This window comes from Euphorbia lathyris, chromosome 1 (assembly GCF_963576675.1).
Source record: "Euphorbia lathyris chromosome 1, ddEupLath1.1, whole genome shotgun sequence".
In the NCBI taxonomy this organism is placed as follows: domain Eukaryota; kingdom Viridiplantae; phylum Streptophyta; class Magnoliopsida; order Malpighiales; family Euphorbiaceae; genus Euphorbia; species Euphorbia lathyris.
Genome location: NC_088910.1, coordinates 89,277,826 through 89,349,914, shown reverse-complemented (window position 1 = coordinate 89,349,914; position 72,089 = coordinate 89,277,826). Strand labels below are relative to the sequence as shown.

General features: G+C 38.0%; 2 protein-coding genes across 5 annotated transcripts; one reads left to right on the top strand and one right to left on the bottom strand.

The window, feature by feature from the left end:
- The first annotated feature begins 46,598 nt into the window (after window positions 1–46,598).
- Window positions 46,599–47,302, top strand: LOC136211233 (uncharacterized). The gene is made up of 2 exons (XM_066002707.1): window positions 46,599–47,020; window positions 47,137–47,302. The coding sequence occupies exons 1-2, from the start codon at window positions 46,606–46,608 to the stop codon at window positions 47,148–47,150; spliced, it is 429 nt and encodes a 142-aa protein (XP_065858779.1). The 5' UTR covers window positions 46,599–46,605; the 3' UTR covers window positions 47,151–47,302.
- Window positions 47,303–64,403: 17,101 nt separating this feature from the next.
- On the bottom strand, window positions 64,404–69,421 carry LOC136205872 (uncharacterized). 4 transcript variants are annotated; one of them, XM_065996721.1, is made up of 7 exons: window positions 69,104–69,419; window positions 67,230–68,858; window positions 67,068–67,122; window positions 66,472–66,620; window positions 65,706–65,792; window positions 65,055–65,171; window positions 64,404–64,933 (listed from the first exon to the last, which is right to left on the bottom strand). In XM_065996721.1, the coding sequence occupies exons 1-7, from the start codon at window positions 69,179–69,181 to the stop codon at window positions 64,811–64,813; spliced, it is 2,238 nt and encodes a 745-aa protein (XP_065852793.1). In that variant the 5' UTR covers window positions 69,182–69,419; the 3' UTR covers window positions 64,404–64,810. The 4 variants fall into 4 exon arrangements, with proteins under 4 accessions (XP_065852793.1, XP_065852785.1, XP_065852800.1 ...); XM_065996713.1 differs by having other exon boundaries at window positions 65,055–65,183; window positions 69,104–69,417; XM_065996728.1 differs by lacking the exon at window positions 64,404–64,933 and having other exon boundaries at window positions 65,102–65,228; window positions 69,104–69,420.
- Window positions 69,422–72,089: the final 2,668 nt, after the last annotated feature.

Sequence of the window (72,089 nt, the reverse complement as noted above, 5' to 3'; positions counted from 1 at the left end):
CTGAGTTCTATCAGCTTGTTCTTTCTCCCCCATTTTGCCACCATCTGGCGGAGGAGGAACAAAAGTGTCATTGAGAGCAGTGTTGGGGTTTGGTGTCCTATAGTCAATTGTTGCAGGATACAAACTTAATGTAAATGAATTGTTCTTTATATCATTTGTTTTAATGAGATATATGTTTTATAACTATATAAAGGCAATCCCTTTTAAGCACTATATAAAGTCTAATAAAAGGAAATCCGTAAGTTTGTTTAAAGTGATTATAAAGTGTTCATACAAGCATGAAGTGAGACAAAACTTTATAATAAACTTAAAACCACCCCAAGTCAAGTGATATGTTTAGGATTGATATATCACTGTTGAGACTTGTATGTAACAATGTCTTCTATCCGACAGAAAGCTGATCTCACAAGCTTCATATATATAGATATCTGGACAGTTACATAGATCCGATGAAACGTCGTTCATTAGGATTGGGGATCCGATTTGAGATAACAGGATGGGTAGATTCATCCTTGTCACCTGTTCATCTCATTGGTATTAATAGGTATAAGTAATCCTCAGACTCAAAGGAATGTTAATTGGTCATCCTGAATTACTGAATGTGAGACTTTGAGCCTGTGGTCCCACGATCCTTAACAGAGATGACTCTGGGGTGTGAACTGCAAAGGTTGGGTGTCATAGGAAGTAATGTCAGGGTAGTTATACATTGGATTGAGCATTTATCACTCCCGATTAATGGGAGATATCCAAGGATCGCTTGTGGAAGACTCGACTCTAAATCCTTGCAAGATGATAGCTTAAGAGTAGAAATACAGATTTCACTTAACCTATCTATTTGAGTTGACTCGGCCTGTACAAGTAAAACGAACGTCTCGCTATATGTGACTTGACATCACCCATAGTCATAAGATTCAGTTCAAGGATATAGTTGATAAAGGATCGAATTATACTGTAACTAATACGGAAGGGTTAACGACAGAATCAACCTGTCTTCTTAACGGACTCTGGGGGAATGATTACATACTTGCCTATAACATACTCAGTACATCATTCCGTTATGCAAGGATTAAATATAATTCTTGTAGAAATTAATTTAATAGTTGCATACGGCCAGAAGTAGTAAGAACCTAATGGATCACACATAAGACTTGGAACCAAAAGAGAGATGGATATGATTAATAGATGGAAGCCCAATTGAGCCCAGTAAGGCCCATTTATATAGAGGGGGCCGAAATTTATATATAGTAAATAAGGAATTATTTTAATTCCATTAATCCTAATTTGATTAGGTTTGTGAATTAAATTAATTAAGAGATAATTAACTTAGGAGTTTTAATTAGATTAATATACTCCTATTATTATCCAATTAGGTTATTTTATTATTATCCTAAATGTATTTGATATATTATAAGATAATAATTAGGAATCCTATTCCGAATGGAATTCCTATTAAGTAACCTATTCCTATCTAACTAGGGTTTAGATACAAGCGACTATATATACCCCCTCCCTATGAGAATTTCGACCAAGCTAATCCCCTCCCCTTATTGTGATTTTCGAAACCTACATTAAGTAAGAGAGAGTGAATTCGCATCCCCTAGTTCGTGGACAAGAATTCATACGGCTTCCGTCAATTGATTAATCTCATCCATCTCTTTTTCTCTTTGATCTTGTGTTGGTTAATTAGAGGCAATCTAATTTGGTTGCATCTCATAAGGGTTGATTCCATCTTAACCTCACCGTATTATACTTTGTGGTTGGAATCTCGGAGAAGATTTGTGGGCGCTTCTTTAACAACGGTAGATTGTTCATCGAAAGGTATTCCTTCTTATCCCTCTTTATATGAAATAACGATTAACGGATCCTATGGTTAAAAGGAAGTAGGCTAAAATTTTTATATTTCCGCTGCTATACCTTAGCCTTAATTTCCATCAGTGGTATCCGAGCCATTAAATCCGTTATTTCATATATGAAAATTTAGAAGTTTTCAATAGGATTGAATAAATATTTATGGTTAGGATTAATTAACAAATTGTTTGATTAATTAATTCTAAAGATAAATAAATTTTAGTTAATTGTTAATTAAAATTGATTATGCGTATGTTCCTAATTATTTCGGTTGATAATCATTGTAACAAAATCTATTAGTTTTATAGTTAGGTTAATAAAATTAGTTTTATTAATTCTAAATGATAAAACGGAAATCTATTGTAGTTTTTCCTATTTCTGAAAATCGTTTTTTAAAACCGTTTTAAAATCTGATATATATCTATATATATTTTATAAAAAAAAAATAAATACGACATCGGCTCGGGTCGCGCCTCACGGCGCGACCAGCCGCTGTCGCGCGGCTGCTGCCAAACGGCAGCAGCCCAGTTTCGGGCCCCGGCCCGAATCCCACTTGATTTTAATTGTTAAAATTGGGTTGAATATAATTTTTATATATATATATATATATATGTTTCGGAAATTAATAGTTTTCTGTTTTGATTATCGAATGAAAAATTCGTTTAAAAGTTTGTTTTTACCAAGTTGTAAATCAAAGTGTTAAATGAATTGAAATCAAAATAATTGGGACATGCATAATCGGCGTTTTATATGGTTATATTAATCTAAGGATTAATATAAAGATACAAAACGATTAGAAGTAAAATTGGATGAAAGTTAATTTGACGAGTTAATGTGATTAACCTAAATATTACATAAGTCGGTTATGTAATCAACCAATTAAATTTATTTAATTAAATCTATGCATGTTTGGAGTTATGGACATATTTGGACCCTCTTTTAGTCTTTTGGTATTTTTGAAATAAGGCATGCGCGTCCTGCCTTTCTACTATCTATTGTAATTTCTCCTCTCATCTGATTCCCTTCAATTCAATTGAAGTTTTCTTATAGTAGTATAGAAATTAATATGTAATTTCAAGGCGCCATGGAGAAGACGGAGGACCTAAAGAGAAATATGTAATAGTTAGTATTTCCTTAGGTTTGGCCTTTTATTCCGTCTCTGGCTCGACGGAATAATTTAGATGATATGTCCATAACGCCAATGTATGTGAATGTATGTATGTCTGATGTATGCTAAAGCAAATCAAGACTAAATTAGATTATGAGACCTAAATAAAATCCCTCGTTAAAAAGTTAAGTAAATAAGCAAGTTATTAAAATCGGTTGCCCCTCCCTAATATTATAATTCAGCCGGCAGTACTGGGGGCCTTTGGGTTGTTGAGCAAACTCAAGCTCGGGGTCTTATGGTAACACCTGAATTATCGAAAGTTATTCTTTCATGAATATGGGGTAATACTTAAATTAGATTATGATAATTGGATGAGCAAACTCATGTTGTCATAAACTAATGGGCAATATGGTTGGGATTAATGTGAATAACATGTTAGTTACTAATGTGGTTAGTAACCCAATAACCTAGGAGTCACATTCGAGATGTGATTGATTACATGAATCTACCTAACAAATGAGACTAGCTTGTTGAGCAAACTCAAGGCGAAATCTCAGGAGTTAGGATCCTAGCTCACTAAAGGATTTGTGAAATTCTTCGAATTAATATGGAGGGCTATTAATTTGGCAAAATAGTGGGAGCAATCTGAAATAAATTAAAAGGCCTATAATTTTAGATTGTTATACTTTAAAGCAAATGAATGACATACGTCTACTCTTTCTCACTCTCAGGTTTTGTTTAAACACACTCTTAAAATCATGACTAAAACCAATCTGCAAAACATTCTTACCGATAACAAACTGAATGGTTCAAACTTCACCGACTGGTTTCGCAACCTCAAAATTGTTTTGAAGTTCGAGAAAATTGGGTATGTACTTGATACATCGATACCCCCTGTCCCTGAAGATGATGCTCCCATCGAGGAAATTGATGCTTATCAGAAGCACAAGGCTGATGACGATCATGCCGGATGCATCATACTTGCATCGATGACATCGGAATTACAAAGGCAACATGAAGAAATGAATGCCTATTCCATCATCATGCACCTAAAGGAATTGTTTAGGAAACAAACCAGGTGCGAACGCTACGAGATATCTAAGCTGTTATATCGTTGCAGGATGCAAGAGGGCACATCAGTCATTACACATTGTGTCAAGATGATTGGCTACATTACCAAACTTTCTAGTATTGGATTTGCGATGGATAACGAATTAAGTGTTGACTTAATTCTTCAATCCCTCCGAGAAAGTTATTCACAGTTCATTATGAACTATCAGATGAATGACTTGCAAACCTCTCTTGAAGAGCTTGCAAACATGCTCAAGTCAGTTGAGCCCAATATGAAGAAAGACAAGACCATACCGGCTCTTGTAATTGAGGGATCGAAGAAAAGGAAGGGAATTTTCCCAATCCTAAACATCCCAAGAAAGGTAAGAAAGCTGTGTCCAAGGGAAAGGAAGTGAAGAAGCCCAAAGGAGAATGCCACTTCTGTGGTAAAGACGGGCATTGGAAGAGAAACTGCAAGGAGTATCTAGCCACCCTCAAGAAGGGAAAAGGCGGTGCTTCTACATCTGGTATGTTTTATATTGATATAAATACAGTTTCACTGTCTGAATCTTGGGTACTTGATACCGGATGTGGATCTCATATTTGTACAAATATGCAGGAACTAAATCAGACTAAGGAACTAAAGAAAGGAAGCATAAACTTGCGAGTTGGAAATGGAGCAAGAGTTGCCGCTCTCGCAATTGGAGATTATGCTTTACCTTTGCCCTCTGGGCTTGTAATAGAATTAAGGAATTGTTTATACGTTCCTGAGATGTCTCGTAACATTATTTCTATTAGCCGTCTTGTTGACGACGGTTTTTCATATTTCAATAAAGAACAATAGTTGCAATTTTTATAAAGATTCGATCTTTTATTTCTCAGGAATATCACAAAATGGGATTTATGTGTTAGATGATAAAACTCATGTTTTTGCAATTGATACCAAAAGACATAAGATAGATAATTCAACTTACTTGTGGCATTGTCGTTTAGGCCATATAAACAAGAGACGCATGCTAAAGCTACATTCAGATGGGCTTATAGATCCAATCGATTCCGAATCATTGGAAACATGCGAATCATGTTTAAAAGGTAAAATGACAAAGACACCCTTTAGCAATAAAGGTGAGCGTGTATCAGACACTCTAGGACTCATTCATTCAGATGTATGTGGTCATATGTCAGTCCAAGCAAGAGGAGGATTTAGATACTTCATTAGCTTTATAGATGACCATACTCGATATGGCTATATCTACTTGATGAGGCACAAATCAGAAGCCTTTGACAAGTTCAAATGCTTCAAGAATGAAGTGGAAAATCAATTAGGAAGGAAAATAAAGACGCTTCGATCTGATCGAGGTGGCGAATATCTTTCTGATGATTTTCTGAATTATCTAACTGAATGTGGGATATGCTCACAATGGACACCTCCCTATACACCACAACACAATGGTGTATCCGAGAGGAGAAACCGTACCCTATTAGATATGGTACGATCCATGATGAGCATGGCCTTACTTCCAAAGACGTTCTGGGGCTATGCCTTAGAAACTGCCCTCTTCACCCTGAACCGAGTACCAACTAAATCCGCTAGTTGCACACCATATGAATTGTTCGTTGGTAGGAAACCCGTGTTCTCGTTTATGCTAGTATGGGGTTGTTCAGCGTTTGTCAAACGCATTGCGTCCGACAAATTAGATTCTAAATCTGATAAATGTTTCTTCATTGGATATCCCAGGGAAACCGTAGGGTATTACTTCTATCATCCAGATGATCAGAAAGTAATAGTATCCAAGCACGCAACCTTCTTAGAGAAAGAGTTTCTCGAAGAAACACAAAAGGGAAGCGTGATTGAACTCGACGAAGTTCAAGAGGAAGAAACACCAACTGAAACAACAGAGGCGGTTGAGGTACCCGAAGAAGTCCCATTAGATGAGACTCCAGTGGCACCTATTCGTAGATCACGAAGAGTTCGTGAACTCCCAGTTAGATATGGTTTTCTAGTGGGAGATGATAACGAGGTTCCCGTATTAGACGACGAACCCGAAAACTACGAAGAGGCCCTTACTAGTCCAGATTCTAAAGCATGGCTTGAGGCCATGGATTTTGAAATGGATTCCATGTATACTAACCAAGTGTGGACTTTGGTTGATCCACCCGAAGGGATAATTCCCATTGGGTGCAGGTGGATCTTCAAAAAGAAGACTGACATGGATGGAAAGGTTAGCACCTACAAGGCTAGGTTGGTAGCGAAAGGATATCGTCAGAAACAAGGTGTTGATTATGACGAAACCTTCTCTCCTGTTGCTATGTCCAAATCAATCAGAATCATGCTTGCAATTGCCGCTCATTTTGATTATGAGATTTGGCAAATGGATGTGAAAACAGCTTTCCTAAATGGAAATCTGCTTGAGGATGTATACATGATGCAGCCTGAAGGTTTCATATCAAAGGATGCAAATAAAGTTTGCAAACTTCAGAGATCCATTTATGGACTCAAGGTGATAGCTTAAGAGTAGAAATATAGATTTCACTTAACCTATCTATTTGAGTTGACTCGGCCTGTACAAGTAAAACGAACGTCTCGCTATATGTGACTTGACATCACCCATAGTCATAAGATTCAGTTCAAGGATATAGTTGATAAAGGATCGAATTATACTGTAACTAATACGGAAGGGTTAACGACAGAATCAACCTGTCTTCTTAACGGACTCTGGGGGAATGATTACAGACTTGCCTATAACATACTCAGTACATCATTCCGTTATGCAAGGATTAAATATAATTCTTGAAGAAATTAATTTAATAGTTGCATACGGCCAGAAGTAGTAAGAACCTAATGGATCACACATAAGACTTGGAACCAAAAGAGAGATGGATATGATTAATAGATGGAAGCCCAATTGAGCCTAGTAAGGCCCATTTATATAGAGGGGGCCGAAATTTATATATAGTAAATAAGGAATTATTTTAATTCCATTAATCCTAATTTGATTAGGTTTGTGAATTAAATTAATTAAGAGATAATTAACTTAGGAGTTTTAATTAGATTAATATACTCCTATTATTATCCAATTAGGTTATTTATTATTATCCTAAATGTATTTGATATATTATAAGATAATAATTAGGAATCCTATTCCGAATGGAATTCCTATTAAGTAACCTATTCCTATCTAACTAGGGTTTAGATACAAGCGACTATATATACCCCCTCCCTATGAGAATTTCGACCAAGCTAATCCCCTCCCCTTATTGTGATTTTCAAAACCTACATTAAGTAAGAGAGAGTGAATTCGCATCCCCTAGTTCGTGGACAAGAATTCATACGGCTTTCGTCAATTGATTAATCTCATCCATCTCTTTTTCTCTTTGATCTTGTGTTGGTTAATTAGAGGCAATCTAATTTGGTTGCATCTCATAAGGGTTGATTCCATCTTAACCTCACCGTATTATACTTTGTGGTTGGAATCTCGAAGAAGATTTGTGGGTGCTTCTTTAACAACGGTAGATTGTTGATCGAAAGGTATTCCTTCTTATCCCTCTTTATATGAAATAACGATTAACGGATCCTATGGTTAAAAGGAAGTAGGCTAAAATTTTTAAATTTCCGCTGCTATACCTTAGCCTTAATTTCCTTCAAGCAGCACGAGTTAATCTGACTGAATAAGCCTTAAGTCTCTTCGTGCTTTCCCTTAACCCATCAAAAACAGGTATACCATCGTCTAGGGTATCGCAAGGAATGCGGATGGAGGCACTAAACATACTGAGTATATACTCCTAGGATTTTCCAAGCCATGTGATTGTGTCAGTCAGCTGGGCATAGGCTTGATAGTACATTTTAAGCAGACCCGAATCACAAAACTGACGTTGATCGTTGGTGTGACGCACATGTTTGTAAGTTGCCCGAGAGTATTGCAACAGTTCATTAGTCTTGAGTTGATCAGTTTCCATTTCCTCTTTACTCAAGTTGAGTAGACGGACAGCTTCGCTTATTTGTTCGACCAAACATTGAGAAGTTGAGGAGATTAGCTCGCGAGTGCCGATCAGCTCAGAATTCAACTTGGTAAAATGTTGATTCAACTCAGCAGAGGTAGCATAACCCGTGTTGACTGCAGAAAGAGTATTAATTTGGCCTTGAAGGGAATTCAAGTGATTCACCATCATTAACTGCAGTTTGGCCAGCTTGACAATGGATTCTTGCTTGGGTTGCTGTGTTTGGACTGATGCCATTACACTTACCAAATCTTTGAGACCCTTGATCTCATTGAGGAGCTGAGTGATAGATGAGATTTGGGGTGACTCAATATTAGCAGACCCATCAGCATCGGCATGAGAAGTATTCAAATCCTGAAGAATGGTTTGAGCGGAGTCAATAATGCGACGTCCGGACTCAGTAGCATGAAGATAGGCATATGTTGTTTCAGGAATTGACTCAGTTGCCGGAAATCTGGTGGAAGTAGAGGGGCCAGCTTGGGTAATAACTGGACTTTGATTAGCAGCAGGAACTGACTGCACAACATTCTGCGATATTGGATGGGAAGGAGGTGGATCATCACAGATATTGACCTGCTCAGTGTTGGTTTGAGTTGGTGAGGGAGGAGTTAACTCAGGCTGAGCAGGGTTTTCCTTAGCATGCTTTTTACTTGGAGCAGCTTGGACTTCGAGCTCTTGCTCGGTAGGAATTGGATTTTCTGGAGACTTAGCTTGTTCCTCAGAATGAGTAACAGAGGCTTGATTTTTCTGTAACTCAGTTGGAGAGGGCTCAGTTGGGTTGGAGAAAAATTGGAACTGCATATCTGATAGGTCAGTAATTGGATCCCGTAGAGGAGAATCACCCAATAGATCAATAACTGGTGATTTCTGTGCCTTTTTCTTAAGCCGTCTCAATTTCTTAGCCTTAGGAGGAGAGGGGCCAGCTTGAATAGAATCAATAGAGTCAGAAAGTGAATGTACCCCCAGGTCAGCATGTTCCTTTGCTGTGAGCTCAGCTTGTTCGTCAACCAGCTCAGTATTGATTATCTGTTCATGCTCAGCACTTATTGTTGGCTCATTATCCACTTCCACATGTTGCTCTGTCTCAGCTCCTCAGCATCAACATTTTCTTGCTCCTCAGCATCAACCTGTCCCCCAAGATTTTCAAATTCTTCTTCCTCTTGGTCAGTGGGTGGTCTTTCGAGATCAATGCCTTGACTTCTCACAAAATTGGAGTCAGGAGTTACTATCAGGTTAAGAGGAGCAGCTTCAATAGGTTGCAAACCAGAGTTCTTCTTCTTCTTTAGCAGAGGTTGATCTGGAGTCTCTTCACTTTCTTCTTCAGGCTCATCTTGCCTTTTTCTTTTCTCAGCTGACTTAGGTTCTTCCTGACCTTGCTCAGCTCCAACCTTCTTTCCCCTTGACACAATTTTCAGCTTCTTTGGAGCTGTGTTAATGTCTTTAGCTGCCTGGTCAGCTTTCCTCTTTTTATCCTACCGAGTGCGGTTAGCAAGTTTCTTCTCTTTTTGCGGATCTTGACCTTCAATTGCGGCTCCTTTTCCTTTCTTAGGCCCTATTGGTTGATCGAAGGCAAGACTAAACAATACAGCAGATGTGATCTCTGTGCCCCAGACGTTAATTTCCTCCACTAAGCTTACTTGGTGGTCTTTGAGGATCCTGGTGATTAGAGAGCCTAATCTAAGGGTACCCGTACTTCGTTGGAAACCACCGATGAGAAAGATCGGCATGTTGATCGGCTGATAGGTCAACATGTGCCATATAAAGCATTGCTCGAAGTTGGATGCTGAGGACGCAGCATTAATTTTTGGGAAGAGGAAGTTGGTCAGTATATAGTGGGCCATCTTCTGATTCTGACCCATGGATGTGCTAGAGATTTCCCCGATATGACCAGCAGGTCTGCAAAAACTAGCGGGATAATCAATTTTGTCCTGGTCACCTGATTTTCTAAGTCTAGCTCCTTCGTTTTTTAATTTTAGCAGTGAGGCAAGGTAAGAAGGGTTGATGAAGATATCTTTTCCTTGAACTTTGGTGACCATGTAGTCCCGGTTGTTGTCAACAGCTCTTAGGTTAGTGTAGAACTCCTTTACTAACTCAGGGTAGGTGGCTTCTCGAATCGAGAACAGCTCGGTCCAGCCATTCTTTGAGATCCATTCACAGAAGGGTTGCTCGGCTTCCACAAATCCCTTTGAGAACCAGCGGGAGTGGTCAACTTTATATCCCCTTACACTGCTGTAAACCAGGGAGTAGGTACGTTCCAATGGTTTCTTTCCCTTATCCTGCTTTTGTTTCCTTTTCGATGAAGCAGCCAAGTCAGCATGAGAGCTTTTGTTCGGAGTTTGGTCATGCTGACCAGGTTCTTGAGATTTAGGATTTTCATCGGAGTGGTTTTTGTCGGAACCGGCACCGGAGAGGTTTTGTGAGTGGGATTTTGAGAGAGAAAGAGATTGATTTCCAAAAATTTCAAGCGTAGAGAGAGATAAGTGGGAATTCTTCTACTATTTATAGAAGTTCGAATTGATCCTATTCGTTGAACTAGACGTTTTACCTCGAGATGATCAATCGACAAAGATCCTGGAATTTATGACACATTCGGCGCATGTGTTTTCTCATTATTTCTTACGTCATCCTAGGTGGCTATTTAATTCGCGTGCTAGCATTTAATGTTGCAAGTGGGCTTTACTCAGTTTGTTAGAATACTAAACGTTTGTGGTACTGAGTGCATAGTTTTATGTAGAAGGCTTTCATGCTATTTTAGTAACTCAGCCTAAGATAATCACTTTAGCATGTATGTCTTACTCAGCATAGGGTGACTTTCTATAACACATCTTAAGTTCAGCATCTAGCAGTTACTAATTTAGCACATATCACTCAGCATGGTAATCACTCAACATTCAATTACGCACATAGTTCTATTGAGGAGGATTGGACATACCGATAGCTTCCCTTAGTATGTTGAATTGCTCACGAGCCAAAGGCTTGGTGAAGATATCTGCAAGCTGTTCATCTGTTGGAACATAGGTCAGCTTGATCTCACCCTTGAGTACGTGATCTCTAATGAAGTGATGCCTTATACTGACATGCTTCATTCTGCTGTGTTGGATTGGATTTTTAGATAGGTCAATGGCGCTTTTGTTTTCGCATTTGACTTCAATTGTTTCTGTTTTAACTCCATAATCCTCAAGCTGTTGCTTAATCCATAGGACTTGTGCAACACAGTTTCCAGCAGCTACGTACTCAGCTTCAGTTGTAGACAGGGCAACTGATGAATGCTTCTTGCTGAACCAAGATACCACACAACTTCCAAGGAAGTGACATCCTCCCGAAGTACTTTTACGTTCAAGCTTATCTCGTCCATAGTCAGCATCGGTGTATCCAATGAGTGTGAAGTCATTTGAGGTTGGATACCATAAACCTGCATTAACTCAGCTCTGCAAATATCTAAAGATTCTTTTTACAGCTACAAGGTGAGATTCCCTGGGGTCAGCTTGATATCTTGCACAATAACATACTGAGTACTGAATGTCAGGTCTACTAGCGGTAAGGTAAAGTAGAGAGCCAATCATACCTCGATACAGCTTGCTATTTACAGATTTACCTTTCTCATCTTTGCATAGGACAGTATCAGTACCCATTGGGGTTGATATGGGTTTACAATCTTCCATATCGAATTTCTTTAGCATTTCTTTGGCGTACTTGGACTTACTAATGAAAATGTCGTTCTTACCTTGCTTGATTTGAAGTCTAAGGAAGAAGTTGAGTTCAGCCATCATGGACATCTCGAACTCAGTTTGCATCTGTTTACTAAACTCTTTGCACAAAGATTCGTCAGTAGCACCAAAGATTATATCGTCTACATAGATTTGTGCCAGCAGGGTATGTTTACCCTTTTTCTTAATGAACAAGGTTGTGTCAGCTTTGCCTCTGACATAATTCCTGGTCAGCAGGAAGTTGGTCAACCTCTCATACCAAGCACGTGGTGCTTGCTTTAGGCCATATAAGGCCTTCTTGAGTTTATAAACGTGGTCTAGAAATTTTGGATCTTCAAACCCTGGAAGCTGACTAACATATACCTCTTCGTTTATAAAGCCATTAAGAAAAGCACTTTTAACATCCATTTGATATAACTTAAAATTCATATAGCTAGCATATGCACACAGTATACGTATACCCTCTAACCTAGCAACGGGTGCGAAAGTTTCTCCGTAGTCTATGCCCTCCTGCTGACTATAGCCTTGGACTACAAGTCGAGCTTTATTTCTAACTACGTTGCCTTGCTCATCTAGTTTATTTCTAAAGACCCACTTAGTTCCTATGGTCTTTTGATTCCTAGGTTTTGGTACTAAATCCCATACCTCATTTCTTGTGAATTGATTAAGCTCTTCTTGCATAGCATTGATCCAATATTCATCGTGCTCAGCATCGACAAAGTTCTTTGGCTCATGTACTGAGACAAATGCGACATTGCTGAGATATTTTCTAAGCAGATCTCTCGTCATCAGCTTGTTGTCAGCAGCATCAAGAATGGACTTCTCCGAATGTCCTCTTGGTATTTTTATTTCTTTGGGTAATGTTGAGTTGTCTGGAATAGGTGTTTCTACAACATTTGCAGGAATAGATTGGTCAGCAAAGGTGATTTCGGGTTCGTGTTTACCTTTGGTCAGCCCTTGTACTGATGACTCAGTAGCTCCTGTTTGGTCAGCGGAAGTTGAGCTTGGTTTATCTTCGGCAGACTGAGTTGTCTTTCCTGCAGGGTCAGTTTCATCGAACTCTATATGGACATACTCTTCAACAATTTGAGTTCGTTTATTATATACTCTATATGCTTTGCTGTTAGTTGAGTACCCTAAAAAGATCGCTTCGTCAGCTTTAGCATCAAATTTTGCAAGGTTATCTTTTGTATTGAGTATAAAACATTTACACCCAAAGGCACGAAAGTAGCCAATGTTGGGCTTTCGTCCTTTCCAAAGTTCATATGGGGTTTTCTTAAGAATAGGTCTAACTAAAGCCCTATTGAGTATGTAGCATGCTGTGTGGATAGCTTCACCCCATAAATACTTTGGAAGCCTATTTTCACTCAGCATAGTCCTAGCAATTTCGACAATTGTTCTGTTCTTCCTTTCAACGACCCCATTTTGTTGAGGCATTCTAGGAGTAGAGAAATTGTGGTCAATACCACCAGCTTCACAAAATTCGTCAAACTGTTGGTTTTTGAATTCTCCACCATTGTCGCTTCTAATATGAGCTACTTTTAGGTCTTTGTCATTTTCAAGCTTTTTAATCAATGTGGTGAACATCTCAAATGTTTCATCCTTGCTACTCAGTAAGATGATCCAAGTATACCGAGAGAAATCATCTACAATGACTAAGGAGAATTTCTTACCGCCCAAGCTGAGTGGCTGGACAGGTCCGAAAAGGTCCAAGTGTAGTAATTCCAATGGTCTCTTGGTTGAGACAATGTTTTTATTTTGAAAAGACTTTTTCGTTTGTTTACCTTGCTGACAAGCATTACATAATTGATCTTTTTCAAATTTCAATTTGGGCAATCCCTCAACTCGTTGCTTTCTAGCTAATTTGGCTAGGAGATCCATGCTTACATGACCAAGTCTCCTATGCCATAGCCAGGAGTTATCCTCTTTAGACATTAAGCATATATTTTTGGAAAACTGTTTTTCTAAACTCAACATATAGACATTGTCAACCCGAGGGGCAGTTAAAATCAATTTGTTTGTTTTTCCCTCGAGTATCCGACACTGAGTAACATCAAATATAACCTATCTACCGCTATCACAAAGCTGAGCTACGCTCAATAGGTTATATTTGAGACCCTTAACTAATGAGACTGACTCAATGGTGGGGTTACCTCCGATAGTACCTGATCCTACTATCTTACCCTTCTTATTGTCTCCAAAGCTTACGTTTCCACCTCGTTTAAGTTCAAGTGTGATGAACTGAGTTTCATCACCAGTCATATTCCTCGAGCATGCGCTGTCAATATACCACAATTTTGACTTGTCCACGCACCTCAGGCTCACCTGTATTTTGAATCATTCATCTTTAGGTACCCAATTCTTTTTGGGTCCTCGTTTGTTAGCATAAACAAGTGCAAAGTCATATTTTAACTTGTGATGACATACTTTTATTATGTGGCCAGCTTTACCACAGAAGTCACAGAATGTTACCCTCTTGGGGTGACTTTGTTTTTGGTCAGCACCATTGTGCTGAGCATGCCAACATACCTTAGTGGTATGTCCTTTCTTTCCGCAGAAGTCACATTGGACAGTCCGCTTGTTATACCAACACATATCTCTTGTGTGACCCTTTTTTCCCACAACAGTCACATTGAGTGAACTGTCTATGCTGACTAGTACCTAGGTACTCAGTATGGGATTTATTTGAACCTTTCATTTGGTTCTGAAGGTTTGTGACATCCTTTCTCAGTTTCTTTGAATCTGATTGGACCTCTGATAGGGGTATTTTACCCCTATCTTTTAGCGTGATTTACGGGATGATTTCGGGTAAAATAAATAAGTTTAATTACAAAAATAAAGTGTTTTTGATAAATAAAGAAATAAAAATAAATCTCATACTTTTAGTTTATTTTCCTCGTTTTTGATTAGTTTAGGAAATAAAAACGTCAAGCTAACTCGGCTCTCAAGATTTGTATTTCAGGTACGAGAAAGGAGCAAAAATCCACTCAATACGCGGGGCGTAAAACATTGTGCCAGAAATAATTGCCTTATCCGCAGGCACCATGTGGAACTGACTCAGCATACGCGGGGCGTATGACACACTACGCGGGGCGTATGACACATGTCGGCAATAATTGGCCTAATCCTGAAAGTCAGACTGCATTGTCTCCCAGAGTCAACTATACCTACGCGGGGCATACCACTATATACGCGGGGCGTAAAAGGCAGTTTTCAACATAAAAAGATCAGAGACTCTTTTACGCGGGGCATACTTCAGCTACGCACGGCGTAAAGGCACCAATTCAGGCAATAAAACTCCAGAGACTCAAACACGCGGGGCGTATAATCCTCTACGCAGGGCGTACTTGAGTCAACAAGACAACGAATTGGTCCACATGCAGAAGATTTCTGACGGAATGGGCATTTACGCGGGGCGTAGACCAATTTACGCGGGGCGTATCATGGGATTTCTGCACCAAATAATGTTGCTCCATACTTCTGCTTTGTGAAATTACAAACCTACCCTTGCTTGATGTCTATAAATAAGAAGCTCTTGAACTTCATTTAGAAACCAATTACATACTAGAGAGCTACACTATACTCTTTTCTTTCCTTGTAATTTAGATTCAGATTTTGTAAGTTAAACTCTCCCCCTCGAGAGCTTGTTCGTTGTTCCGGTGTTCCATTGACGTCCCATTCCACCACTCGTCACCAAGCTCGAGAGTTCCACCTCCACGACCTAGGAGACGGCTTTGAGTCCGGTTAGCTAGTTCCAAGGGCGGATTCTCCCTTTTTACTTGCTAATTAGCTTGTACTCTTCCTATGTACTAGGCTTGGTTGTATTTCATCTAATCACTTTCCATATTTATAATTCATGATTTATAATCTCTATTTCCCTTTACGTGTTAATGTTTATTGCTTGTTTTGATATTGATAATTGATTATTGTGTAGGAGAACGTGATTACCGCCGCCATTCGGGCTATCTTTAGGGAGTTATATAGGTGTTGCCTTACCGGAAGTGACAAACCGGAAACCGTAGGAATTGACAAGCCACGGAACTTACGGGCCCTAGTTTCTAATCCCCCCGCATTAGACACACCTTGACTAGGAATCACGTAGTCTAAGTGCTTCACGGGTCGGTTCTACTACACTTGGTCGTCTTTGCAAGAGTAAACAATTATCCATATACATTTAGGGTCATTATTTATCATTGTTATAACTTATCATATTCACCCCACTTCATAGAGTTTTAGCTACATAAATTTGTGTCGCCAATGGTGAGGAATAGTGTGTAGTTGTGTCTTACTTAACCCCAAAGTAATTACCGCTTAAATAACATACGAAACCGAGTCGTCTAATACTTGTAATTATAAATCCCGTGGATTCGATACCCGGTCTTAACCGGATTATTACTTGATACGACGGGGTACACTTGCCCCTAAGTAGTCGTAGCGTCTAGTAGAGCTAAGAGCAATTTATAAAGACCACATCCATAGAAATAGCACATTCATCGCAATACATATTTAAATCGTCGTAAGAAACTCTACCACTAGGCGCTACGCCCCATCAAGTTTTTGGCGCCGTTGCCGGGGATTTATAATTTACTACAATATTAGACAAAAACGTTTCATTGTTAGTTTAAGCATTCTTTTTGTATAAATTGTTTATATATACGTTTGCTAACATTATTCTTTCTTGTTGATAATTATATACTTGTTTTACTTTATGCACACCCGATCTAAAAGTGATTCTCTCGTACCTATTGATCTCGAAATTGAACGTACTCTTTGTAGGTTACGTAGAGAAAGAATGGCAAATCTCAACGATGAAGCTAACCAGCCCAAGCTCAACCAACGGGGGCCGGAGCAACCCGTGAATAACGACCATAATGGTGAAGGCAACGACACGTGTTCGATGTTGGAGATTCTTGCTCCACATCGTCCTCAAATCCGCCACGGAATCGTTGCCCCCACCATTCCGGCCGACACATTTGAAATAAAGCCTAGCATGATCCAATTAATCCAACAATTCGGTCAATTCGGAGGGGAACCCCATGAAAACCCTAACGAACACCTTGATAAATTTCTTATGTGTGCCGAAACTTCACGGCAGAATAATGTTCCAGTAGAGGCCGTCCAACTAAAACTTTTTCCTTTTTCTTTGACAGGACAAGCGTTGGAATGGCTGCACTCGTTAGAGGCAGGATCGATCACATCATGGAAGGAACTCGAGAAGGAATTCCTATCTTACTACTTCCCACCCTCTAAAACGGTTAAATTGAGAAAAGATATCACTTCCTTTCGGCAAATTAGATACGAGGCCCTCCACTCAGCTTGGGCTAGGTTCCGAAAGCTGCTCCGAAACTGTCCCCATCACGATATCCCTAAGCATGATTTAGTAAGTACTTTTTATCATGGTCTAACACCGACTAATCGTGCAACTGTTGATTCCGCCGCAGGTGGGGATTTGTTTCGCAAATCGGCAAGCGAGGCATATGAGCTCATTCACGAATTAGCTAGGAAAAGCGTCCAATGGCAAGAAGATCGGCTTGCCGGATCCTCGCAACATCAAACCTTTGCCGTAGAAGACGAGGCTCCCACCATCTTCATGTTCGAAATGAACAAGAAACTGGACGCCTTAATGGCGCAAATAAGCCTCCAAAATTCAGCACAAGTCCTAATGTGCTCTCACTATGGTGGTGGCCACCAAGGTAAGGATTGTCATGCCGGTAGCCCTTTTGCCGGTGACACCGAAAGCGTAAGTAATGTAGGGGGACAACAAAGGTATAATTCTCATCATAACTCTTATCCTAACACGCACGCTTATCACCACTATAACAATAGTAATGACGGAAGGAGGCTTCAACACATTTCATCTTATGATAACGGGCGGAATGTATTGAAGCCCCCGTCCGAACCCCATGGTAAATTTGTGGAACAAGGGTTGGGCCAATTCCCTCATGACTAAGAAAGGAAAAATTCACAACCTCCTAGCAATGCGCAAGACGCAATGGTAATTGATCTTCTTAAAGAAATATCTTCCCGACTTGCTAACAATGAAGCATTTTGCAGGGACTTGGGACAGCAAGTGGCCCAATTGAGTCGCCAACAACAAGAGAGACAACATGGGTCTCCCCCGACTAACACCGAACAAAACCCGAGACCAAAAGATTGGGAGACCGCACAAGCAATAACTCTCCATAGTGGTAAGGGTTTGGAACCACCGGTTCCAAAGGCGACCCCACAAGCTCCACAGGTAAGTAATGAACCGGAAGTGGTAAACAACCCCGGTTCGGATCCAAAACACTCAAATTCCTTGGATAAGAATAAAAACGTGTGTGACCCAATTGGAGCTTACGTACCGAAGCTCCCTTTTCCACAACGACTTAAAAAGGAAAAATTGGACCACCAATACGGCAAGTTTTTGGAAATCTTTAAGAAACTTCACATTAACATTCCACTTGTGGAAGCATTGGAGCAAATGCCCACATATGCGAAGTTTCTTAAAGAAATCCTCGCCAAAAAGAGGAAGTTGGATTATAATGAAACGGTAGAGCTCATGGAGGAATGCTCCGCGATTATAACAAACAAACTCCCACCTAAACTCAAGGATTTAGGTAGTTTTTCTATCCCTTGCACGATTGGAAATGTTGAGTTTAGGAGAGCTTTATGTGATTTAGGTGCTAGCATCAATCTAATGCCTTTATCTGTATTCAGGAAGCTCAGTTTGGGAGAACCAAAGCCTACCAATATGACGCTCAAGTTGGCCGATAGATCCATTGCCCGACCAAAAGGAGTTGTGGAGGATGTCTTAGTGAAAGTGGACAAGTTCATTTTCCCCATCGATTTCGTAGTGCTCGATATGGCGGAAGACGACTCGGTACCAATCCTCCTAGGACGACCATTTCTTGCGACCGGTAGGACTCTCATTGATGTCCATGAAGGTAAGCTCATCCTACGGTTGCAAGACGAAGAGGTAGAATTTAATGTATACAATTCCATGAAATTTCCGTCTAATACCTTGGCGGATTGTAACTTTTTAAATTCCGTAGACTCTATTGATCTTTTTGTTGGAGAATTTTGTGGTAGGTCTTTTGTGGAAACCTCTTCGGGAATAGGTGATAATGAGCATTTGGATGAGGAGCCATTAAACAAGCCATTTGAATACTCCTCCGAAATAGAACGATGTCTGTTGGCAAGGAGCCGGTTCGAGGGTTTGGACCGAGATAGCAAAGCAAAGCCGAAGTCTTCTCTCGAGGAGCCTCCGACTTTGGAACTTAAACCCCTGCCTCCTAATTTAAAATACGTATTTTTGCGACCTCCTAATTTCTTACCGGTTGTTATTTCTTCGCTTTTGACAGCGGAAATGGAGGAAGCGTTAATCGCGGTGTTACAAAAACATAAAGGCCCATTTGGGTGGACCATTCACGACATAAAAGGGATCAGCCCCACCATTTGCACACACCGCATCTTTATGGAGGATAAAGTCAAGCCCTTCATGCAGCCGCAACGACGGCTTAACCCCAATATGAAAGAGGTAGTAAAGGTCGAGGTAATCAAACTCCTCGACGCAGGTATAATCTTTCCTATCTCAGATAGTCCATGGGTTAGCCCGGTCCAATGTGTTCCCAAAAAGGGGGGCACAACGGTGACGGAAAATGATCAAGGGGAGTTAATCCCCACACGAAAAGTAACCGGGTGGCGAGTATGCATTGATTATAGAAAACTTAACGAGGCCACCCGAAAAGATCATTTCCCCTTGCCGTTCATCGACCAAATGTTGGAAAGAATGGCGGGTCATAAATTCTTTTGCACCCTCGATGGATTATCCGGTTATATGCAAATTCCCGTTGATCCTTCGGATCAAGAGAAGACGACATTCACTTGTCCATATGGGACATTTGCATATAGGCGGATGCCGTTCGGGCTTTGTAACGCCCCCGCCACCTTTCAGCGGTGCATGACGGCTATATTCTCCGAAATGATTGAGGACTTCATGGAAGTCTTCATGGACGATTTTTCTGTTTTTGGGTCGTCCTTTGACATTTGTTTGAGCAATCTTGATAAAGTCCTCCAACGTTGTGAAGACACTAACCTCGCTCTTAGTTGGGAAAAGTGTCAATTTATGGTTCAAGATTGTATTGTTTTGGGACACAAGGTGTCCGGGGAGGGGATCGAGGTCGATCCGGCCAAGATCGAGGTAATTGAAAAACTACCTCCACCAATCAACATAAAAGGAATTCGGAGTTTTTTAGGTCATGCGGGGTTCTATAGACGATTCATCAAGGACTTCTCTAAGATAGCAACCCCCTTGACCCAGCTCCTCATAAAGGATGCAGAATTTAATTTTTCCGACCAATGTTTACTTGCGTTTAACACACTCAAGGAAAAATTAATTAATGCACCTATCATGGTGAAACCCGATTGGAGCCTCCCCTTTGAATTGATGTGTGATGCGAGTGATTTGGCTGTAGGTGCTTGTTTGGGCCAACGGGTGGATAAACTCTTCCGCCCTATCTATTATGCGAGCAAAACGCTCAATGAGGCCCAACAAAACTATTCCATCACGGAAAAGGAGATGCTTGCCGTTGTTTTTGCTTTCGATAAATTTAGGTCATATCTTGTGTTATCCAAAATTATCGTATACACTGACCACGCAGCTCTCAAGTACTTGATGACTAAGCAGGACGCCAAACCACGCTTGATACGGTGGATCCTACTCCTACAAGAATTCGACATCGAGATCAAAGATAAAAAAGGAGTGGAGAATGTTGTGGCCGATCATCTCTCTCGCTTACAAGGCGAGCAAGGCGAACCTCCGGAAGCTATTGAAATTAAGGAGACCTTTCCCGATGAAGCACTCTACGCGGTAACATCTTTACCTTGGTATGCCGATATGGCAAACTTCAAAGCCGGTAATATTCTTCCCCCGCACCTTACATATGAGCAGCGTAAGAAATTCTTTCACGATGCTAAGCATTATTTTTGGGAAGAACCCTATCTGTTCAAATCTTGTGCCCATAACATTATTCGTAGGTGTATACCGGAAGAAGAGGTTAATCGCGTGCTACATATGTGTCATACCCAAGAGCCGGGGGGCCACTTTGGCCCTAGTCGAACTATGGCAAAAGTCTTACAATGTGGGTTTTATTGGCCTACTTTATCCAAAGATTCCCACAACTTCGTCAAATCATGTGACGCTTGTCAAAGGAGCGGAAACATTTCCCGAAAACATGAAATGCTCCAACAGGGAATCCTAGTTTGCGAAATCTTTGACGTGTGGGGGATAGACTTCATGGGACCTTTCCCTAAGTCACATGGCAACGCTTACATTCTTGTAGCGGTTGATTATGTCTCCAAATGGGTAGAGGTCGTTGCCTTACCTTCAAACGACTCTAAGGCGGTAGGGAAATTCATAAAGAAAAACATTTTCACTCGGTTCGGAACCCCTCGGACTATCATTAGCGATGGGGGTTCCCACTTTTGCAACCGATAATTCGATCAACTCTTACTTAAATATAGGGTTGCACACCGAGTCTCTACACCCTACCACCCGCAAACTAGTGGGCAAGTTGAGGTTTCTAATCGAGAGATAAAACGCATTTTAGAAAAAACGGTTAACTCCTCTAGAAAAGACTGGAGCTTGAAGCTCGATGATGCTCTTTGGGCTTACCGCACAGCGTTTAAGATGCCCATTGAGATGTCCCCTTATCGTCTAGTTTTTGGAAAGTCATGTCATTTACCCGTGGAATTAGAACATAAAGCCTATTGGGCGCTGAAATTTTTAAATTTTGACATGCAGGCTGCAGGAGAACACCGCCTCCTCCAACTTAATACTCATGATGAACTCCGCTTGGGGTCATATGAAAATGCCAAACTCTACAAAGAACGTACCAAGCGGTGGCACGACAAGCACATCCAAATTCGGGAGTTCAACAAGGGGGATCAAGTTCTCCTCTACAATTCTCGCCTCCGGTTATTCCCCGGAAAATTGAAAATTCGGTGGTCGGGACCATACACCGTCATCAATGTGCACCCCTCCGGAGCAATTGAAATCCAAGGTCTCGATAATGCAATCCTACGGGTCAATGGCCACCGTCTAAAGATATACCGCGGCGGCGTTTTTCCACAACAAGGCGAAACCACACTCCTCGCACCACCTTAAGCTTGCACGTCGCAAAGGAAAGTCGAGCTACTCCGACTCTAAACGTAGCATTGGTTTGACTATCTCAAACTCCCTGTATATATTTGTTCAATTTTTACTTATTTTCTTCGTTTCACATCCCAGTTCGACATAATACGCGGGGCGTCTCCCTATGCACGCCCCGCGTCTTTGTGCCTCTGATCCAAAATTCTATAGGGGATACCGTTCACGCAGGGCGTAACTCTTCTTACGCCCCGCGTATAAGTGCCTTTCCGTGGTTCCTACAGTTCAGAAACTCAAACACGCGGAGCCTCCCCCTATTGCGCCCCGCGTCTTTGAGTCTGTGACTCCAAATCCAATAAAATCCGCTCCTTATGCGGGGCGCCCTATTCCTGCGCCCCGCGTATTTGAGTCTCTGCCCAGTAACACCACAAAACGTACTGGTTACGCGGGGCGCCCCTCTAGGCACGCCTCGCGTAACCCCTGACCATTAAGGGTCCTTTTTTCCTTCCTTAGCTTTATTTTTGTTTTTGTTTTCGTTTCTTTTTGCGACGCCCTTGGAATAGGCGTCATTTTAAATAACGCGGAGGGACGTGCAACCCCGCACTTTTAAGTTTGGTTTGCACTAACAAAAAAAAAATAAAAAAAAAATAAACACAATAATTAAACTAATTTATTGACTCTTTTAAATTTTCCCGACATGTTATCCCTCCTTCGGAAATTAATTAAAGTTCCGTTATTTGTCATCAAAAATAAAAGTGTCGGAACATAAAGGAATGATTCGATAAAGAAATTTTAATCTTGGTTTTGAAATTAGGGAATTTGTGCAAAGCTTAGGTTAGTACTAAACTAAGGCATTGAATATTAACCCAAATGTTATCTCCATAATGAACTTTGAAAAGGCAATAAAAACGGGATAGTTGAGAATTTAGCGAAAACTTGATAGTACACAATTTGAACCCGAATCTTTGTGAGGTATTTTTGAGCCTAAAAGAGTTCGTACGAGAACTCTAATTCCTTCACAATTTTTCGAGAGCTTTGACTTCACTCGACTCATAGAATTTGCATCCAATACCGGGTTAAGTACACTTATTTTTGGTAAAAAGGCAATAAATGATAAACCGAACCCACTTAGGCTAATTTTTCTTAATTTATTTTTCTCGTTTTCATTAAACATTAGGAAACCCCTTCGAGCCTATTAACCCACTTTTTTTGTTAATACCCTTTTAACATTTAACCCTTTTTCCTCTTGTTCAAATACCGACACAACCAAGTTGCACCCGAATTACCCAAAATAAGTTACGGCCTTAGCAAATGAACACCATAAACTCTCAAAATATTGTTTTTGAGCCTCTATGAAAACAAAAGATACAATAAAAATAAAAAGGCATTCTCAAGCTCCACCCGAGCAATTTTGAAGTATATTTTGTAAAATTCGTCAAGGCTGAAATATGATACGGTGCAATAACAAACGGTACTTTTGAACTCGAGTTCCTTTACACTAACCACTAAAGAAGCCACCTACATTACAACCCCCCTCCGGGTTCATTTTTAATATTGCCTAACCATATTTTAGGAGAAAAAACCCGGATGAAAATGGAAATTCAACATGATCTCGAGTAAGTGCAAAGAAGAGTGATAAAACACCAACCCACCTAAAATTGAGCGTAAGAGCGAAATCCCTTGGTGAGGTACTATCGGGTTCTCAAAAGATAATCAACCCCCGTTAGTATTACCTATTAAATCTTGATCATGGAGGTTTCAAACAAGTTTCGTACTCAATTGTTTGCGTAGGTACTTACCGAAACCTTTGCACAAAACCACAACTTTAAAATCACGCACTTGGCAAAACCAACCTTCGGTTTGTTTCTTAATTTTCTCAATCCCTTGTCTTTCGATTTCTTTTACTTGAGGACAAGTAAAACTTTAAAGTCCGAGGAGGTTTGATAGGGGTATTTTACCCCTATCTTTTAGCGTGATTTACGGGATGATTTCGGGTAAAATAAATAAGTTTAATTACAAAAATAAAGTGTTTTTGATAAATAAAGAAATAAAAATAAATCTCGTACTTTTAGTTTATTTTCCTCGTTTTTGATTAGTTTAGGAAATAAAAACGTCAAGATAACTCGGCTCTCAAGATTTGTATTTCAGGTACGAGAAAGGAGCAAAAATCCACTCAATACGTGGGGCGTATTATCCTGTACGCGGGGCGTAAAACATTGTGCTAGAAATAATTGCCTTATCCGCAGGCACCATGTGGAACTGACTCAGCATATGCGGGGCGTATGACACACTACGCGGGGCGTATGACACATGTCGGCAATAATTGGCCTAATCCTGAAAGTCAGACTGCATTGTCTCCCAGAGTCAACTATACCTACGCGGGGCGTACCACTATATACGCGGGGCGTAAAAGGCAGTTCTTCAACATAAAAAGATCAGAGACTCTTTTACGCGGGGCGTACTTCAGCTACGCACGGCGTAAAGGCACCAATTCAGGCAATAAAACTCTAGAGACTCAAATACGCGGGGCGTATAATCCTCTACGCAGGGCGTACTTGAGTCAACAAGACAACGAATTGGTCCACATGCAGAAGATTTCTGACGGAATGGGCATTTACGCGGGGCGTATCATGGGATTTCTGCACCAAATAATGTTGCTCCATACTTCTGCTTTATGAAATTACAAACCTACCCTTGCTTGATGTCTATAAATAAGAAGCTCTTGAACTTCATTTAGAAACCAATTACATACTAGAGAGCTACACTATACTCTTTTCTTTCCTTGTAATTTAGATTCAGATTTTGTAAGTTAAACTCTCCCCCTCGAGAGCTTGTTCGTTGTTCCGGTGTTCCATTGACGTCCCGTTCCACCACTCATCACCAAGCTCGAGAGTTCCACCTCCACGACCTAGGAGACGACTTTGAGTCCGGTTAGCTAGTTCCAAGGGCGGATTCTCCCTTTTTACTTGCTAATTAGCTTGTACTCTTCCTATGTACTAGGCTTGGTTGTATTTCATCTAATCACTTTCCATATTTATAATTCATGATTTATAATCTCTATTTCCCTTTACGTGTTAATGTTTATTGCTTGTTTTGATATTGATAATTGATTATTTTGTAGGAGAACGCGATTACTGCCGCCATTCGGGCTATCTTTAGGGAGTTATATAGGTGTTGCCTTACCGGAAGTGACAAACCGGAAACCGTAGGAATTGACAAGCCACGGAACTTATGAGCCCTAGTTTCTAATCCCCCCGCATTAGACACGCCTTGACTAGGAATCACGTAGTCTAAGTGCTTCACGGGTCGGTTCTACTACACTTGGTCGTCTTTGCAAGAGTAAACAATTATCCATATACATTTAGGGTCATTATTTATCATTGTTATAACTTATCATATTCACCCCACTTCATAGAGTTTTAGCTACATAAATCTGTGTCGCCAATGGTGAGGAATAGTGTGTAGTTGTGTCTTACTTAACCCCAAAGTAATTACCGCTTAAATAACATACGAAACCGAGTCGTCTAATACTTGTAATTATAAATCCCGTGGATTCGATACCCGGTCTTAACCGGATTATTACTTGATACGACGGGGTACACTTGCCCCTAAGTAGTCGTAGCGTCTAGTAGAGCTAAGAGCAATTTATAAAGACCACATCCATAGACATAGCACATTCATCGCAATACATATTTAAATCGTCGTAAGAAACTCTACCTCGGCCGAGAATCAGAATTCTCTGTAACATCAGCGAAAAAAAAAAAAATTTAGCGTACCGCGACCGCGGCTCAGTATCCTCGGTCGCGAGACGGTGAATTCCTGCAGAATCAGACCTGTATTCTTCTTTTCCTGCAGACACAGCTTTTCAGAAATGAAAAATTGAGTTTCTTCATCTTTAGGAGGTTTGATTAACACCTTTTCGCATCAAAACAACACCTCCTTTCATCTTAGGATTTTATAAATAAGTTATTGAGGATCAAAGTTCTGTTACATTCTTTTCATCTCTGACAGAATAAATTTCTGATATTCTTATATCTTAATTAACCAGAAACTAAGTTCAGAGAACTTTGCTTCCTTATCTATTTTCAAACACCATGACTTCTGTTTCAGACAATAAACGTCCTAACTTATCAGCACGCTATGGTTGTTTCTTTCCGGTGTATAATCATGATGAGGGATGCCGTTATTATCAATTTCGATATACAATGCCCGTCGGGATGTTATATATGGACGAATTCTTGAATGATGAACTCAGAATAAGCGACGATATGAATCGCTATTTGGAGAAATTGGGGTGGACTAAGTTTGCTCATATGAAATTTCCAATAATTAGAGATTGGATTCTGGAATTTCTCTGTTCTGTACGTTTTGTTAACAAACGTCGGATGCGTCTTAGTTTTCACCACGACGGCAAAACTTACACATTTGGCTACCCAGAGTTACATGCCTGGTTTGGTTTTCCCCTACGGGATACATCCACACATCGTCCTGGCAGAAATATGACGTCTAGAGACATCTGGCGAATGCTATCTGGTTTTTGGCGTTTCAATCCCAGATTCGCCTACAATAAAAGTATCAAATCCAATTCTATGGTTTATTTACATAAATTCTTGTGTCACAGTTTGTTTGGACGCACTTCTAGTAGTATGGTCCAAGACACAGACCTGTATGTCTTAGGCGACATCTTCCGAGGCAATACCGTGAATTCATCGAAGATTTTGATGGACGGTCTGGTTGCCGCTTCTAGGTTGAAAGGGAGAAAGTCAATGGGATATGGGAATATAGTCTGTGGCATTATACTCGGAGCGAAAGGATTAGTCGATGTTCCGTGGACCGATCCAGAACCCTTTCCATTTATGGATTATGAATACATGGAAAATGAGGGCCTGGTTAAAAATGTTTTTAGGATTGGCCCACAATTTCTTTCTGTAGAAGAAAGACAGATCTTCGTGCAAGCGAAGATTGATCGTTATCGGGCTATGCGGATCCCAATTCAATGGATGACGCTTTAATTTGCCTTTGTGTTGTTTAGTATTTTTGTTTTCACACAGTATGTAAATAGGTTTGTTTGTTTATAATTAAATTCATATTTATTTCATGCAATTATAATAAATCCATTCTTTTTATTATTTCGTCTGAGTACTGGTTTTATGTCTGTTTAAATTTTATCAGAGATAATTAATCGATGACGATGATTCTCAGTTTATATTTAATATCTCATAAATCTATTAAATAAGACATTAATAAGTACATGACTAAATTAAATGTAAATGACTAAATATAGATCCATTTAACTTACATAATTAAATGAACATAAATGCTTCAATCGATTTTTTTTATGTTTTTTTCATAACCTTTGATATTCTTATCTTAATTGAATTAATTATATCATTTATTTTTCCATTAATAAGGACAAACCTTTGGTTTTCCTTATCATTTAATGTTTTACATTTATGTTTTTAAGTACAGATTACATTTTCAAGGAGTTCAGGATATAATTTCTCACGAAATTACACAAAACAGAGTTAAAATGCAAAATATGGATGATCAGGGGCTGATCCGCGGCCGAGAATGTCAAATTCTCGGTAACTTCAGCAAGCACCGTAAGAAATTCAGAGAAAAATTCTCTGAATACCGCGTGCCACGGCCGCGGATGGGTATCCTCGGTCGCGACAAGCGGCCTGTAGAGCCACCAGTTCCGGATTTTTGACTTCAATTGAGCCAATTCCTATTCCTTCCATAACTCCTAAACACCTATATTTTACCCCTATATGTACCTATCCCTTACACAAACCTAACATCACTTTCCATTTTACCCAACTTACACAATCCAAACTCTTCCCCGTACAATTATATCCACACCATATCACCTTTACTTTTACCAAATTTTTACCTACCCAAAGATGATCCGTGGTGGGCACCAATATCATACTTTAAGGAGAGAACACACGTCAACGCGACGCCGGTTATCATCATTTTTCCGTCGTCAAGGCGTAGTGACCACACCGTCTCCACCGGATTCACGATCACGTAATCAGGTTATATCTAATCTTTTCTTTACTCATTTATTTTGATTTGTTACAATACACCTATTTTATATTATGTTTGGTACAAATTTTAATATCTTAATTTGGATACTTTAATTTCATACTTTTTCTTTCTTCATTCGTATGATTTATTTTCGTACCATTTTTCGTGTTTTATCAATTTTGCACCAATGAGGACATGGTCCAATTTAAGTGTGGGAGAAGATATTACATATATCATTTTATTTTAGTACGAATAAATGCAACGAATAAAAATAATTTTTAAGCAACATTTATAAATGCAACACATATTTTACATTACTTTTCTTAAACTTAACATTTTCATACATTTATACGGGTAATATTTTCAAATTTTTCACAAATCTTCGACACGATTTTAAGTAAAAATTGTCTCGAGTGAATGTATTTAAGTAAAGAATTCTTTAATTTTAATCTCTATTTCATATCATGATACAATAGATCTAATTTTAAATTTTCAATTAGGTTTATAGGCATTAAATTGAACTAACAATTTTTTTAGCTCGGTTTTGATTTTGTCTTACATTAACACCAATTGAAGTTTTTAAGGAAACTTTAGCCATAATACATGTTGAATTTTAAATCAATATAGGATGAATGTGTTAACTTTTTTTTTCCCAATTCATATTAATTAATCAAAAAATCATATTCTTAACTTTTGGCCACGATTGAGACCAACCTTATCACAGTCGAGGTATGAAAGGGAAGAAATAAATAAGTAAAGCGTACTTTTGGCCACGGTTGCGACCACCCTTATCACAATCGAGGTATGGAAGGAACGTTTAAACAAAAAATTAAGCGTGTTTAAAGTTTAAAGTAACGATTGCGTCCACCCATGATATGGTCGGTACCTCTTAAGCGAACACAAATAAAATGCATATAAAGTTACGATCGAGACCACCCTTATCACGGGCGTAACTAAGCAAAACAAATTAAACTTAATAAATCATATATAATAATTTAGGTTTGGGAAAGGAAATTTGGTGCTTTGAAATGCCTTGAGATGAAAGACTCAATAACATGCATGCTTACATCGTCCCGAATACTTCAAACATTGAAATACAAGACGAATGATATATCGTATTTATACTAAGTTAGTTTGATATTTTGCGTATAAATTTGCCATGCGAAGTTAGTCTTTTCGGCTTAACTAATTTAAAAAAGTAAACACAAAGATATATGTTTTATTTTCAAAAAGAGATTAGTTAAGGAATAAAGTTCAGTGGAATTTTGCTCGGGACTAGCAAAAGATTAAGTGTGGAGATTTGTTAAGCCCAAAATATACCTAAAATATCATTAATATTTACATCATTTTTATTACAAATTTGTGTTATTTATATCTGTTTAGATTACTTTTACTCTCGAATATCTTTCTTTCTTGCAAGGTACCTAAATATTTGGTAAAATCCAAATAGGAACGAAAAAGGATCAAAAACAGAAGAAAAACCCTACAAAATGAGTCAAAGACGACGTAAATCAAAAGCGCCAAATCAAGGAAACGAACGAGAGCAAAGAAGTGAAAAACGCTCCGTGCCGCGACCGCGAATCCACCACCCACGGCCGCGACACGCGTCCTTCAGCTACTTCCTCCCTTCGTCCAAAGCTCAACTTGATGCTCCCCCATTCACGGCCGAGGATCTCCATTCTCGGTAAGTGCAGAAAGTCTACCAAGTTCAATGAACACATGTTGAAATCCAAGAAACGCGTTCGTTCAAGTGGATAAAAACGTCCTTTCACAACGGACACGACTCTTAACCAACGGATACGACTCTTCACAAAGGACACATCACTTCAGTCACAACCCTTCAACATCTACAAATAAAGAGTTGATATGGAGAGAAAAGTATGTAACATGTAATACATGTTAGGTAATGTAATATTGAGAGAGTTAGATTAGTGCAGAGTTTATGCAGAAACTCTGACTCAGAAAAGAGTCAGAGTTTAGATTTTATTTCTGTTCAAAGCAATATGTTGTACACACATTGTTTACTCAATAATAACAAGTTTAGTAGCGTTTAGACATTATTCCAGTTTAGTTTACATTTTGGTGGTAGATGAGATTATTCTCCATTCCAAAGATTCGGCGATAAGAATTAGTAAAAGGATCCGCCCCTGAGTCTGACAAACTCTAAGGAAACCCAAGGAAAGGATTGATCAACCGTTCACTTGCAAGCCCTCGAAAGTTTCCATGCGATTTCACTCTGTAAACTTGTATCAAATTCATATTTCATCTAATAAAGTCCGTTCTATTCGATAGATCTTTATGCAGCACTTATGGTAACCAATCCACTAAAGTGACTGCTGGTGTTTTCATTAAAACGTAGTTAACTCAAAATCTTTACAAGAAAACTTTGTTGAACACTTAGGCAAATTATTATCTCGGTAGAGTTTTAATTTGGTTAAGGGCATTATGCCGGCTAAAGGGTTTTGCCATATTCAAAGCCAATTAATTAGAGGTTCCGTCATTTATTTCATCGTTATAATTTGTACAAAGTTTAAAGTTGTTTTCTTTGCTTAATGCAAACGAATACATTTATTTGTTTTTCTAAAAGTTCTAAACGTTCCTGTCTTGCAAATTAACTTTTAAATCATAAATAATTTCTAACATCTAAATACTCTAATCTAATTCTATTTCTAGCAATTTCAAAACCAAATCTAATTTCAAATAACGTTTATCTATTTAATAAACCTTAAGTCGTATTTAAACTAAATTAATATAAGTTTTCGTTAAAAAACGTTCTCTGTGGGATCGATATTTTTATTACTACAAGCGAAACCGTGCACTTGCGGAAATCGCTCAACAATGATGTTGGTGAATCTGGCGTTCATTCCTGAGATGTCCTCATCGTCGTTCATCTCGAACAGCTCGTATAACCTTATATGTTGGTTCACCTTTGATTCCTTGACCTTGCTTCTACCTTCGTAGGTTACTTCAAGCTTCTTCCAAATCTCATGTGCTGACTCGCAACCTGAAATCTTATTGTATTCTGCAGCATCTAACGCACAGTGAAGCATATTAATAGCCGAAGCATTGTTTTGTAATTTTTTAAGGTCATCTTCTGACCACTCAGTTTCACTCTTAACAACTTTCTCATTGTTAACAGTTTTATATGGCACATATGGGCCTTGAACTATTGCAAGCCATGCACTCATGTTTGTGGCTTGAATAAAGTTCTTCATCCTATTCTTCCAGAATGTATAATTGGATCCAAAGAATAGGGGAGGCCGACTAATTGATAATCCCTCTAGGAGTATCTGTGTTGTTTGGTTCCCGGGAAGGAAACGAGTGATGTTCTCGGCCATTTATCGGGATCAGCTAAAGATTGTTAAATCTTTGAATAGTGAGCTATTTAGCTGTGATACCACTTGTTGGTCCCGTGTGATTAGTTCCAAGGGGGGGGGGGTTAGGAACTAATACAATTTTTTCGATTTAATTAAGCTGACTTAATATAATTCTTTGAGTTGAATAACTCAGCTTTTGGTCAGCACGGCCGATTTTGTTGTAAGACAGCTTTAGTCAGATGTTGACTAGAACTGTTTTACTTGTAAGTTGGGAATTGACACTTATGTGGTCAGCTTCCAACTCAATACACTTATTTACTCAGAGTCAGAGTGAACAATTTATATACTGAGTAAAGATAACAAGCAACACATACAGATATATATATATATTGAGAGAGTTCAGAGATTACTCAGCACGACTTATCCTGGTTCGGCCTCTCCACCTACGTCCAGTCCCCAGAGTCCCTCCGGGCTTTTTAAATCCAATACTGAGCTCTTTAAAGGTAGAGCACAAACCGTTTACAAGGCAGTTGAATATGCAAGAGTACCTTCCTCTATTCGTCTACTCAACTCCTACTAAGTATTATAACCGAACACTTAGGTTTCTACCACTGAGTATTTATAACCAAACACTCAGCACAACACTCTCAATTTACAATTGATACAAATTGTTCTTTTCGAATGAAGAACACTTTAGATGATTACAAGATCACTCTAGCTTTTACATAGAATAGAAAAGTTGGTGTAAGATCTCTTTTTGTTTTGATGTGCTTTTTGCTTGTATTTTTCTCACTTGTATTTTCTGTGAATCGGCAATGTTCCAATAGGTTTACTTGTCTCTTTATAGTTGCAATATGAAGATCAAATCATTTGAATTTGATTTGCCCGTTGAATCCAAAACGGCTCTTTTAGGAGACAAGGCTCTGGTCAGCTTCAGGTTTGCAGGCCAATCCTGTCGTCTGATTTCCTCAGGTGCCAGGCTTATCCTTTTCTTGCAGTTTTGTCTTCTTGTACAGATTTCGTCTTTTAGCTAACGGACGTTTGACCCATGCATCTCGAAATCATCTTTGTGCATAATTCCCAGGTTCCTATTATTGGTTCAGACAGTTGTCGGACTTGTCTTTTAGCTAACGGATGTTTGGTGCTGTCCTGAAGATCACTCGGCATGACTTTGTTATTCGTTGTCTTCTGATTGTTGTTAATCCAGATACTGAGTTCTCTTTTACTCAGCTTCCATGGTTAGCTTCGTTTTGCAAGACTTAGTTCGAAGACTCTTCTATTCTTTTTTTTTTTGAAAGAACTCTTCTATTCTTGATACTGAGTTTCGTTCCACTCAGCTTTTTGATCTCTAAGCTTCTGTTCAGAAGATGACTTATCTTCTGTTATGCTGAGTTCCACTCTACTCAGCTTGTGTTGTGATCTTATGCTGGCTTTGTCCTGTCTTACTTTTTATTTCTATTTATACTTATATTTATGCTCAACATTGAACAAACATATTAGTACAATTAAATCAAAGCACTTAAATTTAATTGTCCCTTAATCATGGATTAACTTAAATGATTTTGTCAAATCAAAATCGTGTGGAAAGGTGTTTCAACAGGTATAACAAGCGGATTGTCCAATGTGACCTCTGCGGAAAGAAAGGACATACCACTAAGGTATGTTGGCATGCTCAGCACAATGGTGCTGACCAAAAACAAAGTCACCCTAAAAGGGTAACTCATTGTGACTTATGTGGTAAACAAGGCCACACCATAAAAGTATGCCGTCACAAATTAAAACATGACTTTACACCTGTCTATGCTAACAAACGAGGACCCAAAAATAATTGGGTACCTAAAGATGAATGATTCAAAATGCAGGTGAGCCTGAGGTGCATGGAGAAGTCAAAGCTTTGGTATATTGATAGCGCATGCTCGAGGCACATGACTGGTGATGAAACTTAGTTCATCACACTTGAGCTTAAACGAGGTGGAAACGTAAGCTTTGGAGATAATAAAAAGGGAAAGATAGTAGGATCAGGTACTATCGGAGGTAATCCTACTATTGAGTCAGTCTCCTTAGTTAAGGGTCTGAAATACAATCTATTGAGTGTAGCTCAGCTGTGTGATAGCGGCAGACAGGTTGTATTTGATGCTACTCAATGTCGGATACTCGAGGGAAAAACAAACAATTTGATTTTAACTGCCCCTCGTGTTGACAATGTATATATGTTGAGTTTAGAGAAACATTTTTCAAAAAATATATGCTTAGTGTCTAAAGAGGATAACTCCTGGCTATGGCATAGGAGACTTGGTCATGTAAGCATGGACCTCCTTGCGAAATTAGCTAGAAAGCAATTAGTTGAGGGACTGCCCAAATTGAAATTTGAAAAAGATCAACTATGTAATGCTTGTCAGCAAGGTAAACAAACGAAAAAGTCTTTTCAAAGTAAAAACATTGTCTCAACCAAGAGACCATTGGAATTACAACATTTGGACCTTTTCGGACCTGTCCAGCCACTCAGCTTGGGCGGTAAGAAATTCTCCTTAGTCATTATAGACGATTTATCTCGGTATACTTGGATCATCTTGCTGAGTAGTAAGGATGAAACTTTTGAGATGTTCACAACATTGATTAAGAAGCTTGAAAATGACAGACCTAAAGTAGCTCATATTAGAAGTGACAATGGCGGAGAATTCAAAAACCAACAGTTTGATGAATTCTGCGAAGTCAGTGGCATTGACCATAACTTTTCTGCTCCTAGGACACCTCAACAAAATGGGGTAGTTGAAAGGAAGAACAGAACAATAGTTGAAATTGCTAGGACAATGCTGAGCGAAAATAGGCTTCCAAAGTATTTCTGGGGTGAAGCTATCCACACAGCATGCTACATACTGAATAGGGCTTTAGTTAGACCTATACTCAAGAAAACCCCTTATGAAATTTGGAAAGGACGAAAGCCCAACATTGGCTACTTTCGTGCTTTTGGGTGTAAGTGCTTTATACTCAATACAAAAGATAACCTTGCTAAATTTGATGCTAAAGCTGACGAAGCGATCTTTTTAGGGTACTCAACTAACAGTAAAGCATATAGGGTGTATAATAAACGAACTCAAGTTGTAGAAGAGTCTGTCCATATAGAGTTCGATGAAACTGACCCTGCAGGAAAGACAACTCAGCCCACCGAAGATGAACCAAGCTCAGCTTCCGCTAACCAAACAAGAGCCGCTGAGTCATCAGTACAAGGGCTGACCAAAGGTGAAAACGAAATCGAAATTACCTTTGCTGACCAATCTACTCCTGCAGATATTGTAGAAACACCTATTCCAGACAACTCAACATTACCCAAAGAAATAAAAATTCCAAGAGGACATTCAAAGAAGTCCATTCTTGATGCCGCTGACAACAAGCTGATGACAAGAGATCAGCTTAGAAAGTATCTCGGCAATGTTGCATTCGTCTCAGTGCAGGAGCCAAAGAACTTCTCAGAAGCTGAGCATGACGAACATTGGATCAATGCTATGCAAGAGGAGCTTGATCAATTCAAAAGAAATGAGGTATGGGATCTAGTACCAAAACCTAGGAATCAAAAGACCATAGGAACTAAGTGGGTCTTTAGAAATAAACTAGATGAGCAAGGCAATGTGGTCAGAAACAAAGCTCGACTTGTAGCCCAAGGCTATAGTCAGCAAGAAGGCATTGACTACGGTGAGACCTTCGCTCCTGTTGCTAGGTTAGAAGCTATACGAATATTGTGTGCTTATGCAAGCTATATGAACTTTAAACTATATCAAATGGATGTTAAAAGTGCTTTTCTTAATGGCTTTATAAACGAAGAGGTATATGTTAGTCAGCCTCCAGGGTTTGAAGATCCAAAACTTCCAAACCACGTTTATAAACTCAAGAAGGCTCTATATGGGCTGAAACAAGCTCCAAGAGCTTAGTATGAGAGGTTGACCAAATTCCTGCTGACCAGGAATTATGTCAGAGGCAAAGCTGACACAACCTTGTTCATTAAGAAAAAGGGTAAAATACCCTGCTGGCACAAATTTACGTAGATGACATAATTTTTAGTGCTACTGACGAATCTATGTGCAAAGAATTTAGTAAACAGATGCAAACTGAGTTCGAGATGTCTATGATGGGCGAACTCAACTTCTTCCTTGGTTTACAAATCAAGCAAGGAAAGAACGACATCTTCATTAGTCAGTCCAAGTACGCCAAAGAAATGTTAAAGAAATTTGATATGGAAGAATGTAAGCCCATATCAACCCCAATGGGTACTGACACTGTCCTTTGCGCTGACGAGAAAGGTAAGTCAGTAGATAGCAAGCTATATCGAGGTATGATAGGCTCTCTACTTTATCTTACTGCTAGTAGACCTGACATTCAGTACTCAGTATCTTATTGCGCAAGATATCAAGCTGACCCCAGAGAATCTCATCTTATAGCCGTAAAAGAATTTTCAGATATTTGCAGAGCTCAGTTAATGCAGGTTTATGGTATCCAAATACAAATGACTTCACACTCATTGGATACACTGACGCTGACTATGGACGAGATAAGCTAGAACGTAAAAGCACTTCAAGAGGATGTCACTTCCTAGGAAGCTGTCTAGTATCTTGGTTCAGTAAGAAGCAATCGTCAGTTGCCCTGTCTACTACTGGAGCTGAGTACATAGCTGCTGGAAGCTGTGTGGCCTAAGTCTTGTGGATTAAGCAATAGCTTGAGGATTACGGAGTTAAAACAAAAACAATTGAAGTCAAATGCGATAGCAAAAGCGCTATTGACCTATCTAAGAATCCAATCCAACACAACAGGATGAAGCATGTCAGCATAAGGCATCACTTCATCAGAGATCATGTACTCAAGAGTGAGATTAAGCTGACCTACGTACCAACAGATGAACAACTTGCAGATATCTTCACTAAGCCTTTGGCTCGTGAGCAATTCAACATACTAAGGGAAGCAATCGGTATGTCTAATCCTCTTCAATAAAATTCTATGTTCAAATTGACTGTTGAGTGATTACCATGCTGAGTGATTTGTGCCAAAATTAGTAACTTTTGCATGTTGAGTCGAACATAATATAAAATCACCTCATACTGAGCAGACTTACATACTGAGTGATTATCTTAAGCAAAGTTACTAAGCATACGAATAATTCTCCTACGTAAAACTGACCACTCAAAATTTTAAACGTTTAAAATTCTTAACGCTGAGTAAAAGATCCGTTGCACAATTAATGCTGGCACGCGTATTAAATAGCTACCTAGGATGACATAATCATAATAATTAGAAGACACATGCGCCGATTGTGTCATAAATGCCAGAATCATTGTCGGTTGATTATCTCGAGGTCAAAACCGCCACCTCAACAATTCAGATCAATTCGACACCCCTATAAATAGTGGATGAATTCCCACTTCTACCTCTTTACACTTGAAATTTCTGGCAATCAATCTCTCTCTCTCTCTAAAATTCTCAAACCTCTCAAAAATCTCTAAGAATCATGTCTAACGATTCACAAAATCTCTCCGGTGCTGGTTACGACGACAACCGCTCTGATGAAAACCCTAAATCTCCTGCTCAGCAGGAATATAGCGAGACTCCCACCAAGTCTCAAGAACATGGCCAGCATGACCAAACTCCGAGAAAGAACCCCCACGCCGACCTTGCGACTTCGTCGAAAAAGAAACAGAAAAAGGATAAGGGGAAGAAACCGTTAGAAAGAACCTACTCACTGGTCTACGAGAGTGTTAGGGGATACAAGGTTGACCACTCCCGATGGTTCTCTAAGGGATTCGTTGAAGCTGAGAAACCGTTCTGCGAATGGATCTCCAAAAATGGCTGGGGCGAGCTCTTTTCTATTCGACAACCCACCTACCCAGAACTAGTAAAAGAATTCTATGCCAATCTGCGAGCCGCTGATGATGATCGGGACTACATGGTCACAAAGTTCAAGGGAAAGGAAATCTTCATCAATCCTACCTATCTCGCTAAGTTGCTCAAGCTGACTAATAGCGGAACCAAACTCAGAACAACAAATGACCACACCAAAATTGAGTATCCCACTGAGTTTTGCAAACCCGTCGGTCATGTAGGGGAAATTGCTAGTACTTCCATGGGTCAGAATCAGAAAATGGCCCATTACATCTTGACGAACTTTCTATTCCCAAAGGTCAACTCTACATCCTCAGCGTCCAACTTTGAGCAATGCTTCATCTCGCATATGCTGACCTACCAGCCACTCAACATGCCGGTTTTTCTAATAGGTGGCTTCCAACGTAGTACTGGCACCCTTAGGTTAGGCTCTCTCATCACCAAAATCCTCCAAGACTACCAAGTGAGCCTAGTAGAGGAAATCAAAGTCTGGGGTACAGAGATTTCAGCTGGAATACTATTCGGCTTGGCCTACGACCAACCAATCATACCGAAGAAAGGTAAGGGGGCCGCAACTAAGGAAACACAGGGCATGCTGACCAGAGTGCGGAAGAAAGTAAAGCAAGCTCACGCTGATAAGCAAGACAGAAAGAGGAAAGCTATTCAGACCTCTTCCAAAGACATAGACGTTGTCCCGAAAAAGCTTCAGATTGTATCAAGAGGAAAAAAAAGCTGATGCTGAGCAAGGTCAGGTGGAACCTACTGTTGAAACACCTTTTCCACAAGATTTTGATTTGACAAAATCATCCATGATTAAGAGGCAATTAAATTTAGATGCTTTGATTTAATTGTACTAATATGTTTGTTCAATATTGAGTGCAAAAATATATAAAGTAAAGACAGGACAAAAGTCAGCACAAGCGAAGCTGAGTAGAACGGAACTCAGCATGACAGAATGAAAGCTGAGTGGAGTAGGATTCAGAAACAAAACAAAGCTGACTAAAATTGAAGATTTCTTCAGAAGCGGTTAAACAGAACGGAGCTGACCTAGAAGGAACTCAGCATGAACGTTGAACATTCGAAGAGAACAAACGAAGCAGAGTGACAGTCAGGACAGCATGAAGGATCCGTTCACTTAAGGACAAAGTCTGCCAATCCCCTGCACCAATAATTAGAACCTCGAAGATACACAAAAGACCAATTCCAAGAGACATGGGTCATTGGATTATTGGTAAAAGACAACTGGCACAAAAAGACAAGCCAGACGCAAGAAGACAAACCTGACGCCTGAACAAAATAGAGAAAGGGAATGGCGGAACAGTCTGAAGCTGACCAGAAGATGTTCCCCAAAAGAGCCGTTTTGGTGTTAACGGTAACAACAATTCAAAGATCCAAATCTGCAATTTCCTTCTATAAAAGGACAATGAAGAACCTTGGATTATCACTGAAGTATCGAAAGAAAAATACAAGAAAGAAAGTCTTGAAAGCACTCAAATACAAAAAAATCTTACACCAACTTTTCTATTCTATGTGTAAATGCTAGATTGATTTGTAATCATCTAAAGTGTTCTTTAGTTCAAAAAGAACAAGTCTGTGATCAATAGGAATATTGAGAGTGTTAAACTGAGTGCTTGGTTGTAAGCATTTCAGTGGTAGAGAAATATAGGTGCTGGGTTGTAGCACTTAGTAGGAGTTGAGTAGACGAATAGAGGAAGGTACTCTTTCATATTCAACTGCCTTGTAATTGGTTTGTGCTCTACCGTTAAAGAGCTCAATATTGGATTCAAAAAGCCCGGAGGACTCTGGGGACTGGACGTAGGCAGAGAGGCCGAACCAGGATAAGTGATACTGAGTAATCTCTGAACTCTCTCTTATATTGCATGTGTTGTTTGCTATATTTACTCAGCATATAAATTGCCTAAGCTGACCTTGAGTAAGTAAGTGGTGCTGAGTTAGAAGCTGACCTCCAAGAGTGTCATTTCTCAACTCACAAGAAAACAACTTTAGTCAACATCTGACTAAAGCTGTCTTGAAACATATCTCACCAAGCTGACAAAAAGCTGAGTTAATAAACTCTCAAAATAACTTCCAGTCAGCTTAATTAAAACATGAAAAAGTTATATTAGTTCCTAACCCCCCCTTTGGAACTAATTACCAGGGACCAACAAGTGGTATCAGAGCTTAAGCTCACTACTCAAAGATCTAACAATCTTGAGCTGATCCCTAAAAATGGGTGAGAATAGCACTCGTTTCCTTCCAGGAAACCAAACAACACAGATACTCCCTGAGGGATTATCAATCACTAGACCCCTATTCTTTGGGTCAAATTATACATTCTGGAAGAATAGGATGAATAACTTTATACAAGCCACAAACATGAGTGCATGGCTTGCAATTGTTCAAGGTCCACATGTGCCATACAAAACTGTTAACAATGAGAAAGTTGTTAAAAGTGAGGCTGAGTGGACAGAGGATGACCTCAGAAAATTACAAAATAATGCTTCCGCTATAAATATGCTTCACTGTGCGTTAGATGCTGCAGAATACAATAAGATTTCAGGTTGTGAGTCAGCACAGGAGATTTGGAAGAAGCTTAAAGTAACCTATGAAGGCACAAGCAAAGTTAAGGAGTCTAAAGTCAATCAACATATGAGACTCTACGAGCTGTTTGAGATGAAGGAGAATGAAGACATCTCAGAAATGAACGTAAGGTTCACAAACATCATAAATGAGCTAAAAAGGCTTGGAAAGAACTTCACTGAAGAAGAACAGGTGAAGAAAATTCTGAGAAGTCTGCCCAAGAGCTGGCAGGCAAAGAAAACAGCTGTAGAAGAAGCCCAAGACTTGACTACCTACAAATATGATGAGCTGATCGGATCCCTGCTGACCCATGAAATCTCTATGAAAAACTTTGAAGCCAAGGAGAAAGAAAAATCAGAAGATAAGAAACAAAAGTCACTTGTCATGAAAGCTGACTCAACTGAAGCGGAGTCAACTGATGATGAGGAATTGGCCATGTTCACCAGAAAGATGAAAAAGCTGTTCAGGAGAAATGATAGAAACGGCAAAAGGTCATTTAGAAGAAATGATAAGTATAAAGCTGAGTCAAGTGACAAGTACAAGAAGGACAGCTCAAAGTCTGTCACATGTTTTGAGTGTCATCAAACTGGGCACATCAAGTCAAGCTGTCCCAACCTCAAGAAAGAGAAGAAGGGAAGCAAAAAGGCTATGGTAACCACATGGAGTGACAGTGATGAGCCAACATCATCTGAGGATGAGCAAAATGAAACAGCCAACATATGTTTTATGGCAGATGATGGAGCTGACCAATCCCAATCTGAGCAAGCTAACCTTTCTGATGAAACTGACCAGGAGGATCACAACAAAGAGGTAACATCCTTACTTTTGCTTAGAAACGAAATGGTAAATGCCCTGAGTGACTTATATACACTGACTAAGAAGTGTAACAAAAAGATCAAGGCACTCAGCAGGCGATGTGATGCGATTGAAGAGGTCAAGCTGAGTGACCTCCGATATCTTCTCCAGGACAACTCTGACTTGCATACCAACATGCAAATCTTACATAAGTTTGTCACGGAGGTTCAATCTGAGTCAAAGAAACTTAGAAAGGATATCATAATGTTACAGAGTCAAGGTAAGGGCTCAAATAGAAATAAACCCCATGCTGAGTACGCAAATACTAGTCAGCATAAGCAATTTACTCAATGTGAGTGTTGTGGAAAAAGGGGACACACAAGGGATGTGTGTTGGCATAACAAGCGGATTGTCCAATGTGACTTCTGCGGAAGAAAAGGCATACCACAAAAGTATGTTGGCATGCCCAACACAATAATGCAGATCACACTCAGTTCAACCCACAAAGGGTACCTTTTTGTGATTTCTGTGGTAAACCAGGCCACACCATAAAAGTATGCCGTCACAAGTTAAAATATGATTTTGCACCTGTTTATACTAACAAGAAAGGACCCAAAAGGAATTGGGTACCTAAAAATGAATAGTTTAAACTGCAGGTCAGCTTGACATGCGTGGAGAAGTCAAAACTATGGTATATAGACAGCGCATGCTCAAGGCATATGACAGGTGATGAAACTCAGTTCATCACACTAGAGCTTAAACGAGGTGGAAGTGTAAGCTTTGGAGGCAACAAGAAGGGTAAGATAGTCGGCTCAGGTACTATCGGAGGTAACCCAACCATTGAGTCTGTCTCCTTAGTTAAAGGTCTCAAATACAATCTGCTGAGTGTAGCTCAGCTTTGCAAGAGCGGCAGAAGGGTTGTATTTGATGATACTAAGTGTCAAATACTCGAGGGAAATACAAATGAATTAATTTTAACTGCCCCTCGTGTAGAAAATGTATATATGTTAAACTTGGAAAAACAGTTTTCTAAAAACATATGCTTAGTGTCTAAAGAGGACAACTCCTGGCTATGGCATAGAAGACTTGGGCATGTCAGCATGGACCTTCTTGCCAAATTAGCTAGAAAGCAATTAGTTGAGGGATTACCCAAATTAAAGTTTGAAAAAGATCAACTATGTAAAGCTTGTCAGCAAGGCAAACAAACTAAAAAGTCATTTCATAGCAAAAATATCGTCTCAACTAAAAGACCATTGAAATTACTACACTTGGATCTTTTCGGACCTATCCAGCCACTCAGCTTGGGAGGTAAGAAATTTTCCTTGGTTATTGTAGATGATTTCTCTCAGTACACTTGGATCATCTTGCTGAGTAGCAAGGATGAAACCTTTGAGATGTTTACCACATTGATCAAAAAGCTTGAAAATGACAAAGACCTAAGAGTAGCTCACATTAGAAGCGACAATGGTGGAGAATTCAAAAACCAACAGTTTGATGAATTTTGTGAAATCAGTGGCATTGACCACAATTTCTCCGCTCCTAGAACACCTCAACAAAATGGGGTTGTTGAAAGGAAAAATAGAACTATTGTCGAAATAGCTAGGACTATGTTGAGTGAAAATAGGCTTCCAAAGTACTTCTGGGGTGAAGCTGTTCACACAGCATGTTACATACTGAATAGGGCTCTAGTTAGACCTATACTTAAGAAAACCCCATATGAACTTTGGAAAGGACGAAAGCCCAACATTGGATACTTTCGTGCCTTTGGGTGTAAATGCTTCATACTCAACACAAAAGACAACCTTGCTAAATTTGATGCTAAAGCTGATGAGGCGATCTTTTTAGGGTACTCAACAAACAGTAAAGCATATAGAGTATTTAATAAAAGAACTCAGGTTGTAGAAGAGTCTGTACATGTTGAGTTCGATGAAACTGACCCTACAGGTAAGTCAGCTCAGCCTGAAGAAGATGAACCAGGCTCAGCTTCCGCTGATCATCCAGAAGCCTCTGTGTCATCTATATAGGAGCTAACCCAAGGTAAGCAAGAAATTGAAATATCATTTGCTGACCAATCTATTCCTGTAGAGATTGTAGAAACACCTCTTCCAAACAACACAACATTGCCCAAGGAAATAAATATTCCAAGAGGACACACAGAACAGGCCATTCTTGATGCTGCCAACAACAAGTTGATGACCAGAGATCAGCTTAGAAAATACCTTAGCAATGTTGCCTTCGTCTCAATGCTTAAGCCAAAGAATTTTGCTGATGCTGAGCAAGATGAATATTGGATATATGCCATGCAAGAAGAACTTGATCAATTCACCAGAAATGAGGTATGGGACTTAGTACTTAAACCAAGGAATCAAAAGCCCATAGGAACCAAGTGGGTCTTTAGAAATAAGATAGATGAGCATGGAAATGTGATTAGAAACAAAGCTCGACTTGTAGCCCAAGGTTATAGTCAGCAAGAGGGTATAGACTATGGAGAAACATTTGCTCATGTTGCTAGTGTAAGTGTTGTATGCCCTAGGCCATTCCTTTTGTATATTTTACAGTGTGAATTTTGTATCCAAATGGCAGTTAATAAAATATGTATTCATGTGTAATTATTTGTATTGTTTAATTACTTAATGAATATACATATTAGTCCAAAGATTATTTACAAAGAGATGATATTATTAAGAGTTAATAATAATGAGATATATTTCTTTTGTAAAATAATAATCTTAAATGTTCATAATCGGTGGATAATGAATTGGACACTCATCTATCCTTAGATTATCACATCTGTTTATTTTCTTGATTAGTATGAGATATTAATCAGACACAGAAAATCTCATTCTGTTTGATATGCTGATATCAGAATAAATATGTGGACATTCAAAGAGGCGAATGGTCGAACTGTGACGTTAGATAATAATCGCACAAAGGTTTACTCCTAGTCAACATAATTATTATCTAGGTCATAATAGTGCATATAGTCCTTTGACTTGAGGAAACTTAGTTGTTCTTGCGCATGTAATTATAGTTTGTTCCTGCTTTGTACTGGGATCTTAATTCTGGTAATCCGGCAGTGAATCGCTATAGTTAGTTGTGTAGTGTAACAAGAGTTTGCTAATAGAGGATTCATTACTCTAAGTAAATAGAGATAAATCCTAAGATAGTTATTGATTAGTTTTTTTGATGGAATGAGTTCCTGGCCAGGACAATAAGACTCGTCTTATGAGATAAGTATCAAGGAATGGTTCCTTGATGTGAGTCTTATTTTATCAAAGACTTAATCAATATTTCTTAGTATCTTGACGATTAGAGCTTGACACTTTGTGGCTCTAGTCAAGATCAGGATTTTTAATGAAAGGACTTTAGTGCATGGAAATTATGATCGATGGTTCATACTTAGTTTAATTATGCGTTTACTTCAAGTAACTTCATTCTTTAATTGGGACGTCATGGCGCAGTGTGTTAGCTGGAGATCATGACCTTTAGAGGACTATAAGTATATATAAGCTAAGCTTATATAGGATACACTTGTAGTACAAGGAATTGGATTCCTAACATAATTAATAAGTGTTATTATTATGTCTCTAATGCTAGTTAAAGATGAACCTAGAAAGTCACACACATACAAGTTATTTGTATCAAGCTTTAGTTAAATTGATTAATTAAAAGTGTTTTAATTAATTAATTAACACAATTGAATATGTCAATGGGATTGACAAAATATTCTAACACTGTTTGATATTCAATTGAGGAAATTATAAATTATTATTCTTGCTCAGTTTAGATTGATGACTATTTCCAAATACAATAATCAAGTGTTGACTGTTAGTATTTAGAGGTGTTGTAAGTTAGCTCCTCTAAAATATTATTAAAGGATATAATAGTAATTAATTAAATAGTTAATTAATTATTATTATATATATTATAAATTAAATAATAATAATATATTTAATTATTATATTAATTTATATTAATTAATTATTATTATTATATTAATTATATATATATATATATATATATATATATATATATATATATATATATTACATGCACTAGGACACGTAGTGTCCATGATGTGTTTCAATCCTGGAAAGGATTGAAACAAGGCATATATATATATATATCTGAAAGATATATATATAAGAAGATTAAGGTAATACAATATATAGAGATACGATTTTACGGTTTAGAAAATCGGATACGGAATCAGTTTTCGATTTTGAGCAAGATTAATCAATTTCTTCGAGGCTTGATCTAATCGACTTAGTGGACTGACTAGAGGCTTCACCACTAGAGAAGCTTTAATACCCGATTGGAATCTACAAGAGGTATTTTTCCAATCTTGTAGTATAAATATCAATTTGATTATTGAAGAACTTAATGATCTTGGTTAAGGATTTGATGTCAGACATCAGATGTTTGACTGTTTATCAGAGTGATTGGATCACACTGATTGTTTGTTTAGGGAAATTTTTTGAAATTCGTCTCCTAAATACCAACATGTTTCCGCTTCAAATCCTTCAAGTGGTATCAGAGCCATCTAAGTTCTTTTATAGTTAATTGATGTTGTGTTCTCTTGATTGATATAATTATGGATTGTTGGGGCTTTGCTTTTATTATTTTGCTCTTGTTGTAATTTTGGAGCAAAATTGAAGGAATGTCGAAATTGACAGATTGCAGAATTTATGGCGTGGGCATGCTTTAGACAATTTTTAGTTGTCTAGTTTATATATTGTCTGCTGTGATAAAATTGAAATGTGATTAAAATTATATATTGGCCTTAAATGTAAGTATTACATTTAGGAACAATTGAGGGTCAATTGTACAAAAAGGGTCAAGTATGTAATAAAATCAATTTTGATTTTACTACATAAATATATGTAATTTTATTAATTACATGTTCAATTTTATCCAATCCATAATTATACCAATAAGATTAGATGAATGCTAAGATTGATCACCACAAGGCATGTTATTGGATAATGTGCAAACATTAACTAATAAATTGAATTAAGTGTTAATTCAAGATAAATTTCTTTTTATGCAAAATTGCATGTTAGAAATTTAAATTGGTTAATGTGCAAAGTGAGACCTTAAGTTAAATTTAATTTAACTGCAAGACCAGAAATCTTCCAAATAAATATTAAATCCGATAAAGATACAAGAGTTGTATCGAGGCTCTCCACTGGTGCATTAATACGCAAATGGTTTGTGTGATTAGTGTGAAAGCTAATTTCCATTGAATTAATTTGTGGTTTATGTTAGGCAATTAACATTGTAATAATGCCAATGTGAAGCTGAACAATGTTGATTCGGGCTTAATATAATCTGCTGATCTAGTGGGTTGGATTTATCTAGTGTGGAAATCCAATAATGTCAAAGGGAAACTGAGGATTAAAACACTAGGAGCTAGAAAAGTATTATATTGAATTTCACAGCATAGTGCAAGGTGATTGACAAGTGTTGTCAACTTATGAATTTATTAGTTGTCCCAATAATACCAATGTGAAGTTGAGGGATAAGCTAATAGAATTTATAAGAATTCGATTTACCCACTAGTAATTCATTCCAAAGAATTATCGTTTCCTATTTGGAAGTATAGGATTCGCCAAATTAGTGGGAACCCATTATGATAAAAGTCCATGTCATATTGGTTCGTTTAATTCACCTTAAATATATAACTGACTATCAATCTTTATTTTCTGCAGTTACTCTTTGATTCCAAACATGTTATCAACACCTCTCCAATCGATATTAGACCGTAATAGGCTCACAGGGCCGAATTATGTGGACTGGCTGAGAAACCTTAAGGTTGTGTTAACTCAGCAACGTTTATTATATGTAATTCTAAAGCCTAAGCCTGCATGCCCTAAAGAGGATGCAGCAAAGGCTTTACATGAGACATATGATAAATGGGTAGATGATGATACCCAGGCCAAATGCTATATTATTGCTTCTATGGATAATGAATTACAGAAGCATTATGAGAATATAGCAACATCTTTTGAAATCTTATCGAGCTTAAAAGACCTGTATGGTGAGACCAGCAGGACTATGCGATATAAAATATCAAGTAAGCTCTTTAGGATGAAGATGAAAGAAAGTCAGAATGTTTCTGATCATGTTGGAGACATGATTCATTTAATCCAAGCTTTGCATAATTTGGATTTTGCAATGGCTCATGAACTCCAAATTGATCTCGTGCTTTCTTCGCTCCCACGTTCATATGGAGGTTTTGTTTCAAACTTCCAGTTAAACAAAGTGGAGTGTACTTTGGCTCAGTTGCTGCAGAATCTGGTTGTTCACCAACAGAATGTGGTGGACCAAGATAAAAAGAAAGATGATGTTGTAGTAGTGGCTGCATCTTCTTTTAAAAGGAAGGGTAAGACCCAACCTAAAAAGAAGAAAAAGAAAGTTCAAAAGACCACTAATACAAGTCCATCATTTGTGAGGCCAAAAGCCTCAACACAACTTAAGGGTGCTGTTAAGCAGGGATGTTTCCAATGTGGAATGGAAGGTCACTTTAAGAGAAATTGCCCAATCTTTCTGAAAAATTTAGAGAAGGGTAAGGGTGCAGCTTCTGCATCAGGTATTTCTCTTAATAATTATTTAAATGTTGATTTAAATAATGATCTTTCTTATAACTCATCTAATGCCTGGATTTTAGACACTGGAGCAACTTCTCATATTTGTTCCTATGTTCAGGATCTGGCAAATAGAAGGTTGTTGGAAGATGGTGAAGTGGAACTCACACTGGGAAATGGTGCAAGGGTTGCAGCCAGGGCAGTGGGAGATATTTCACTTATGTTAGACCATCATGTTTTGTTATTGAAAGATGTATTGTATATACCAGGAGCATATAAAAATGTAATATCTGTATCTATTTTGACAAAAAGGAATTATGAATTCCGATTTTGTAATAAAGCTTGTACAGTATATTTTGATAATGTGATTATCGGTTCTGGTGTTTTACATCGTGGTTTATTTTATGTTGATAAAAATATACCAAATAACAAAAATGAAAATAAGCAAGTTTTGCTTGGCAACCTAAAAGAGGTGAATAATAATTCCACTGATAAACAATCAGAATTTAATTCCAAATATTCGTGGCATCTCCGTCTAGGACATATTTCTAGTAATAGACTCACTAAGTTGGATAAGATGGGAATTTTAAAAAATCTAAATTCTCAATCTGATTATCCAACATGTGAATCATGTTTACAAGGAAAAATGACTAGAAAACCATTTGTAGGACAAATGAAGAGAGCCAATGAAATATTAGAATTAATTCATTCTGATGTTTGCGGGCCATTTAGTGAAATAGCTCGTGGAGGTTATCACTACTTCATAACCTTTATTGATGATAAATCAAGATATGGTTATTTGTATTTAATGAAATACAAATATGAAGTTTTTGAAAAATTCAAAGAATTCAAAGCTGAAGTAGAAAATCAAATTGGGAAAAATATTAAATCACTAAGGTCAGACCGAGGTGGTGAATATATGAGTACTGAATTTGATGATTTCCTCAAGGAAAATGGAATTATCTCTGAACTCACTCCTCCTTACACACCACAATTAAATGGAGTATCTGAAAGGAGGAATCGGACTTTGTTGGACATGGTTCGATCGATGATGAGTTATACTGATTTGCCTATCTCATTCTGGGGATATGCAATTGAGACAGCACTTTACATTCTCAACCGTGTTCCTTCTAAATCTGTTTCTACCACACCATATGAAATATGGGCTAGAAGGGCACCAATTTTGAATCATGTTAAAATTTGGGGTTGCCCTGCTTATATAAAAAAGCAGAAAACAGAAAAATTAGAGGAACGATCTACTAAAGGCCGATTTGTTGGATACCCTAAATCAAAAGGATCTATGGGTTATTATTTCTATCTCCCTGGTGAACAAATTGTTACTATCAGTAGGGATGCCATTTTTCTTGAGAAACAGTTTCTGCAAGAAGGTGGTAAAGGTAGAAAGATTTTATTGGATGAGGAGTCATCTAATAAAGAAATCCAACATGTTGAATCAAAGCAATTTGATCAGCCAGATGAGCCTACCAAAACAACAGATATCATCACTCCAACTCTTAGGAGGTCTGAAAGGGTTTCACATCCTCCTGATAGGTATGGTTTAATTACTGACCACGAACAAGAGTTATTTGTTTTTGGTAGTACTGACCATCCTGATGATCCAGTTACTTATGAAGAAGCAGTATGTGATACTGACTCTTCTAAGTGGTTAGAAGCAATGCAAAGTGAGATTGATTCCATGTATAAGAATGAAGTTTGGGAACTTGTTATCCCACCTGAAGGAATAGTTCCTATAGGTTGTAAGTGGGTATTCAAACGCAAACTGAATTCTGAAGGAATTGTGGATACTTATAAAGCAAGGCTTGTGGCAAAAGGTTATCGCCAACGGGAGGGAATTGATTTTGAAGAAACATTCTCACCCGTAGCTATGTTTAAAAGTATTCGAATAATCTTATCCATTGCAACACACTTTGATTTTGAGATTTGGCAAATGGATGTTAAAACTGCATTTCTCAATGGATTTCTTGAAGAAGAAATCTACATGGAACAACCGAAGGGTTTTATATCCAAGGAAAGTTCTCAAGTGTGTAAGCTTAAGAGATCCATTTATGGACTTAAGCAAGCTTCAAGGAGTTGGAATAAAAGATTTGATGAAGCCATACAGGGTTATAAGTTTGTCAAAAATCTTGATGAGCCATGTGTTTACAAGAAGGTTAGTGGGAGAGCTATCACTTTCCTTGTCTTGTATGTTGATGATATTCTGTTAATTGGGAATGACATTGGTATGTTAACTAATGTTAAGGTCTGGTTATCCTCTACCTTCTCTATGAAAGATTTGGGAGAAGCCGCCTATATTCTTGGAATTAAGCTTTATAGAAATAGAGCTAAAAGAATATTAGGGCTATCTCAAAAACTCTATTTGGAGAAAATTCTAAAGAGATTTAGAATGGAAGACTCCAAAAGAGGATTGATACCTGTTAGACATGGTTTGCAACTCTCCACGGAGCAATCACCTAAGACTCCAGCAGAGAGAGCAGAAATGGCCAAGATTCCTTATGCTTCTGCTATAGGAAGTCTAATGTATGCTATGTTGTGTACAAGGCCAGACATTGCATTTGCTGTTAGTCTAACAAGTAGATATCAATCAAATCCAGGTATGGCTCACTGGATTGCTGTTAAGGCTATCTTTAAGTACTTGAGAAGAACTAAAGATATGATCTTAACATATGGAGGAGGTGATCTGTTAATTGAAGGCTTTACAGATTCTAGCTTTCAATCAGATAAGGAGAAACTTATATCCACTTCAGGATATGTGTTTACATGTAATGGAGCTGCAGTTGTTTGGAAGAGTTCTAAACAAGATATTGTAGCTGATTCCACTACTGAGGCAGAATATATTGTTGCCTCAAGTGCCGCTAAAGAAGTAGTGTGGTTGAAGAACTTTATCACCAAACTTGGTGTGGTTCCTTCCATTGTTAGTCCAATCCCTTTGTATTGTGATAACAATGGAGCGACTGCACAATCCAAGGAACCAAGGTCTCACAAGAACTTCAAACACGTGCTTAGGCGGTTTCACTTAATCAGAGAGATTGTTGGACGAGGAGATATCTCGGTGCAGAAAATAGCATCAGCTGATAATCCAGCTGATCCATTTACTAAGCCAATGACTCAGTCACAGTTAGACCGTCATCTTGAGAAGATAGGTCTTAAATATTGTACTGAATGGCTCTAGTGCTAGTGGGAGATTGTAAGTGTTGTATGCCCTAGGCCATTCCTTTTGTATATTTTACAGTGTGAATTTTGTATCCAAATGGCAGTTAATAAAATATGTATTCATGTGTAATTATTTGTATTGTTTAATTACTTAATGAATATACATATTAGTCCAAAGATTATTTACAAAGAGATGATATTATTAAGAGTTAATAATAATGAGATATATATCTTTGGTAAAATAATAATCTTAAATGTTCATAATCGGTGGATAATGAATTGGACACTCATCTATCCTTAGATTATCACCTCTGTTTATTTTCTTGATTAGTATGAGATATTAATTAGAAACAGAAAATCTCATTCTGTTTGATATGTTGATATCAGAATAAATATGTGGACATTCGAAGAGGCGAATGGTCGAACTGTGACGTTAGATAATAATCGCACAAAGGTTTACTCCTAGTCAACATAATTATTATCTAGGTCATAATAGTGTATATAGTCCTTTGACTTGAGGAAACTTAGTTGTTCTTGCGCAGGTAATTATAGTTTGTTCCTGCTTTGTACTGGGATCTTAATTCTGGTAATCCGGCAGTGAATCGCTATAGTTAGTTGTGTAGTGTAACAAGAGTTTGCTAATAGAGGATTCATTACTCTAAGTAAATAGAGATAAATCCTAAGATAGTTATTGATTAGTTTTTTTGATGGAATGAGTTCCTGGCCAGGACAATAAGACTCGTCTTATGAGATAAGTATCAAGGAATGGTTCCTTGATGTGAGTCTTATTTTATCAAAGACTTAATCAATATTTCTTAGTATCTTGACGATTAGAGCTTGACACTTTGTGGCTCTAGTCAAGATCGGGATTTTTAATGAAAGGACTTTAGTGCATGGAAATTATGATCGATGGTTCATAATTAGTTTAATTATGCGTTTACTTCAAGTAACTTCATTCTTTAATTGGGACGTCATGGCGCAGTGTGTTAGCTGGAGATCATGACCTTTAGAGGACTATAAGTATATATAAGCTAAGCTTATATAGGATACACTTGTAGTACAAGGAATTGGATTCCTAACATAATTAATAAGTGTTATTATTATGTCTCTAATGCCAGTTAAAGATGAACCTAGAAAGTCACACACATACAAGTTATTTGTATCAAGCTTTAGTTAAATTGATTAATTAAAAGTGTTTTAATTAATTAATTAACACAATTGAATATGTCAATGGGATTGACAAAACATTCTAACACTATTTGATATTCAATTGAGGAAATTATAAATTATTATTCTTGCTCAATTTAGATTGATGACTATTTCCAAATACAATAATCAAGTGTTGACTGTTAGTATTTAGAGGTGTTGTAAGTTAGTTCCTCTAAAATATTATTAAAGGATATAATAGTAATTAATTAAATAGTTAATTAATTATTATTATATATATTATAAATTAATAATAATAATATATTTAATTATTATATTAATTTATATTAATTAATTATTATTCTTATATTAATTATATATATATATATATATATTACATGCACTAGGACACGTAGTGTCCTAGTACATGATGTGTTTCAATCCTAGAAAGGATTGAAACAAGGCATATATATATATATCTGAAAGATATATATATAAGAAGATTAAGGTAATACAATATATAGAGATACGATTTTACGGTTCAGAAAATCGGATACGGAATCAGTTTTCGATTTTGAGCAAGATTAATCAATTTCTTCGAGGCTTGATCTAATCGACTTAGTGGACTGACTAGAGGCTTCACCACTAGAGAAGCTTTAATACCCGATTGGAATCTACAAGAGGTATTTTTCCAATCTTGTAGTATAAATATCAATTTGATTATTGAAGAACTTAATGATCTTGGTTAAGGATTTGATGTCAGACATCAGATGTTTGACTGTTTATCAGAGTGATTGGATCACACTGATTGTTTGTTTAGGGAAAATTTTTGAAATTCGTCTCCTAAATACCAACATGTTTCCGCTTCAAATCCTTCAGCTAGGTTAGAAGCTATACGTATATTGTGTGCCTATGCCAGTTACATGAATTTTAAACTATACCAAATGGATGTAAAAAGTGCGTTTCTTAATGGCTTTATAAACGAAGAGGTATATGTTAATCAACCTCCTGGGTTTGAAGATCCAAAGTTTTCAAACCACGTTTATAAACTCAAAAAGGCCCTGTACGGCCTAAAGCAAGCTCCAAGAGCTTGGTATGAGAGGTTGACCAACTTCCTGCTAACCAGGAACTATGTCAGAGGAAAAGCTGACACAACCTTATTTATTAAGAAAAAGGGTAAACATACCCTACTTGCACAGATATATGTAGATGATATAATATTTGGTGCTACTGACGAATCTTTGTGCAAAGAATTTAGCAAACAGATGCAAACTGAGTTCGAAATGTCCATGATGGGTGAACTCAACTTTTTCCTTAGACTTCAAATCAGACAAGGTAAGAATGGCATCTTTATAAGTCAGTCTAAGTATACCAGGGAAATGTTAAAGAAATTCAACATGGTAGATTGTAAGCCAATATCAACCCCCATGGGCACTGATACTGTCCTATGCAAGGATGAGAAGAGTAAGTCATTTGATAGTAAACTCTATCGAGGTATGATAGGTTCTTTACTCTATCTCACTGCTAGTAGACCTGATATTCAGTACTCAGTATGCTATTGTGCTAGATATCAAGCTGACCCCAGGGAATCTCATCTAACTGCTGTAAAAAGAATTTTTAGATACTTGCAAAGCTCAGTTGATGCAGGTCTATGGTATCCAACTTCAAATGACTTCACACTCATTGGATACACTGATGCTGACTATGGACGAGATAAGCTAGAACGGAAGAGTACTTCGAGAGGATGTCATTTTCTCGGAAGCTGTCTAGTATCTTGGTTCAGCAAGAAGCAATCATCCGTAGCCCTATCTACAACTGAAGCTGAGTACGTGGCTGCTGGAAGCTGTGTTGCTCAAGTCCTATGGATAAAGCAACAGCTTGAGGATTATGGAGTCAAAACAAAGACAATAGAGATCAAATGTGACAACAAAAGTGCCATTGATCTATCAAAGAACCCAGTCCAACACATTAGGATGAAGCATGTTAGCATAAGGCATCACTTCATCAGAGATCATGTACTAAAAGATGAGATCAAGCTGACTTATGTGCCAACAAATGATCAGCTTGCAGATATCTTCACAAAGCCCTTGGCACGAGAACAATTCAACACACTAAGGGAAGCAATTGGTATGTCAAATCCACTCTAACTAAATCTGTATTGAATAATTGCCATGTGAGTGGAAATTTGAATGATTGTGCAAATGCCATGTTGAGTAAAATATCTACTCCTTATGCTGAATTAACATATATATTGAGTGATGATACCGAGTAGGCATAAAAGCTGAGTAAACATCCTATGCTGAGTAGATAAACGTATTGAATAATCACTTTATGCTGAGTAAATATACATGCTGAGTGAGTAGCGTATGTTGAGTTAATTAGAGATAGAAAAATTATCTTCACAAAAGTTAGGCACTCAATATCGTGAATGCTTCGAATTCTAGCAAAATCAAAAAGAAACCCACTCGCGTAAAATGAACCTACACGTGTAACCTTTGGAACCTTGGGAAGACGCACATTAATAGCAAATCCCATGCACCGACGATGTCATAAATGACAGAATTTTTGTCGGTTGAACGTCCCTAGGTAAAACGGCTAGTTAATGAATAAGGGCCGCCGTAAATCTATATAAAAAGTGGAAGAATCCCCACTCTTCGCTCTTTACGCTTGTAATCTCCTGCAATCGAACTTCTCTCTCTCCTTAAAACCTCAAAACCTTCAACAATGGCTTCCGGCAAAGACAAAACCCCTAAAACTTAAACCTCAAACCCACCCAATCAAGCTGACCTCGCCGGTTCCTCACAACCAGTGAAAAGAACCATGATCAAAGTTCATAAAAAGGTCAACAATCTGGAGGTTCTGAAATGCCGATGGTTTTCTCCAAGCTTTGTCTCGTCTGAGAAACCATTCTGTGAATGGATCGAAAAGAACAAGTGGAAAGGTCTCTTCTCCCTTTCAGGAAAGACCTATCCTAGGTTAGTACGAGAATTCTACTCGAATCTACATGTTGATGCAGATGACTCTGACTATTTGGAGACTTCAGTTAAAGGTCAGAAAATCATCGTAACCCCTGCCTATCTAGCCACCTTACTAGATTTACCAGACGAAGGAATTCAGTTCAGAACGACAAAGGAGAAAGTGCCAAAAGACACAACTGAGAAGATCAATGGGTTCTGTAAACCTAAGGATCATAAGGGCGAGATACCCAACACCTGTATGGGAAAAGAACAGAAGATGGTCCATTACATGCTGACCAACTTCATCTTCCCCAAACTCAACTCAGCTTCATCCGCATCAAACTTCGAACAGTGTTTCATCTGGCACATGTTGACCTACACTCCGCTCAATCTTCTCGTCTTCCTCGTTGGAGCTTTTCAACGAAGTGGTAAGAAACTCCGCTTGGGCTCTCTCATTACAAAAATTATAGAGGACAAGCAAATAGAGACGGTGAATGAAATAAATACATTGGGAAGTGAAATCACTGCAGTTCTACTGGATGGACTGTTGTACAATCAACCCTTGAAGGGATATGAAGGAGCTGGAGATGCTGAGGAAGATGAAGAAGCTGAGCAACCAGAAATTGAGCTTGAAACTGAGCCTACAAAAGATGTTGAGGCTCATGCTGAGTCACCTGAGACAGCTCAGCCTGAGAGGAAGAAGAAGAGGAAGGCTGTAGAAACCTGCTCAAAAGACATTCATGCTGTCCCAAAGAAGGTAAGGCTTTTATCAAAAGAAAAAGCTAAAGCTGATAAGGCTAAGGAGCAAGCTGAGCTAGCTGAGAAAAGAAAAAGGCAAAAAGAGCCTGAGGATGAGGAAGAAGAAACTTCAGAATCCCCTTTAAAGAAAAGGAAAAAGGGTAACTCCTTAAAGATAGTGGAAGCTGTCCCACTAGACTGTACTCAACCTAAAGGTCATGGAACTGACCAAGAAAAGGAAGCTGTGGAAGAAACTGAGCCACATGTTGAGCACCAAGAAGCTAATACTGAGCAGGAAGAACATCCCAATGTTGAGAAATCTCAGGATGATGTTGAGCAGAGAGAAAGAGAAAGTAATGCCGTTGAAGGTCCTGTTGAGCAACTTGTAGAAGAGGAGACAGTTGCTACTGAGTCCAGTGAAGGTATTCGAACTGACCTTTCACCGCCAAGAGCTGAGACACGGCGAAGACTCAAAAAGAAAGTGCAAAAGCAAATTGATCTCATGGACGACTTTCCTATTGATGAGCTTGAAACTGACCTCTCTACAATCCAGTTCCAGTACTTCTCTAATGAGACTGAGTCACCACCAGAAAATCTAGTAGAAAAAAAAGCCTCTGTTACTCAGGATGAGGAACAAGCCAAAAACTCTGCAGATCCAATTCAAACTACTCAAGTTGAGCCAACTCCTGCCTCAACTCCACCTCCAACACAACAAGTTGATGACTCAGCTCATCCAATCGATCAAAGTCCAGGTACCAATGAAGGTACACAATCTGGCAGAGAGTCAACTCCTCCACCACCATCAAACTCAGTACCAACCTCTGAGTCTAACACTGCTAGATTTGCATACTTGAATGCTACTGAGTCTGGCCGACGTGTCATTACTTCTGCTCAGTCCTTGCTTCAAGATTTCAATACTACTCAAGCTGATGGTCACCAATCTACTCAAGCTGAGTCCTCCCACCTGTCAGGTATTACTCAGCTTCTGAATGAACTTCGAGGACTAAAGGATCTGGTTAGTGTTATCACTACGTTTCAAACTCAGCAACCGAATCAAGGGCAAATAGCAAAACTAACTGAACTGATGCTTACAATGGCAACCCATATGAATTCACTTGAAGGGCAAGTTCAAAAATTGTCGGCAGTCAATCCAGGGTATGCAACTTCAACTGAACTGCACGAATATTTTGTTAAGTTAAATGCGGAACTGACCAAATCCAGTGCCACTACCCATACTGAGTATGCTACCTCTGCTGAGTTGCATGATTGCTTTACCAAGCTGAATGCTGAGCTGACCAAATCAAGTCCACCCGGCAATGCTGAGTTTGCCACATCTGCCGAACTTCAACAATGCTTCACTAAGCTTCATACTGAGCTGACTAGTACACGTGACTTAGTATCCTCCTCTTCTCAGTGTACTATTGATCAATTAAGTGAAGCAGTCAGACTACTCAACATCGACAGAGCCCAGATGGATGTTGATCCAATCTCCAACAGTGAACTCATGAGCTTTTCACAAGCTATCATGAAGGCAATGCGCATCAACAATGCCCAGCGCATGTTTTATGATTCTGCTCTGCTAAAACTGTACCATCAATCTTTTGGTCAGATCACAAGCTCACTCACCTGCCTGAGCAAATCCCATGAATGCCTCCTCAGCATGATCAGCAGCTCCCTTCGGGTTCCTAGGCATATCCAGGACGATAGTGTACCAGTCATTGATGGCTTGGGTGAAAGCACCAAAAGGCTTCAGCGCTACTCCCATTATCTCTCCTCTGCCGCACGAAATGAAACCTTCCTCTACAAACCCGATGATGGCAAAACGGGGGAGACAAGTCAAAGAGGAACTCAGCCTCAGCCTGTAGGTAATGCTTCTGGAAGCAAAGAGAAAGAGAAAGGCAAAGGAATTGTTCAAGCTGATCACTCGGCTCAGAAAAAGAAGAAGTAGAACTAGCTTAGTCAATGTCTAAGACTTAGCTTTATATCCTGTCTTTGAATGTATGTTTTTTTTAAGGTCAACATATAACAAGTATTAGTTTTCTTCCTGATCTGACTAATAAAATTTGAACAAACAAATCAAAAAGATTAAACACACTCAGTATGCATTAACACCAAAACAACTTATGCAATAAACTGAGAGACAACATATTTCCAAAACTGACTTAAATCCAAACAAGCTCAAAACTAAAACTGAGTCAGTATACACAAATGTCTTAAGTCTAATTCAATTAGATCTTGGAAGGTTTAGAATTAAGTTATGACAATATGTGCAACCTTTACGGGGGAGTAATTTTAAAAATAATACAATCATGGGGCAACTTATAACTGAGTTCCGTAATTATGTATTTTGCCAACATCAAAATGGGGGAGTTTGTTGAAACACCTTTTCCACAAGATTTTGATTTGACAAAATCATCCATGATTAAGAGGCAATTAAATTTAGATGCTTTGATTTAATTGTACTAATATGTTTGTTCAATATTGAGTGCAAAAATATATAAAGTAAAGACAGGACAAAAGTCAACACAAGCGAAGCTGAGTAGAACGGAACTCAGCATGACAGAATGAAAGCTGAGTGGAGTAGGATTCAGAAACAAAACGAAGCTGACTAAAATTGAAGATTTCTTCAGAAGCAGTTAAACAGAACGGAGCTGACCTAGAAGGAACTCAGCATGAACATTGAACATTCGAAGAGAACAAACGAAGCAGAGTGACAGTCAGGACATCATGAAGGATCCGTTCACTTAAGGACAAAGTCTGCCAATCCCCTGCACCAATAATTGGAACCTCGAAGATACACAAAAGACCAATTCCAAGAGACATGGGTCATTGGATTATTGGTAAAAGACAATTGGCACAAAAAGACAAGCCAGACGCAAGAAGACAAACCTGACGCCTGAAGAAAACAGAGAAAGGGAATGGCGGAACAGTCTGAAGCTGACCAGAAGATGTTCCCCAAAAGAGCCGTTTTGGTGTTAACGGTAACAACAATTCAAAGATCCAAATCTGCAATTTCCTTCTATAAAAGGACAATGAAGAACCTTGGATTATCACTAAAGTATCGAAAGAAAAATACAAGAAAGAAAGTCTTGAAAGCACTCAAATACAAAAAAATCTTACACCAACTTTTCTATTCTATATGTAAATGCTAGATTGATTTGTAATCATCTAAAGTGTTCTTTAGTTCAAAAAGAACAAGTCTGTGATCAATAGGAATATTGAGAGTGTTAAGCTGAGTGCTTGGTTGTAAGCATTTTAGTGGTAGAGAAATCTAGGTGTTGGGTTGTAGCACTTAGTAGGAGTTGAGTAGACGAATAGAGGAAGGTACTCTTGCATATTCAACTGCCTTGTAATTGGTTTGTGCTCTACCGTTAAAGAGCTCAATATTGGATTCAAAAAGCCCGGAGGACTCTGGGGACTGGACGTAGGCAGAGAGGCCGAACCAGGATAAGTGATACTGAGTAATCTCTGAACTCTCTCTTATATTGCATGTGTTGTTTGCTATATTTACTCAGCATATAAATTGCCTAAGCTGACCTTGAGTAAGTAAGTGGTGCTGAGTTAGAAGCTGACCTCCAAGAGTGTCATTTCTCAACTCACAAGAAAACAACTTTAGTCAACATCTGACTAAAGCTGTCTTGAAACATATCTCACCAAGCTGACCAAAAGCTGAGTTAATAAACTCTCAAAATAACTTCCAGTCAGCTTAATTAAAACATGAAAAAGTTATATTAGTTCCTAACCCCCCCTTTGGAACTAATTACCAGGGACCAACACCTACGTCAGTAGAAAAACAAAAGAGGCAAGTTGAGCCTGAGGAAGAAGAGAAAGAAGACACTCCCGAGCAGCCCCTGCGTAAGAAGAAGAAGATTTCATCTGGGTTGTACCCTATAGATGCACCGCCTCTTGCCTCGGTGATATCTGAAGACTCACACTTTGTGAGAAGCCAAGAGATTGATCTCGAGAAAACCCCTACTGACCGAGATGAAGAAGAGTTGGGTGATCTCGGAGGTCAGTTTAATGTTGAGGAGACAATGGCTGCTGAGCATGAACAGACAGTTAACACTGAGCAGGTTGAAGAACAAGCTGAGCCTACAGCAAAGGATCATGCTGACCTAGGGGTAAACTCATCTTCTGAATCTCTTGACTCTATTCAAGCTGACCCCTCTCCTCCAAAGGCTAAGAAATTCAGACGGCTCAAGAAAAAGGCTCATAAATCTCCAGTCATTGACCTCCTGGATGATTCTCCTCTACGGGATCCCATCACTGATCTCTCTGACATGCAATTCAAATTCTTCTCCAATCCCACTGAGTCTTCTCCAAGGAAAATCCAGAAAAAGCAAGCCTCTGTTTCTCAAGCTGAGGAACAAGCCGATCCCAAGACTCCAGAAAATCCAATCCTTACCAAGCAAGTGCTTGAAGTTCCTGCTGGTCAAACCTCTGAGTCAGCGCATGAAAAGTCTGCTCGAGTCAGTTTTGAAATTCCTCAATCTCCAACTCCAATTCCAGCTGACACTGAGCAAGTGAATAACTCTGCAGATCAACCTCTTCCAAATCCGTTAACACAGACCGCAAACCAGTCAGCTCCTAATCAGAATAAAAGTCCAGCCGCTGACCTCGCTGGCACATCTGCTTCTGGATAGCACCAAACACAAGGTGCTACTCATATTCCGGCATCTGGGCCACAAACTGATGAACCCTACGCATACTTGCATGCTACTGAGTCTGGACGCCGAATCATCGACTCAGCTCAAGCCCTACTCCAGGATATTCATCACTCCAATGCCGAAGCCGCTAGGTCTGATCATGTTGAGCCAACTCAACTTTCTTCTGTCACTCAGCTTCTAACCGAAATTAAAGGTCTTAAGGATCTTCTGAGTGTCATGACATCTCTCCAATCTCAACAGCCCAAGCAGGAATCTATAGTAAAGCTGGCTGAACTCCAGCTGACAATGGTAAACCATATGAACTCTCTCCAGGGTCAACTCAACAACTTGTCAGCTATGAACTCAATGTATGCAACCTCAGCTGAGGTTCATCAACTCTTTACCCAGCTAAACGCTGAGCAAACCAGAGCTTGTGAGTTAATCTCCTCTTCATCCCAGTGTTCCATTGGGCAGATAAGTGAGGCTGTCCGCCTACTCAACTTGAGTAAGGAAGAAATGGAAACTGACCAACTCAAGACGAACGAACTTTTGCAATACTCCCGAGCCACCTTCAAACATGTGCGCCACACGAATGCTCAACGTCAATTCTATGATTCGGCTTTGCTTAAGATGTATCATCAAGCTTATGCCATGCTGACTGACACTATCACATGGGTAGGAAAATCCCAAGAATATATTTTGAGTATGCTCAGTGCCTCTCTCCGAATTCTTAGTTCTGTCTTGGACGATGGTGTTCCTGTTTTTGATGGTCTGAATGAAAGCACGAAAAGGCTTAAGGCATATTCCGTGAGGTTAACTCGTGCTGCTCTCAACGACACCTTCGTTCCTCCTCCGTCCGATGCTGGCAAAACGGGGGAGAAAACAAGCTGATAGAACTCAGCACCACTCAAGGGAAACTGGAGGAGCATCTGGTAGTCAGCAGCAACAAAAGGGAAAAGGCAAAGTCAATCCTGCCCAAGTCAATAGGAAGAAATAGTTTGGCTAGATTTGCTAGTTTTTATTCTTGACTTGTATTTTTTTCCTTATCTGGCATATTTTGTCTTGCTGACTCTCTATAAACTTATGCATCCCTTATTCAAAATTGACTAATCTTATGTGATGCTTACTTACGTATTGTGCTTTATGCTGATCTGTCTTAATTGAACAAACAAACAAAAGAAAAAGGAATATACTCAGTACACACTAAGATTTGATACATCTGCTCTGATAATGTTTTTCCATAACTCTAATATCAAACTAACCATGTATCAAAACTGAGTAAAAACATATTCCACACATTGACCTCTTCTGAAAGCTGACCTAGGCTCATCTGAATTAGATCTTGGAAGGTCTAGAATTGAACTAAGTCTGTATAAGCACATCTTAATTTTACTCAATTAAATCTTAGAAGGTTTAGAGTTAAGTTAAGACAATAGATGCAACCCTTACGGGGAAATAATTTCAGAAGCATAAAAAGAATTTCAATAATGGGGAATCTCGTACTGAGTTCCATCAATTAAATATTTTGCCAACATCAAAATGGGGGAGTTTGTTGAAACACCTTTCCACATGATTTTGATTTGACAAAATTATTTAAGTTAATCCATGATTAAGGGACAATTAAATTTAAGTGCTTTGATTTAATTGTACTAATATGTTTGTTCAATGTTGAGTATAAATATAAATGGAAATAGAAATAAAAAGTAAGACAGGACGAAGTCAGCATGAGAAAACAGCACAAGCTAAGTGGAGTATAACTCAGCGTAATAGAAGACCTTCAGAACAGAAGCCTAAAGATCAAACAAATCAACGAAGCTGAGTGGAATGCAACTCAGTATCAAAAGTAGAGAAGTCTTCTTTAGAACTGTGACTTGCAGAACGAAGCTGACCATGGAAGCTGAGTAAAAGAGAACTCAGTATTTGTATTAGCAAATAATCGCAGACAACGGCTATCAAAGACAAGCTGAGTGATCTTCAGGACAGCGCGAATGATCCGTTCACTAAAAGACAAGATCCGACAACTGTCTGCACCAATAATAGAAACCTTGGAATTACGCAAAAGCTAATTTCAAGATGCATGGGTCAACTGTTCTTTTGCTAAAAGACACACTGGCACAAAAAGACGAACCCTACGAGAAGAAGACAAACCTGACGCCTGCGGAATTCAGACGACAGGATTGGCCTGCAAATCTGAAGCTGACCAGAGCCTTGTCTCAAAAAGAAGCCGTTTGGATTCAACGGACAAATCCAGAATTCAAATGAACAAGTCTTCAGAATACAACTATAAAAGGACAAGTATACTTCTTGGATCCTTTGCCGATTGTGAAAACAAAAAGAGAATAAGAGCATACATACAAAAGCACATCAATACAAGAAAGAGATCTTACACCAAAATTCTATTCTTGTGTAAATGATAGAGTGATTTTCTTTGTAACCATCTAAAGTGTTCTTTGTCTGAAAAAGAACAATTTTGTATCAATCGTAGTATTGAGAGAGTGTGCTGAGTACTTGGTTTGGTACTCAGTGGTAGAGAAAATCTAAGTGCTGGATTGTAGTGCTTAGTGGAGTTGAGTAGACGAATAGAGGACGGTACTCTTGCATATTCAACTGCCTTGTAAATGGTTTGTGCTCTACCTTTAAAGAGCTCAGTATTGGATTTAAAAAGCCCGGAGGGATTCTGGGGACTGAACGTAGGCGGAGAAGTCGAACCAGGATAAGTCGTGCTGAGTAATTTCTAACTCTCCTTCAATATATATCTGTATGTGTTGCTTGCCATATTTACTCAGTATATAAATTGCATAAGCTGACATTGAGTAAATCAGATGGCTGAGTTGGAAGCTGACTACAAAAGTGTCATTTCCCAACTCACAAGTAAAACAGTTCTAGTCAGTATCTGACTAAAGCTGTCTTACGCCTCACTCGGCCACGCTAACCAAAACTGAGTTGCGAAACTCAAAGAATTAAACTAAGTCAGCGCAATTAAAGCGAAAAAGTTACATTAGTTCCTAACCCCCCTCCCCCCTTTGGAACTAATCACAAGGGACCAACAGAGATATGCTGAGTTTGAATCACCTTAGCTATGGCATAAATAGACTTACTGAGTTCTACCAGGATTTGTTGAGTTTGGAGTTGTTCTAGGCGGGATTCCGATTGTATTTCTTTAGATGAGGCTTGTTCATGACGCAACTCATCCCATCTGGTTTGCTGGTGTGTTTGAAGATCCACATCTGATTCTGTAGAGCTTGAAGTTGGTTGGTGGTGGAATCAATAACCAGTTTGAGCTATGCTTGGAGATTCTTGACTTGCTGCTCTAGATTTTCCATGGCTGCGTTTTATGCTTTAATGGCTGCTCGAGTTTCCTTTTCTGTGTTATTTACCATACAGAAATGGCCAGAAAAAATAAGAATCTTTGATACCAATGTCAAAACTCGGTTTTGGAGTAAGAAAAAGAAGAGAATGTTTAAGAATGATGAGGTAGGAAGAAAGAAGAGAAGAATAAAGTAAGAGAGAGAATACTAGATTTCATTAATTCTCAAGATGATTTGCTAGTACAGATTTCCTTCTCCATGTAGCAGGAGAGCAAAACAATTACAAGCTGTAGTATGACAGCTGGCATAAGATGCCAAAATTAGCTAGCTCATATCCTAGCCTCTAGCTATCAGGGAAAAGAAGAACAACTAACTACATAAAACAATAGCAACAAACATAATAATAATAATAATAATAATAATAACTCTTAACAAAAAAAAAATAACTGAATGGATAATAACCACTTCAGTCCTGCAACTTTAATTCTTCTTACTTCTGTGTTTGTATGTGACATAAAGCTAAATATTATTTGTATGATACTTTCCTATCTTTTGAATTAGGCAATAATCCATTGTTTGGAGGAGTGTGTGTGCGGCTCTTGTGATATGCTTTCTAAAGACCTTCGCTGGCGAGTTGGAAATGGATATAATATTTGTATGGGGTTGGACACTTGGATTCCAAAGGAGGATGAGGTTGTGCCGAATTCTATTCTTGGCCCCGATCTAAAAAAAACAGTTAAAACGTGAAAAAGAAAGTCAGCTAACATAATTTTTACCATAGCTATTTACGTTTCGCACCTTTCACTCTTTAAGTTTTTATGTTTTTCGCGTTTTAACCATTTTCATTTTTTTTCACGTTTTATAACTTTTCACATTTTTTCATTTTTATTGTTTTTCAAGTTTTCCTATTTTTTTGTTTTTCACGTTTTATCCATTTTTTGTATTTTTGCATGAAATGTGAAACAAATTATCAAAAGATATAAAAGGATTAATTTTGAAATTAAAAAAAAAAAATATGAGTGATGGAATAGCTATTCCTATTCGTACTTTTGATTTCCCATGGAATAGATAACAAACCAAATGGTGGATTCCCTAGAAATACCTATTCTATTCCTATGATTTCATGAACCAAATATCTAAAGGGTAAGATTATTATTTTTTTATAAAATTTGTCTTTTCCCTTCTTAAGCTCTTTAAATCCTTCCTCCAATCAAAGCTTAAAGGTAGAAAAATACTCCCAGTTCAAGAACTAAAAAGATTGCCTTCAATCCCAATAGTGGCCTATTTTAGTAGACCATTGAAGCACATCCACTACAATTTAAATTTTTCTTTATTGTTTTTCGTCCCTGTGTGGTACAATTGATTTTTCTTTTTCTAGTTGTTTATCACCACAAAATTATCAAAATAACTTGTATGCTCTCATTGGCAGAATAAAATGTGCTGTTAGCAACAAAAACATTATCTTCCACCCACGTTACAAACTGCAGCGAAATTATGTGGACATAAAAGAAAAAAAAAATTGCAGTTTACAGGCAATAACTACTTTCCTCATAGTTTCTTTTCCTTTCTGAATATATATGTATATTTGCTATACTATGTACTTCGAAGAGCATACGCTGTCCAAATACAACATGAGGCTGCTCTGCTCTGTTTCTGTCATTTATATCATATATAATCATATAGAATATATAGATCAACGTAACACTATTTATGACTCTGGATAACCCATTTTGACACTCCTACTTTGCTACAACAATATGTTATTTTGATTCACCAAAAGAAGCAAGGAGAGAGATAGATAAAAGAACCAGTTATGGCACTGTCTCTAGTCAGGGAACCCCTTCTGACCATTCAAATTTTGTGTTGTTTTCCTGGCGATTATTGGCTGCATTTCCCAGATGCCGCCTTACAGCTTTCGTGTTAATTTCAAACATAAATGCCATTTCCCCAATCTGCATATTCAGTGCTAGGGGCTTTAATGGATTGAGTAGAATCAATGAGAAATATGGAAACTAAGTAACTTCATAACAGTTCAACACCTACTGAAAAGGAAGATCGAAGGAAGCTGCATACCTCAATCAAACCGCCTGAACCAAGAATCATACTCTGTCCAGTAGCAACTTCTTGCCCATTCAAAAATAAAAGGCTCTTACCAAGATTCTTCAACAAGAATGAACCATCTGCTTCCATCTTTATGAGTGCCTAGGAACGAGGGCAACAGCCACTCATAATTCCAAACAATTCAAGCTTATAAAGAATCTTAGTTAGCTAAAGTAAGGTGTCCGATTACAGCTAATATAATTAATATGTTCATGAAACCAAGTTTTTTCTTAAGCAGTTTGCTTTGAGCCGCAGAATTGCCAAGGTAAAGCAACAATAACCAAGTCCATGGGTTCATTACAATATTCATATTCAATCCTAAAAGAATAGTATATATATTCCTGACTTCTTTCCTGTTCCATTTTTCCTCAGTTACTATTACTCATTTTATTTTCAATTTCTCGTCTTCAAATTATTATTATTATTTTTTGGTGAACAAAATCATAGACAACATGATACACATGAGACATGACAGAATAATTAGGTTCTACTACAGTAACAAATTAAACAATCCATTATATATATATATATATATATATATATATATATATATATATATATATATAAACTATCTCCAAATGCAATTCTGAAAAAATGAATTAGAAGACACTAAAGTAAATCCACCTGCCGTCTTGATATTTTGTTAGCAGGTCCTTCTCTTCCCAAGTCGATATCAATTTCCATATCTTCAGTTGCCCTGCCAAGTATGACCTACAAGGTAAAAGGAGCACAAACACCTACATGAAAACAGTCTTACATGGCCGCATACAAAGAAACAAGCTGAGAATCCAGACAAAAGCATAAACTAAAAGACTAATCTTCACTGAAGGTCAATAATCAGAAACATCAATCCCAATAAGATTCATAGATGAAAAGGCCCAATGACTACAATACACAAAACTCTATGTGCACTTTTAGTTTCATTTTATTTGATTACCAATTCGTACCTGAATTTCTCACTGCCTTAACAGTATTTATTAACCAACTGATAATTCAAAGTTTTAGGAGATTTTCAATTTTAACCAATTACTTCGCATTGTTTGTTTGTCATTCTTTTTCATATCTTAATGACATTACTACATTGACATATAATGTTGTTACTCAATCATTAACATGAGCATAAAAATTGTATGCTAATAGTAATAGAAATTGTATGCTAAGTTTGGATGTTTAGTTGATTATGCTATTTTTCAACCACTTCGAGTATAATGGGAAAATGTAAAAAATGGAAAAAATGGAAAAAAAGAGAAAAAATGGAAAAAAAAAGTTTAAAAGGAAGAAAGTGAGAAAATCAAAAGAGTTGGCTAAAACTGAAAATGTGCAAGAGGATATCTTTTTTCTTTTTGCCATTTTGCCTAGAAAATAAAAGCAAAACTCTGCTATAGCTTACCTCAGTTTCCCTTATAAAATGCTTCAAATGGTGCCCATACAAGACAGCAAGTGCGCCTCGAGATGCAATAGATCTTTGAATAGATGACTGAGCACACTGTTCCAACCTTATAATATTCCTTCTGGTATCATCATTTTGGTACCTCAAAACTACAAATCAAAATGAAAAAATAAAGAAGGCAAGCGCATTATTTATCTGCACACATTTTATGTATATTTAGTGGACAGAAGAATCAAATTATTTCCTATTCCAGGTAAATGAGTAGCTCCCATCATTTGGAAATAAGATTATTGGTAACCACCTATAGAAATTACAAATAATTTGAAGGGTCAAGTTTCATCTAAAATCGAAAGAATAATAGCATAGGTAATTACTAGCCTGTAATTATTATAGCACTAAAGTTTCCTAATAGATTTCCAGTATAAATTTGCACAAATAATTTGAAGGGTCAAGTTTCATCTAAAATCGAAAGAATAATAGCATAGGTAATTACTAGCCTGTAATTATTATAGCACTAAAGTTTTCTAATAGATTTCCAGTATAAATTTGCACGCACAATGAAAATATATACCAGATGATAAACATCAATGAGCTACCTTCCCTATTAATACAAGAATCTGTATCATCTGGGCATAAGTCCATCCCAAGTATCTGAAACAAAACAATGTGAAGTTAATAAGACAAAGAACTTAGAAATGGATTTGAAAAGAAAATGAGGATGAGTCCCCTAAAAACAATGCATGAATAGTCAGATTTACCAGGGCCTCAATATCAGAATAGGATGGCATGTCCTCATCACTCTCAGATTCTTCCTGATCCAAAATTATGGGGTCTGCTTTTGACACTGAAGTAACTTGTTTAATGGAGCATCCTCTTGCATATAACGGCAAATCCAAGGTATTACATGTATGTAACACCTCTGTCTTTAGGACTCCAACTGCAGCAGAAGTTAGAGCTGTCTGGGCCGTTGCAGATTGGTTCCCATCTCTGTGTGTATTGCTTCCCTTGATAAAGGTTATATCATCAGGAGATTCATATTTCCGTCCACAGCCAACAAGTTGCTGGCCTGGCCTGGTTGCTGGCAATAATTCTGCTCCCGTTGTATGGGGAGAAATACAAGACTGAGCTGGCTCTTCTTCTTTCCTCAGAAAGCTTTTCTCTTGTTTTTCATCCTTTAGATTAGCATATAAATAAGGTGGGCATCCTATCTTCTTAGAAGTTGTTCTGATTATGGATGAAGTAATTTGCTTAGGTAGGAAAACATCATCATTACAAGGGATATCAGGGTCTTCACTATTTAAAGTACAGTTCATATATCCATCAAAAGGTTCCATATTCGCTGTTGACACAGATGATAGTATACTGCTTTCTGTACAAAAATGGCCACTCTGCTCAACATTACCACATAGTGACCTTTTGGAGATAGCCTCCACAAGATCTGTACTACCAGGAATTACGAGGCTCTGCTCTGGAATCAGTATCTTTGAGTCTTTAATATCTAGTTCTTTGTCATGAACATCACTAGGACAACTAACCAAAATGCTATCATGACAAGATTTATCTATTTGATCTTCCCCCTGTGCATCCACCAGAAGAAGCTCATCCTCATTTGCAAAGTTCAAGAGTGACTCTGAGAGATCTGCATAATCACTCTCTGAAATTACAGTTGAACTATTAAGTACATCAATGGAGTCTTTGTGTTGCAATATTGCCTCTGAATGGACCAAATTCATATCTGATGAACTTACTTTATTACCATCCAACTCAACATCATCATGATGTACCAATTCTCCTTCCTGACCTTCATTTGGATTGCTTTCACTCAATGGCATTGCAGGTGCTGAAATGTCCTCAATTGTTTGCCATAATTCTAGCGAAGATGGAAGTTCCTCTGCATGAAACAGAGTAGTATTTTCTGGCAAAGGATGTGACAGGTCCATTTTCTCGACTTCATCTTCGACAGTGAGAGAGGGAACTTCCACACTGAGTTCATTATAGCATTTTTTTCCAACATGTCCAAAATCGGGTTGATTATGATCCCCAAACACACTATTTCCATCCTGCACCAGACTATCAAATGGAATATCATCAATGTTAGATCCACCAAGTAAACTGAAACCAGGACAGTTGCCAGTTCGGTTACAAGTTTTCTTCCTCATAGCATAATACAACCGTCGAACACTTTCAAGCTTTCTTTTAAGAGCAACCGCAGGAGATAATTTATGATTAGGGACAGAGAGATCAAACTCGATCATGCGAGCCGAAGCTTCGGCTGAAATAGTGGGATCGTATAAGAGAGAATGCCATCTATCGCGCAATTCTCCGACAGTAAACTTTCGTGAGAATCGCACTGCTCCTTTAGCAAGTGCTTCCAAAGAAGCACCTGCCTGAAATCACAAACACTCAAAATCACAATAAATACAAGAAACAGCTAAATTGACATACTACTTTCCTAATATGTTCCAAATAAAATCCAATTAATAAACTACAAACTGACGTAGCTAGGGTTTCACAGCATATAAAATCAGAACTAGAGAGAGTAAATTTTCCAGACTATTATAATTATAAGATGTAATCATACAAAGAACTGAAAGGAAAAGAGAGAGATGAATTATAAAAGAACAAATTGCACCTCAACAGCATTCTTCAATAAGAGATCATCTTCAGGGATCCATGGGGAAACTGAAGCAGCAAGAGCTGCCATTATCATAAAATTTCGCGCATATAAAAAAAAAAAAAAAGCTGTAACTTATCTTCCGATTGAAGAGCAAAAAAGATGAAGAAATTGGGGCTTTAAATCTAAATATTCGGGGAAATGGAAATGGAAATGGAAGACCAGTTGGCAGTTGGAGCCATGGGGATTGGAATGTGATGCTCCTGCTTTTCCAGAAACGCGGGTAAGTAACGGCGTGAACTCCTGTGGATGCCCGTTACCAGACTCTGTCCACCAGAAATATTGGTTAAGCATTTCATTATATTACTTATTTTAAAGTGAGAACAAGTGTTCTAAAAAAATAATATAAAAATGTTGTGAATTACATATAGGCTTAATGTTTCTCTAACCCCTTAACTTGTCCAAATTGATCATTTTACCCTCTCAACTCATCGAATATCCTATTTACCCTCTTAATTTTAATAAAATGGTATTTCTCACCTTTTCAACTTGTCTATTTTCCCCACCAACTCATAGAATGTCCTATTTACCCCCTTAATTCTACAAAAGTGGTATTCTCACCCCTTACAATCCGTTATCGAAGCCTAAATTGATACCATTTTTTAAACGTTAAATCTATATTAGTGTTATTTTGTACGTGAAATCTAAATTGATACTTCCCCAAAAACCATAAGTCTATTTTGGTACTTTATCCCTACATATAATGTTTAACTTGTTTATATTAATGTTTTTTTTATTTATTCTTTCTCTTTTCAACTTTTTTGGTTAGTTAAATTTTGATTATCTAATTATTGTAATACAATATTATTGTAATAAACACATGAAAAATCAATATAATTATCAAATTAAAACAAAATAAAAAGTTGATATTAAAAAAATATATTTTCAAACTCATTTGAATAACTCCTATTAATTTTGCACTATATAAAGGGTAAGAAATACTACTTTTATAGAGTTAATGCGGTAAATATGATCATAAAGGATGAGAAATACCATTTTTATAGAGTTAAAGGGGTAAATAGAACATTCGATGAGTTGAGAATGGGTAAAATAATCAATTTGGATAAGTTAAGGGAGTGAGAAATACCATTTTTATAAAATTAAGGTGGTAAATAGAACATTTGATGAGTTGGAATGATAAAATGACCAATTTAGATAAGAAGGCTGAAGGAACATTAGGCTATATATATATATATATGTTCTAAGTTTAATATAAGTTAAGAGTACTGTATTTACTTATTTCTTTCCATGAGAATACTTTCAGTAAAACAGAAACATAGTTAAATGGTTTTTATATTCTTATATTTCTTATTATATTTTTCTTTCAACTATCAAATATGGAAGGCTTTGATGATTTTCAGTCTTTAGATGGGTTTTTTTTGGCCTAATACTCCTCAGCCTCCTTAATTTGTCCAAATTGGTCATTTTACCTATCAACTCATCGAATGTCCTATTTACCCTCTTAACTCCATAAAAATAGTATTTCTCACCCCTCAACTTGTTCAATTACCCCCAACTCATCGAATGTTCTATTTACCCCATTAACTCCATAAAAGTGGTATTTCCCACCCCTCCATTTTCATTCTCGGAGGTTAGAATTTACCGGTATAAGGGACGCGCTTGAAGTCTGACTTCTCAAATGCCACATGTCAAATTCGGTTCATAGCATACCTTATCGCTTGTCATGACAGGATTTGGAGTTGAAACTTCCAAATTAATGGAAAAGATTGGAATTGCATATGAAGAATAAAACACTTAACCAATAAATCGAGTAATGAATGAGATAGAACATGAATGGAGAAGATTATATTCAACAGGAATGAAGAAGAAAGAAGAGGAGTCGGGAAGGAAATAAGAATTAGGGATTTAGATGTTAGATTTTATGGATTTTTATAATATATTTTTTTGTTATCGTCAGTGTTCAATTTTCCACATCCACGTGCTTCATGCCTTTATTGCAAACACACAAAAAGTTACTCCTACATAGGATCATAAGAAATGAGAAATACCACTTTTATAGAGTTAAAGTGGTAAATAGGACATTCGATGAGTTGGGAAGGTAAAATGACCAATTTGGACAAGTTAAAAATGTGAGAAATACCACTTTTATGGAGTTAAGGGGGTAAATAGGACATTCGATGAGTTGAAGGGGGGTAAAATGATCAATTTGGACAAGTGAAGGGGCATGTGTGAGCATTAAGCCTTTTTTTTTCATTAGATGGTTTTAACTAAATGTGTAATCATACTTCTAGATTAATTCAACAAATGTAATTATATAAGATTAATTAATGCTTTACCATTTTGTTAATTTATAACTGTGCTTTGATGCTTAGTATACGAAGGTTCGTTAGATAGAATAACACGTGTCTTGTTTGCCTGTATTTCATTAGCACAGTACTCTAGGTGCAACGGTCTTATATTCTCTCTATCTTGCTCATCTAAGTTTATGCATTAATTCAGTATAAGATTTCTCTCTCTCAATTTCATCCTTTTAACTCGTATCATTTGGTATTACATCAACCTTCCTTCCATGTGGAACTCTTCCCGCCATATCCAAACCTTTAATCCCTTTTCAATGGTTGACGACACTAGATCACAAGAATTTAAGAAGATTGAAGTTAATCTTAAATCCTTAGTAAAGAGTATATTCATTGAGAATAATAGGAAGCAAGAACAGTTGATTGAAGAAATGATGATCATGCAACAAAGCTCCGTTATTGAGGAGCTTAAAACCCTTCTCAAGAATTTAAACACTAATTCTTCTTCACATCGAGAACCAATCATGCCTTTAACCTTGGTCTAAACCCTGATCAACCTTATCAACTCTTTACTAGATTTGCCAATGTGGATTTTCCATGATTTGATGGAACTGAGTTAGAAGGATGGTTGTCCAGACATGAGCGTTTCTTCCAGATTGACAATACCCCACCTGAATTTAAGGTCA

Bases quoted from the DNA above. Each gene is read 5' to 3' on its own strand.
- LOC136205872 (XM_065996713.1), bottom strand. From the start codon at position 69,181: ATGATAATGGCAGCTCTTGCTGCTTCAGTTTCCCCATGGATCCCTGAA. The intron at 68,859-69,103 runs GTGCAATTTGTT...TTGTGATTTCAG, and splicing joins TATTGAAGAATGCTGTTGAG to GCAGGTGCTTCTTTGGAAGC. The intron at 67,123-67,229 runs GTAAATCTGACT...GTTTTGTTTCAG, and splicing joins ATTCTGATATTGAGGCCCTG to ATACTTGGGATGGACTTATG.
- LOC136211233 (XM_066002707.1), top strand. From the start codon at position 46,606: ATGGCTCATGAACTCCAAATTGATCTCGTGCTTTCTTCGCTCCCACGT.